The sequence below is a fragment of the Artemia sp. Qi Xiang Cuo genome, chromosome 12 (genome assembly GCF_049724085.1).
Source record: "Artemia sp. Qi Xiang Cuo chromosome 12, ASM4972408v1, whole genome shotgun sequence".
NCBI lineage: Eukaryota > Metazoa > Arthropoda > Branchiopoda > Anostraca > Artemiidae > Artemia > Artemia sp. Qi Xiang Cuo.
Genome location: NC_142805.1, coordinates 47,596,083 through 47,668,171, shown reverse-complemented (window position 1 = coordinate 47,668,171; position 72,089 = coordinate 47,596,083). Strand labels below are relative to the sequence as shown.

The 72,089-nt window shown below is 34.9% G+C and overlaps 1 protein-coding gene across 1 annotated transcript; it reads left to right on the top strand.

The window, feature by feature from the left end:
* The first annotated feature begins 11,593 nt into the window (after nt 1-11,593).
* Mcm7 (minichromosome maintenance 7) lies at nt 11,594-63,219 on the top strand. Its single transcript, XM_089098271.1, has 12 exons — nt 11,594-11,701; nt 19,262-19,365; nt 22,017-22,157; nt 24,825-24,997; nt 27,408-27,588; nt 30,211-30,348; nt 33,114-33,296; nt 35,797-36,010; nt 43,229-43,312; nt 45,590-45,801; nt 50,951-51,132; nt 62,588-63,219. The coding sequence occupies exons 1-12, from the start codon at nt 11,665-11,667 to the stop codon at nt 63,153-63,155; spliced, it is 2,217 nt and encodes a 738-aa protein (XP_088954397.1). The 5' UTR covers nt 11,594-11,664; the 3' UTR covers nt 63,156-63,219.
* The last annotated feature ends 8,870 nt before the right edge of the window (nt 63,220-72,089 follow it).

The following is a 72,089-nucleotide window of genomic DNA, read 5'->3' as shown; positions in this document are numbered from 1 at the left end:
TGACTATTTTTGCAAAACAACAGAAATTTCCAATGTTAAGCAATCTAAAATACTATCCAGCAATCAGCCCTAAACTCACATAACTACAATTGTACGCTAATTCAGTTACACTCGTATTTTCATTACGATTTCATTTAGTTTTCTCTGTAAAATCTTGCACCATGATGGTACAGGGCTTAATTGAAATATTACTCGAAACAATGATCAGACAGACGATGAAAAGGAGAAGCTAAGAGCTAAGACTGAAAAAAAAAACTCATTTGTCAGCTCACGAGTTTTAAATAGAGGCTGACGTCCAAATGCTCAAAAGATTCAGTTTTGACGATGATTCCCAGGAGGTGGTTACTTTTATTGAACATGAAAAAACAAAGTCACTGAGCCTTTGAATCTAAGCCTTTGAAAGACTAAATCAGTCTTGATTTAGTCTTGAAAGTGATAACACCTTTTTCTGGATTTCATGAACTTGAAACTCGGTAGGATCTTAAATTAATTCAGTGACCGGTGTTAATTGCGTGACAATTCTTTCAAAACATTTTTATACAAATGAAAATGTTATAATCTACTGACCTAGTTCCTGGACATTTATTTACATTTTGTAAAAGTGGTTTGAACTCGAATTATTTCAGTGATAATATTGGAGAATAGCCATCAAGCAGTGCTAATATAAATAAATAGGACATCCGATATTTAGAAGCAATTACGTTACGATTAAGGTGGGGAAAGAAAAGTAAGCAGAAGAGGGATGGAGATGTGTTAGCAAGAGCCTTGTTACCCGCTGGGCTTGCCCCTTAAATTGCGGGAACAAGGTAGACAGCTTTCAACGCTTCCCTTACTTCTCTCGTAAGGAAACCACCAGAAAAATATTGAATGAATTAAAGTGATTACAGGCGCTTTTGCTTAATTTCCAAAGCGTTTGCCATTCTTTTGGATTGGGAAGACCCTATTCTAACCGCCGTACTCCGTTGAATAAAACAATTATTTTTCACCTATGAGTTCCGCCTAACTAGTTCATCTAGCATATGAACGAGCAAGATGTTATGTGAGCGCGCTATAGCTGTTTATCATGTCTGGAGGGGATGAAGAAAATCTGCATTATTGTCTGGTGCTGAATTTTGTTTAGCAAAATGTTGAGAAAGGAATTGATGATGAGATGATAAAGAAGTTTGGTGCGGAGTTTTTTAACGTTGATGATATCTTGAAGGCGAAGAAATGGCTTGGGTCCAAGCTATATCCAGAAGGTTTATTTGAGAAGCGGACTGGATCGAAGTCGTCACTGAGCCATCTAGGTGATATTCTGGACTTCATCAAAAATGGCAATACAGACGATTTTGACATCCCAGTATTTGTTATTCTAAGCCCCAATGAAGTGCCATCGATACCAGCCACAGCTTATTCTGCTTTTTTTTCAAGATTGAATGAGCTGCCTGTCCAGTTAAAGAAAATTTCCAACCAGTTCGAGGCCTATTTCAACCATTTCCCGGCACTACCACAGTCTGGAGCCAGTCCCTCGAAACCCGCCGATAGCCACTCTACTGTTGCTGTCTCTAAATTGCCACCTTCTATTAGTGACTCGACAAGCCGTAAGGACTTTATCGACCATTTAAGTGGTCATGATTCAATTGCTAGTGTTGAGCCGTTGAGAGATAAACTTTTTATGAATATTGAGAAATCTGTAGCCACTGATATCTGTGAGTCTGTGAGGTCTGTTGTTTCGGGTGCTGACACGAAGATTTTGCTGAAGTGGTACCTCGGAATAGTAAAATGAATCCCGCTGCCATTTAGTGCTAGTGAATTCAAAATGCACCCTAGAGTCAAGGACGCAATTGATTTGGGTCGTCCCAAACTATCAAGCTAGTTTTTACGGACTCGTTTGGTAAAAGTGACGCGAAAAAAAATGATTGGAAAATCGGATACGAGATTTTCAGTGTTTATGACTTCATAAGTGTACCGTGTTGTTGCTTGAAGTGCAGTTCTCCTGATCACGTTCTAAACAAATGCAACACTCAAGTTGAAAAATGTGTGCGCTGTGCTGGCAATCACTCTTCTTTGAAAGATGTGCCCTGTACTAACATACCTTATTGTGTGAATTGTGGTGGGTCACAAACTTCGTATAGTCTATTGTGACCGGTGTTCAAGTCTCGTATTGCGGCCGGTGTGAAAAAAATGGTGTTGCAAAAGTTCTCAGTTATTTTGTACAATATAAACGGAACGTATAGAAAAGAGCACATCTTTGACGAACTTTCGTGCAAGTGCGATATCGTCTGTCTTCAAGAGCATCTTATATCATCATCTAATACCAACATGCGGAAACGGAGTGGGAGTGACACTGCGTTTGTGAATGCTGCATGATTTACATTGGGTAGACCTTCCAGAGGTCTTGCCTGTATTTTGAAACGTATTCCTTTTTCATCTGCAACGCCAATGCTGTTCCACAGTGAAGAAAACATCTTGGCCGTGCGAATTGCCAATCTAGTATTTATAAGTGTATATTTTCCTTGTGATCGTAAATCTGTTCAGTCACTGAATAAGTTTGCCAAGACTTGTAGTGTTTTGAAAAAAGTGGCAGAATCTGCATCTTCTTTTGTTTACCAATTTAATGTCGGTAGGGAAGCTGATTTATTGTGTTCAATTTCCTTTTCGTTTGATATCTCTCTGTCACCAGATATTTCACGCATGAATCGTAGATGATTTACCAGGTGAAATTGGAAGAAGGCTAATTGGGCGCACCACATTTCTACTCCCACAGCTCTTTTGTCTACTATAAATGTTCCTTTTCAGCTACTTCAGGTTGGATCTAAAATTGTAAATGATAGAATTTTTTGAACAAATATTATTTTGATATTATATTATGTATGAAGGAAGCCGAAAGAGTGGTCGTTCCCGAGGAACGTGCAATATTTAATACGCGGAAGCTTGGATGGTTCTGAGACCCAGTTCTAAAAATAGGGAGAAACAAAGCCAAATTTCGGCTGCTTAAATGGGTTTCCTGCGGACGGCTTCTCAATACCATAGTATTTGAACTTAAACAGAAAGTTAAGTTACAGCATAAAAAGCATTTACTATCTGCAGAATCCAAACTTTTTAAGTCCCCAACAATAATTTAGATTTGTAAAAGGTAGTTAATTCAGATAAAATTGATGATTCTTTTTCAACGAGTACCCGAATTAGCCGTCCTGCTTGGTGCAAATATTATGATCAGATTTTTAACACCGTAAACCATCTCGTTTATGCTACATTTATGAAGCTTCTTAATTTTGCGCTTCCTACCTCACTCCGCCAGAACCAGATCCTCCCAGTTCATTTATCTTCGGTGGTACTAGCTATAAAGAAGCTCAAGTTAAGTTCTACTGACGGTGATGGCATACACCTAAAGGCTGATTGTCAAGCTCTTGCCCAACATCTATAACTTCGTTTCCAAATGTGTTTATGTACCTCGTTTGTGCTTGAAAGTTTTTTGTGCGGAAGTGTTACGTCAATTTTGAAAAAAAGGAAAAATTCCGATTGAGTGTCCATCTTACAGGCCAATAACGGTTTCTTGCAATATGAATAAAATTTTCAAACTTAAAAAAAAAAAAAATAGTCACGTTATTAACATTTCGGTAATTTTACTTCTTAGATATTGGTATTCCAATTCTTTTTTTTTTGGGGGGGGGATTAAAACGGACCTGAGTGTTTCCGAAAGCAACATTCCAGTGCGGCGTGGGGTTCCAGAGGGTATCGTCCTTTCTCCTTCTATTTTTAAATTCTGTATATCATCTGTTCTTTCTTCTATCCCATCCACCTTCATTCTTAATTCCGTTAACATCTCTTATCTTGCTTATGCAGATGATATCCTTTTAATCAGCAGTACTAAAAAGGAGCTTTCCCTGTCTGTCTCGACAATAGCATCTAAACTTTATACCACTGGTCTTTCTCTTAATATTTCAAAGTGTGAATATCTCTCATTTAACAGTAATAATGTGACCCCTCTAGTTTGCGGATCTTTTTCTGTCCCTTCGGTTCCTTCTTTCCGGTGGCTGGGTATCAATGTTAGTAAAACACTAAAATCTTTCCGAAAGCTTGTAGTCGCTGATTGCAAGAAGAAAATTCAGTTAAGTTATTCTAAAATTGTTGCAAATTGAGGTAGATACAAAAGAAAGTCCCTTGATAAATTATATTTGGTTTTTACAGATTACTCGGTTTTGTTTCTGTCTGGAATTTGCCCTATTTTTCAACAAAAAGATATCAGATCAGGTCATTCATATTATTTCCGGTTTTCCCGCTTTCTGTTGTATCTGCCTCCATGGTATACGAATCGGAATCTCATGTCTGTTTACGGTCTTCCGGATATTTGGTCAATGTTTACGGAATTTGCTAGGAAACTACCCCAGTCTACATATAAATATCTGCCAGCCCACAGTGGCCTTACTTGTTTACTGTAGTTTTGTTCTTTTTTGTTGTTTGAAGTGTTGTTACAGTTGTTTGTTTTGTTATTTTTTTATTTTTTTTCCGCAATAGTAATTTAAATTCGTTGTATTCATGAACAGGTAATATTCAAACATTTCAAATATGACGGTCTAAATTATTGAATGACGCTCCATTAAGTCCTGGTCCGCTGTATTAAGTCTTGGTCTGTCTTTTGTCATGATTTTTTTTTTTTTTTTTTTTGCAGCTTGAATGTTTTTCTCTTCTTTGATTATTCTGCTCTTGTGAAGTTTTTAAGTTTTATGCACTCATGTATGTAGAGTATTATCTACTTTTTTCGTTATACCCCACAATTATCATTTTTATATGTGATGTGGGTTAAAAATAAATTATTATTATTATTATTATTAAGCCTGGTCACACTTTTCACGTATCTAATTGTAAGATAATACTCGCTGTCAAGGTAATCTAGAAGAACCATTAACAATGAGTGGTAAGAAAATTCCCAAAGTATCAATGACGCTGAAACAGTGACAATGAAAGTCAGTAATTACTGGAAATCGGCTTTGATTACCAGCGACCTCTGGGGAAACAAACTTAGTCAAATTTGTTCTATGCTTCTTCTCTTTGGCATTTTCAAACGGACCTTTAGAAAGACTGTTCAACTTGCTCAAGAAAGTAAAGACAAACACAAAGAATCCCTTGACGACGGTGACTATGGCTTTTATGATTCAGACAAAACCTGGAACGAAATGAAACTTGGAATGAAACGAGTTGGGTTAGCTGTAAAAACATTAAGGTTCGACCAGCCAGAAAGTGGTCAAAAAAGTAGTACTGTTTCCCATCACAGCTGAGTAACAGTGTGGCCTGAGTGGAATAAATACATTAAAAGGTCTGTGATAGAAACAAATTAGCTGAATTTTCTTCTGCCGTTTATCTCTTTCGCGTATAGCCTTTCTATTTCATTTAAAAAAAAAAACGTTAAAGCCCTTCTTTTTGTTATTTTCCTGTTCAGTCTACCATTTTCTTACTTTTGGTCTTTACCAGAGTAGCAAAACGACAACGGGAGGTGAAACTCTGTTTCTGCTTTTCTTAGATTGGTTTCAAACATTTTTTTGACGTTTTATACAAGGATGGGAGATGGGAGGAGCGATGGATAGTCAAAGTGAATACAGATATTGCTTGGTCTTACAGTTCTATGTAATACAGTGAAAGCATTTGAAAGCTATGCCAGTTTCTGTCATTGTCAAACAGTTCGTGGTAACGAACTGTAAGTAAGGAGCGACCCGGCTCAATGGTAACCGAAACTCTAAAAAACGGAATTTTGATACCAATAGATACATCAAAAGAATCCTCTAATTTCAAATATATACGTTTCATCAAGTTTAATCTTACCCCTCAAAAGTTACGCGCCTGAGAAAATTTGGCTGATTTTCAAAAAAAGGAGGAAAGACCCCTAAAAGTTATAGAACCTTAATGAAAATCACATCATCATATTCAGTGTATCAGAGAACCCTACTGTAGAGGTTTCAAGCTCCTATCTACAAAAATGTGGAATTTTCCATTTTTTGCCAGAAGAAAGATCACGGATGCGTGTTTATTTGTATTTTTGTTTTTTTTTTCTTTTCCCCAGGGGTGATCGTATCGAGCCAGTGGTTCTAGAATATCGTGGGAAGGCTCATTGGAACGGAAATTCAAAGCTCTAGTGCCCCTTTTTAAGTGACCCAAAAAAATGGAGGGCAACTAGGACCCCTCCCACGCTCATTTTTTTCCCAAAGTCACCTGATCAAAATTTTGAGATAGCGATTTTGTTCAACATGGTCGAAAATATTATAACTATGTCTTTTAGGATGACTTAATCCCTCGAAGCCTCCAGGGGGACGGCTGAAAGTTATGAACTTTACCCAATGTTAACAGATAGTATTGGTTATTGGGAAGTATACAGACGTTTTCAGGGGGGATTTTTTCTGGTAGTGGGGGATGGGCGTGGGTCGGGGGTTATATGGGAGGATCTTTTCATGAAGGAAGTTTTCATGGGGGAAGGGACATTGCCATGAAGGGGGCGCCAGATTTCCCATCATTATTTTAAAAAAAATCAGAAATTAAATATAATATGAAAAACAAGTTTTTCAACTGAAAGTAAGGAGCAACATCAAAACTTAAAACGAACAAAGCTATATGATTGGGTTCACCTTTTAGTCAATGACTCGCTCTTTAAGCCAAAGATTTCTTAGTACTTTCATAAGAGCTGTTTATTCTAATTAACGGCCTTTGTGAATAAGGGGTAATTTTTAAAGAATTGGAACAAAATTCGAACTTTAGCTTAAAGAGCAAGGTATTGACTAGGGTTACGTAAGTGAATTTGTAAATTACGTCAGAACCAAATTTAAAGACAGCCATTTAGCAAAAGAAGAGTAAAATTTTTATGCAAATTTTGTTTACTTATTCAATGACAGTGAGCCAAAATCAAAGCTACGTTAACTAAAAAACGATCAGAAATTAAATAAAAAAACAAGTTTTTTAAACTGAAAGTAAGAAGCGACATTAAAACTTAAAACGAACAGAAATTATTCCGTATATGAAAAGGGCTGTCCCCTCCTCAACGCCTCGCTCTTTACGCTAAAGTTTGACTCTGTCTCGCAACTTTATTTTTTATAACAATAAAAAACTTTAGTGTAAAGAGCGAGGCGCTGAGGAGGGGACAGCCCCTTTCATATGCGGAATAATTTCTGTTCGTTTTAAGTTTTAATGTCGCTCCTTACTTTCAGTTTGAAAAACTTGTTTTTTTTTATATTTAATTTCAAGTAAAGAACGATGTGGCCACAATGTGTTTTTTTTTTATATGACAGGCACTTAGTATCGAAGGAGTTGTCGTAGAAACTTCGAAAAGGGCTCATTCGATTGGAAATTGTGGTGGATAGTGCCCTTTTTAATAGTCGAAAGTGATTGGAGGGCAACTAGCCCCCCTCCACGCCCATCATTCCCCCAAACACATCCAATCAAAATTTTGAGATAGCCATTTTGTTCAGCGTAGTTGGTTTCCAGATAGAAAATATTTTTTTGAGGACGACACTCCCCCACAACCCTCTGGGCAAGGGTTTTAAGTTATGCCCTGAGGGCATATAAGGTTTTTATAGAAGGCGTTGTCGTAGAAACTTCAAACAATGCTCATTCGATTGGAAATTCAAAGGGCTAGTGCCATTTTTAATAGTCGAAAGTGATTGGAGGGTAACTCGCCCCCCCCCCCCCCCACGCCCATCATTCCCCCAAACACATCCAATCAAAATTTTGAGATAGCCATTTTGTTCAGCCTAGTTGATTTCCAAATAAAAAATATGTTTTTGAGGAGCACACTCCCCTACAACCCTCAGGGCAAGGGTTTTAAGTTAGGCCCTGGGGCATATAAGGTTTTTAAAGAAGGTGTTGTCGTAGAAACTTCAAAAAAAGCTGATTCGATTGGAAATTCAAAGGGCTAGTTCCCTTTTTAATAGTCGAAAGTGATTAGAGGGCATCTAGCCCCCCCCACGCCCATCATTTCCCCAAACACATCCAATCAAAATTTTGAGATAGCCATTTTGTTTAGCGTGGTTGATTTCCAGATAGAAAATATATTTTTGAGGAGGACACTCCCCTACAACCCTCGGGGCAAGGGTTGTAAGTTATGCCCTGAGGGCATATAAGAACGATGTTGGCATAATGTATCATTTATTATTTTTTCCCTTTAGAGCGGGGCACTTCGTATCGAAGAACGAACTTCGAAAAGGAGTCATTCAATTGGAAATTGGAGTGGCTTCTGCCCTTTTTAATAGTCGAAAGTGATTGGAAGGCAACTAACACCCCATCTACGCCCACCATTTCCCGAAACACATCCAATCAAAATTTTGAGATAGCCATTTTGTTCAGCGTGGTTGTTTTCAGATAGAAATTATTTTTGGAGGAGAAAACTCCCCCACAGCCTTCAGGGCTAGGGTTTTAAGTTATGCCCTAGGGGCATATAAGGTTTTATAGAAGGCGTTGTCGTAGAAACTTCAAAAAAGGCTCATTCGATTGAAAATTTAAAGAGCTAGTACCCTTTTTAATAGTCGAAAGTGATTGGAGGGCAACTAACCCCCCTCTCACTCCCACATTTCCCCCTAACACATCTAATTAAAATTATGAAATAGCCATTTTATTCAACGTAGTTTTAAGTTCTGTAAATTATACCTTTGAGCAGGACAGTCCCGCACAGTCTTCAGGGTAAGGGTTATAAGTTATGCCCTGGGGGCATATAAGTTTTTATTGCAATCTTTGTCGTAGAAACTTCAAAAGGGGCTCATTTGATTGGAAATTCAAAGGTGTAATGCCCTTTTTTATAGTCCAAAGTGATTTGTGGGCAACTAGCCCCCCTCTCTCAACAACCTTTTCCCCAGACACATCCAATCAAAATTTTTAGATTTTGTTCAGTGTTGTGGATTTCCAGGTAGAAATTATGTTTTTGAGGAGGACAATCCCCCAAAGCACTCAGGGCAAGGGTTGTAAGTTATGCGCTGGGGGCATACAAGCTTTTTATAGAAAGTTTTCTCCTGAAAACTTCAAAAAGTTCTCATTCGATTGAAAATTTAAATGGCTAGTGACCTTTTTAATAGTCAAAAATGATTGGAAGGCAACTAACACCCCTTCCACGCCCACCATTTACCCAAACACATCCAATCATAATTTTGAGATAGGCATTTTGTTCCACGCAGTTTAAAGTTCAGGCGTGAAACTACCACAAATCAGCATCGATAAATAAATGAAACCCAAAACGAACAGAAATTACAATAATTAACCTGGGGGCATATAAGGTTTTTAATGATAAAGCTGTCGTAAAAACTTCAAAAGGGGCTTATTCAATTGTAAATTAAGAGGGCTAGTGCCCTTTTTAATAGTTAAAAGTGATTGGACGGTAACTAGCCCCCCTTTCACACCAACCATTCCCCCAAACACATTTAATCAAAATTTTCAGAAATCGTTTTTGTTCAACGTAACAGAAAGTTCTGGAAATTAGGTCTTTGAGGATGACAACCCCCTATCCCCCCCAGGCCTCAGGGGGGAGGTGTAAGCTATCCCCTGGGGCATATAAGGTTTTTATTAAAAGTGTTGTAGTAAAAACTCCAAAAGGGCTCATTTGATTGGAAATTGAAAGGGCTAGTGCCTTGCTGAAAGTGATTGGAGAAAGACTAACGCCTCTCTCACGCCCACCATTTTCCCAGGCACATCCAATCAAATTTTTTAGATACGCATTTTGTTTAACGTAGTTGAAAGTTCTGGAAATTAGGTCTTAGAGGATAACTACCACCTTCACAGCCCTTAGGGTAAGAGTTGTAATTGATGCCCTGGGGGCTTATAAGGTGTTTATAGGAAGTGTTGTCGTAGAAACTCAAAAAGGGCTCATTCGATTGGGAATCGAAAGGCCTTGTGCCATTTTTAATTGTCAAAAGTGATTAGAAGGCTCAAAAAGAACTCCAATAAAAAAAATGAGCAAAAATAAAAACAAATAATCTACCAAGTGTGAAACTCCCACAAATCAGCATCAATAAATAAATGAAACCCAAAAGGAACAGAAATTGTAATAAATAACCGAGTCAAACTCAAAACGAGCAGAAATTGACATAAGTTGGGCTCAAAACCCCTATGCCTTCCCAAGGTCAGAACAAAATTTGCACTTCACTGAAAAAACACAAATTAATTGCATTGTCAGTTTAATATACATATACTGATATTTAGTAATCAAAATGTTAATATTATTTGATTTATTAAAGTTATAAAAGTAAAACATTTATATTTTTTCAGTAAAGTGCAAATTTTGTTCTTACCTTGGGAAGGCATAGGGGTTTTGAGCCCAGCTAATGTTAATTTCTGCTCGTTTTGAATTTGACTCGGTTATTTATTGTAATTTTTGTTCGTTTTGGGTTTCATTTATTTATCGATGCTGATTTGTGGTAGTTTCACGCTTGATAGATTATTTGATTTTATTTTTGCTCATTTTTGGTTTAATGTAGTTCCTTACTTTTTTTTGAAAAACCTATTTTGTGGAAAAAGTTTTTTTGATTAATATTAATTTTAATAAGCCATGACTTTGAATTTTAACTTTTTCATTCGTCAGTTAATGTTTAGAAATAACAGTGAAAAAAGGTTTATTGACACAAGTCGAACTCAATGGCTAAATAAAGACTTGGCAGTGGCGGATCCAGGGGGGGGGAGGAGAGGGGGCGCGCGCCTCCTAGCTTAGTCTATTGTAGTGTAATTTACTTAATTAACTCAAGTTTGATTAATTAAACTTGCTCCTAACGCAAGTTTATCGGATCAACCTATTTTGCGCCCCCCTAAAACAAATCCTGGATCCGCCCCCGAGACTTGGTTTACGGAATTGGTTCGGATCTTTCTGTCAATGTTGCGAACATCTACAAACTAAGGTGTTGTGCAAAGCCTGAAAGGTAAATTTCTTGAATCAAGTCTGCCTCTTGTAGATCTGCTCTCTGAAATTTTAAAATACAGTGAATTGCTACGGAATGTTTCTTTCTTATATTGAAGTTACTTAACAGAGGTAAATGTAAAAATGTTCCGTGCGAGCAAATTTTAGGTTTTCTTTTTGGTTCTCCAATGGAAAATTCCATGCGTGTTAATCCGGCATAATACGAATTAAAAAAAAGTCTTAATTAGTTAGTTTAGATGTTTGGGAATTCCATTCTCCCTATGGGAAATTTTACAAGGAGTTTCGTAATTCCCATTTGGAGTATGGTTTGGATTTTTTCTAACTTTTCCGTACGGAGGGCTGAAGTGATTGGGAATTTACGGCGGTATTTTTGAAATTTGAAAAGCATATCGATTGTCAGGCATCATAAAACACCCAATCTGACTGCCGTTGTACAGAATTAACAACTTTTGTATGATGCTGCAAGTTCAGAATACAAGAAAAGTCAAAAGCTAAAAAAGCAACTTCAAGTCTGTATCTTCAGTCATGACTTCTGAAGTTTGAATATTTTGCCAATATTTGCAGTTCGGATACGTGTGAACATTCTCCCTATAAGAAATTCCATGTGTTTTCCCCAAACGTCTGAACTATCTCTTACCGCTAATTCAACCGAATTTGGAGAGCCGTTACCAATTTTCTACCGAAAATCGCCGGAATTTTATGAAATGTCTGCAGACTCAAGTGAAAACACTGTTTGGAACTTCAAAATTGCCGCCGCATTGTATTGTTAGCAAATATCATCATATTTCCACAGCCAAAAGTGAAATATGCCTGCTTTTCCTAGAGACTACGAATCAGAAAGAAGTAAGACAAATCAAAAGTTGATTTACCTCTCGCTTGGCTGGGTCTGAGGTGTATCAGCTTAATATTGTGCAAAGTGTGACTGACTGAAAAAGCAGGCTAGGGCTATCATAGGCTAGTTTGCTAGATGCAAAAGCCTGAATTGCTGAGGGTCAACTTAGTTCTCATAAATATGATGTAAGATTCTCTATGGTGTAAGTTTAGTGGTTGTCTACTTATAAATTAGCATCATAATAAATAAAAATAGCCTAGTAGGCTATGGTAAAATTTTAGTTTAAGGGCTTTTTGCTCACTTGGAAAGTAGCTGGTAAATTGGTAAGGATATAGAATAGTGGCTCTCCAGTAGGAGACATGATAGAACAAAAAGAGAGGCACATGGTAGGATAAATTTATCACTGGCAACATAATTTAGGCCTAACCAAGATTACAGTGAATACATCACTTGATACATTTTTTTCATGCTGGAAGAAATTGAATTTTGAGCCCTTAAAGCAGCATTCACAAGCATGACTAACTAGAATCCCATGTCTAGACATGTCAAGCCAGAATTCAATGTCTAGGCAACAACCATTCACAAGTAAAATTTGGCACTTAACTAGAGATGCCAGACAAGGTGCTTGGCTAGACATAGTTCTAGACTCTAGAACTCAAATGTCTAGGATTTTTGATTGCAGTCAAGTTCCACTTTTTCATCATTTAGGCCTATGTTTACATTTTTAAACTGATATTTAAATTTTTGTTTTCTCATTAATTGTTTTAGGCAAATATGCAGCACCAGATATAATAGTGAAGAACACTAATGCTGTTGTTTGGCTTATCTCATATTGTGATAGTAAAAATAGGGATTACAATTTTCAAAATTTTGCCTGCATAAGCTCTCTTGATTGGCTAGAAATGACAATTTGAAACTAAATTTGTAGTTTTAGCTAAGCCCCAAATTTTACTTGTGAAAGGCTGTTGCCTAGACATTGCACTCTAGCTAGACATAAAATTTTAGCTAGACACTTCTTAAAGGGCTCAAACAGCTCATAGTAACCAAAAGTTTAAAAATATGAGAAAACTGGTTAATAAGAAAAATTGCCATTTGTAGCTGATTTAGGAATGGGTAGTTATTGTTTTCATTAGTCTTAATAGTAGCCTAAATTGCTTTTATTAAAACAAATTTACAGAAATTTAAGCTGCTGATTTAATCTTCTGTAATTTAGAGTTGAAACCACTGCACAATTTCAATTTCTGATAGGCTAGAGTACTGTAGGCTATTCCAGTTTGTTGGGTATGACAATCAGCCTCCCAATTTTAGTCAAGTCTCCTTTTGAAAACTTTGGCTGATGTTGAATACACTGACTCTTTACTTCAACAGTTCCAATCATTGATGCCCTTTTGGCTGATAAAATCTTGTCTAATTCTGCAGTTGACTCTGGGCTTAAGCTATGAAGCTTGTTAGAGTGACCTTATATTTGTTTTTCTTTAGGTAACTGAGTGAAGGGCTTGTTTTGGTGTTGGTTAACCTATTTATGTATCAGTAGCATGTCACTATGCCTGTATTGGATGATCAGAGATGGTAGTTTTAGGGTAGATAGCCTTTCAATATATGGTTTCTCACCAAGTCCAGAGATGCATTCAATTGCCCTCTTTTGCATACCTTTAATCAGCTGTATGTTACTTTTGTAAAAAGGATCAGCAAGGCAGGTTCCAAAGTCAAGGACTGATCTCACAACTCCCTTATCCAGCTTTAAACAGATTCCAAGTGACTGGCTAGTGATAGTTCTTTTAATAAGTCCAAGGCTTGATTTTGCTCTGGGTATGGTTTGTTGAACTTTACCCATGAATGTATAATTTTAATATTCTGTAAACAATTTTGTTTGGATCTTTGTATTTATGTTGTTTCATGTTGTATGCTTACCTTTGTTATGATATGCTTGTGCTGCCTGTAATGCTCTCATTGTATTGCTTGCTGTGTGCTTATGCTTGTTGTTTTGTGTTGCAGGTCGGTTGGCTTCAATAAACTGATTTAATCAAACGTCTCTCATTGAATACAACATTTCACAAGGTTTTTAAGTTCAGTATTGTGACTATCTATGTTTTTGTTCTCAAGCTGGTCTCTTTTCTGCATTGTATATCAAAGAAAACAAATTCTGTTTTAGGGAAGGATAAGCTCTGAGTTTTCTAAATTAAACTATAATCATTCTGTTTCCTCACTGGCAAGTCCATGTATGTTAAATGCATTTAGTTTTTTTTTTACAAATCCAAATTTGTAGGTTTGGACACTGTATTTTCTCACTTTTTTAAACCAAATAGACCATTAAACACTAATTCTGAATAATTTTTGAATTTTGCTTGTTCAGATGCTGTGCCAACTGTACATCCAGTGAGATGTATACCATTCACCCTTCATGACAAGCTAAAAAGCAAGTTAGAACAGCTGGAAAAACAGGGTATTATACAGAAAGTTACAACTCCTACTGAGTGGGTAAACTCAATTGTCACTGTTGAAAAACAAGATGGGTCTCTGCATTTATGTTTAGATCCAAGGGATCTAAATAATGCTATACAACAACCCTTTTACCCCATGCCAACTTTTGAAGACATAGCTCTACGGCTTCATGGTCATAACAGGTTTACTAAGCTAGATGCCAAGTCTGGGTATTGGATGCTCAAACTGTCAGAACCATCGTCATTGATGACAACTTTCAATACACCCTTTGGAAGATATCAATACATGAGAATGCCTTTTGGGATTTTGTGTGCTCAGGACATATTCCAACAGAAAATGGAGGAAACGTTCAACAATCTAGAAGGTCTAGGTGTGATTGTGGATGACATAATAGTATCTGGTAAAGATGACAAGCATGATAGAAACCTTTTATGCATGCTAGAGAGGGCCAGAAAGGAAGGAGTGAAATTCAACCCTGAGAAATGTATATTTGATGCACAGTATCCCTTATTTTGGCCACATCATCACAGCTGAAGGCATAAAGCCGGATCCAAGGAAGGTTCAGGCTATAAAGGAAATGCCGTGTCCTACAAGCAAGGAGGAGCTCATGACGTTTTTAAGAATGGTCAATTTCCTATCTTGTTACATTCCAAATCTCTTGACTTTGAACAACTCATTAAGAGAGTTAGGAAACCAGGATACATTCCAGTAGACAGATGTTCACAAATCAGAGATGGAGAAGATCAAGGTTTCTATTTGTCAGAACCTAGCTGCATTTGATGCTTAAAGTAAGGAAGTAGAGTTGAAAACAGATGCATCAAAACATGGCCTTGGGGCAGAGCTTTTAACTCACAGACAGATTGTAGCATGTGCCTCAAAAGCATTGAATGAGACAGAACAGCACTACTCACAGATCGAGAAGGAGCTGTATGCAATCATGTTTGGCTGTCGGAAATTTCACCAATACATTTATGGCTGAAAAGTCAAGCTGTACACAGATCACAAGCCTTTGGAAACCATTCTGTCAAAGCCTTTGTCTCAGGCACCACCAAGGCTGCAAAGGATTATGCTTCAGATACAGCTGAACCATTTGGAGGTTCACTACATTAGAGGCAAAGATATCCCAGTAGCTGATGCCCTGTCAAGACTGCACCCATCTGAAGAAAACAATGATTTTCAAAATGGGATTGAATTTCATGTAAACTCGTTTGTTAAGCTCATACCTGTTAGTGATACAAAAATGGAGCAAATCCGAAAAGAAAATCAGTGAGATCCAGTCATGCAAACCCTCATCAAAGTGATCCAGGAAGGGTGGCCTGTTGTCAGAAAGTCTTGTCCAAGACCTGTTATCCCATACTGGAATTTCAGAGAAGAGCTGGCAGTTGTTGATGGCATCATCTTGAAGGCTGACTGAATTGTCATTCCTTTAGCCATCCAGCCAAACATTCTCCAGCAACTGTATGCATCCCACATGGGCATGGAAAAAACCAAACAGAGAGCACAAACTGTGGTTTTCTGGCCTGGAATGAACCATGAAATAGAAGAGTTTGTAAAGAGCTGCAAATCGTGTGGGAAATATGCACCAAACAACCCCAGAGAGTCTTTGCTTTCTACTCCACTACCCAAAGGCCCATGGTAAGCTAATGGTGTAGACCTTTGTTAATTGGAGGGCAGAAATTAACTCATTACCAGTGACTACTATAGCCGGTTCATTGAGATTGACAAGTTGAACTGCACAACTTTGTCGGAAATCATCACCAAACTCAAGTCACATTTTGCTAGATATGGCATACCGTTGAAGATTTGGTCAGACAATGGGCCACAGTTCTCATCCAGTGTACATCAAGCCCGAACTTCCCACAATCAAATGGACATATAGAAAAGGCAGTAGACATTGCAAAAAGAATCGTGCAGAAAGCAGTTGACTCCAATTTGGATCCTTATCTTGGTCTTCTTGAGTACAGGAATACTCCAATCAGTGGATCTGCATCACCGGCTCAACTGCTCTTGAGTAGGACTCCAAGGTTGATTCTACCAACTATCCAGCTGAATCCCAAGGTAATACCTAGAAAAGAGATCATCAGGGTTCATGAAAGAAACCAGTGTAGGCAGAAAACCCACTATGACTGGCATGCAAAAGACTTAGCTATGCTGAGTCCAAACAAAACAGTTTGGATGAAACTATCAAAAGAAGATAAGCATTGGAAGAAAGGGATAGTTCTGTCAACTTGTAGACTCAGATGAGAGCCAGTCTATTGCGCCAGGTCCATTACTTGAGGGTACTGAGTCCCCTGAAAAACTAGATGCTACCAGTCCAACTATTGCTACTCCACCAAGGTTTAGAGTTGATGAAAATGCTGATGTTCCAGCCATACCGTTTGCAACTCCGAATCTGGTTCCAGTGAACAGTAATAGGAATTCTAATACAAACAGGACTCTATTTGGGCCACGCGTGTCAAGATATGGAAGGCCCATAAAACCAAGACAGATTTTCGATCTGTGAATAACTAAATGGAACTATGGTTATTTATGATGCTTCAGAAGAGTTTTGTTTTTTGTTTTGTTATTTGTTTTTTGTATTTTGTATGTGAAGGATGATGTTGTATGCTTACCTTTGTTATGATATGCTTGTGCCGCCTGTAATGCTCTCATTGTATTGCTTGCTGTGTGCTTATGCTTTTTTTTTTGTGTTGCAGGTCGGTTGGCTTCAATAAACTGATTTAATCAAACGTCTCTCATTGAATACAACATTTCACAAGGTTTTTAAGTTCAGTATTGAAACTATCTATGTTTTTGTTCTCAAGCTGGTCTCTTTTCTGCATTGTATATCAAAGAAAACAAATTCTGTTTTAGGGAAGGATAAGCTGCGAGTTTTCTAAATTAAACTATAATCATTCTGTTTCCTCTCTGGCAAGTCCATGCATGTTAAATGCATTTAGTTTTTTTTTACAAATCCAAGTTTGTAGGTTTGGACACTGTATTTTCTCACTTTTTAAAACCAAATAGACCATTAAACACTAATTCTGAACAATTTTTGAATTTTGCTTGTTCAGTATCAAAATTTGTAGCAACATAGTTGGTTTTTAGAGGAATTATGGACAGTTTTTGACACCATGTAAAGAAAGCAAATGTCATATATATAAACCTCATTTATTTGAGCCAAGCCTTTGCAAAGAAATGTGGGGCAGAAGGCACAAGCTAAGAAAACAGAAGACTACAAGCAATAGTCATAGATGAGAATAAACAATAGAGACAAAGCAAGACTTAGAATTAATTCAATTAATTTAAGATCACTGTAGTTTTAAAGTTTAACGAAACCACTCCTCAAATTTAGAAAATCCTGAAAAGATCACAAAAAGTATGCTTTCAAAACTTAGAGGCAAAAAAATTTTTTTCAGGGTATATTTTAGACCCTGGATTTGTTTCTGTAAGTTTCAGTTACCTATTTTAACATAGTGCTTTCCAAGATAGCCAAAAGCCCATCATCTTAGATTTTACTCTAGGACAATCAAGTGAACATTGAAAGGTATGTTTATTTCCTAGTTCTCCAGTATAGATAATCATATGTTGCTTAATTTTTTCAGGGTTTGGAAAGGAATTAGCAGAGACAGCAATTATTATAGTTGGAAAGCTATTTAATTGTAGATTAAATGGTATATTTCACCTTCTTGCTACTGAATCGGTTTAATCTGTTAAAAGTAACTTTTTTTGCTTTCCTATCTTAGAAAGTGGTTGAGTTTGACAAACTCACTAATGGGTTTAGAGCCTAAATTATTTACCAGAAAGTCTTTATTTCCACTTTCCTATTTTCTCTATTTCCACTACTTTCCAATTTTATTGGCTTAGGAAATTGCACAGGAGACAAGTCACTAGTCCCAACTTTGGAAAAAATTCCGTTGATTTTGGTCTACAAGTCTGATTTCATTTGACTCTAGATTGTGAAAACACAATCCCAAGGGTTTAAGTAAGATTTCAAGCCACATTAGTATTGACACTGACAAAAGCAGACTAATCAAAATTATGCAATTAACAAATCTTCTAAGCCTTAGAAATAAGAGACCCATTCCCAATAGTTCCATCTACATAACTACTCTCTAACATAGTCATGTAACTACCTGCCTTTATGTGTAGAAATTGCACTCATCTTGTGGTTCAGTTCAATGACCTTAACTATAGAAGACAGTTTTGTTTTCTTTATGGACAGAGAGGAATGTACCCAGGATTTTATTTTGGGAGAAAGGAGAGGGAAGGTAACATAAAAAAGTATTATATGTATGTTTACATTATATGTATATTTATATATATATGTGTGTATATATACCTCACATATATATATATAAATACACAGTCCATGTCCTTATATATGGACTGTAACATATATATGTTACAGTCCATGTCCAAAATTTGGTTAATGTTGACATTCACCAGTGAGTGTCCAATCAATCAATTTATTAATACTAAAAAAAAAAACAATTACAAACATAAGGTTTTTACATGCCCAAGAAGCAAAATTTCCTTTTCTCTGCTTGGATTTAATTAGCTTTGCAAGTCAGCTTTTTCAATCTTATGCAATCTATGATGGTAAAAGTTAAAGTTGGGTTAGGTTAGATTATGTTAGGTTAAATTTGGTTATAAATATCAGAAATGGGTTAAGAACCTAAACTAACCAAACCTGTCACCATCAAACACTACATTAAATTAAGAATGTTGACTGGCACTACTGACTAAATCCAAGGAGAAAAAAAAACATATATTTTGGATGTTCACCAGTAAATGTTGACATTCACAAATTTCAAACAACATTCACAGTAACACACACACACACAAATATATATATACATATATATATATATATATATATATATATATATATATATATATATATATATATATATATATATATATATATATATATATATATATATATATGTATATATGTATGCACATAGCCAGCATATAATAGAAACTGCACATTTGTTACATTTGAAAGATTTTCTTTAAAAACTCTTATCATTGGCTATTCAACTGACTTTTATCTATGCAATAAGTTGATGTATTTCCATTAATACTAACATGACTGTTGTTATGGGAGCATTTTTAGTTCTGGTTTTAAAATATTTCTTTTTTAGGTCAATTTAAAAGATTCTTTGAGGAATTCTATACTGAAGATAAGAATGGCCAAAAAAGCTTTCCATACTGTGAAGCAATCCGTAAGATTGCACACAGAGAAAAGGTATAAATATCTTAATTTTTTTCAGCTAGATTAGCTTGGTACAAATCAACTTATTTATGTCTGTACAGTTTGCATGTGTGTAGGCTTGTTAACTCTTTACATTAAAACAAAATTACTATATATTTAAACAAAGACTTATCTTACCTCTTCTGTATATTTATTTGTAATTTTACAGGCTGTAGTTTCAAATATGTTGATCAAGTATGTGTCTCCATGTTTAACCCCATTCCTGATTTATGGGTTTAGCAAGAATAGCTTTCTTTATGAATTCTCATTTCAGTCTGGATTTATGAGGAGGGGTAATAACAGTAGAACACAAAATCAAACTGGGTAATGTACCTATTACTTGGCATCTACCATCTCTCTGGTATATTATCTTGTCATTCTGAAATTGTTCTTTTACCATTCATAACCAATAAATGTACATGATTTATTGGTAGTGTTGTCAGGTATTCAGTAGTTGTTTGCAGTGGGTCTATTGGGAAATTTACTTTGGGGCAATTAAAAAAATGGATAGTAACATTATTTATGTAGAACTGTAAATATGCCAAATACTCAATACAGGCCTTGTGCAATAGCATACCTTCCTTGAATTTTAGTGGACTAAGTCAAACTATTTTTGTTTACAGAAAGTTTTTTTTAGGTTGTAGTAACTGGTACATTACCTTGTTGCAGTAAAAAAACAAATACAAGTTTAGATAGCAATAAGTCCCTAAATAGGGACTTATCTCTTTTTGAACTTTCATTTATTCATCAAAGAAAGGCAGCGTGGTCTTAAAAAACACTTATTGTAAAAAAAAACTGACAAGATTATTTTAATATTGTTCTGTCTATAGAAGCTCTTTTGAAAACATGCATTTTTTAAAGTATAATTTTACATTTTTATTTTATGATTTGAACCAATTTTTATCATTCTCAATACCATCCGTCTCTTCCATTAATTACAGTTGCATTTAGAACTTATTAAAATAACAAGCAACTACATTGTTAAGTTTTTACAAAAATAAATACAAATAATTACCTTAAATTGCATTGTCCACCAAATAAAGAATTATAATACCACAAAATAAAACTCAAAAGGGAAGAAAAAAAAAAAACGGCTGGAAGTGGCTTCCGTGGTGACAAGTATATCAAAGCTTGATTAAAATCCAAAAATAGAATTTCACTTTATTTGTGCTGAAGAATAGGGAGCTATTGAAAATTATTGAAAATACAAAAAAAGCTTGTGAAGTTTAGTGGCCTGTTTTAATAAACGGGAAAGCTATTATATTATTTTAACCAAGTTATGACAAGTTATGAAATGCTCTTCTTTATTGATACATACAGGTCTGACCCTTAGGGGGGAATGAGGATGAAGAGTTTTTTTCCCACTGGAGGAGGTCAAGCTTAGATAAAAAATCCTTAATGGGACCATTTTTTTCAGTTTTTTAGATTATAAGCCTGAATAGATCAAATTCTAAATAAACAATGCTAATTTTATGAACATGTAGCTGAAAAATATAATGTAGCAATTACTACAGTGGAGTGGCCACCTCTTAAATTGAACAGTTTCTTCCATTGTGGGTGATCTTGTCTTTATATCTTTATTACCATCCGCTTTATAGAAAGGGTTACACTAAGAACAAAAAGGGAAAATACCTCCATGCTTTGAGCATAATAGAACAAGTTTTTCAGATAATGTGGTTTGTATACATATGAATAAATTGACAATATATTAGACTTATGAGTTGCATGTAAAGGTTTTTATGAAGGCAATAAAAAGTAAACAACATGAATCCAAACATTTTGGCTTCCCATCCAGGAGCCTTTATCAATTGAGAAAAAAGACTTAACAGGTAAAACATACAGAAAAAAAAATCATAAGAAAAAAAACAGGAAAAAAAAACCCAAAGGAACTTGCATCTAAAGAACGATTGTTGTTGTTTTGAAATAGTTCTAAATAACCCCTAAAATGACTAAACACAATAGATGAGCTGCTGGTTACCCCACTAAAAGTTCCTTTTGGGAATTTCTCAGAGATCATTAGCCCAAATTTTAAATATATGTTGGAAATAAATTTTCATTACTTAAAGTCTCTCACTATATTAATACCCAAACGGACGGCCTTAATTGAGCCTTGAAATTTTATGATTATTTGAAGGAGTCAATTATATGCAGAAACACAGCTAAAGGTTTCAAGTTCCAAAGTGAAAGGGCTTTTAGCCATCCCCATTACTTACCTTAAATTACCTTAAATCGCACTTGCTAGCGATATGGACGAGTCCAGTGTACGCCAGTTTTTTTTACTTCTCAATAACCATCTTTTAACTAGTTTTGTCTTACCTCTCTACCAAATAAAATAATGAAAAAGAATTTCCAAAGACCAAGACAGTTGATGACCACAGCTTTTATCAAAGGCATTCTATAAGCATAAAAATGCGCTTCTGTTATAGTGGAGGGCCCAGTATCACGATTAATGTAAAAATTAAACTTAGCTCATGAATATACTTGAAAACATGGAGTTCCAGCTATGTTGTGGTGGTGTTGCTTGAAAATATGAAAAATTGACCTAGTCCACTTAAATGATGAGCGTTTTATTTTGATTTTTTAAATTGTTCTTTGGGAAGGAAGGACACTGCTCAAAGTTAAAATTAATCTTTGAATCCCCATAGGTTGCTCTCGAAGTGGACCTTGAGGATATAAAGAAGTATGATGAAGAACTGGAAGAACGCATCATTAACAATACAGTAAGATACGTGGCGCTAGCTTCTGATGTAGTGGAAGAGCTTATCCCATTACTAAGGGAACACGAAGTAGGTTGAAACAATGCTATTTTGTCAATACAAAAATAAGAGTTTGTTATTTTACAATTGCACATATTGGACACGCTCCAAAGCATGGTGGAGCTAATGCTAGAATTCTGTATGTCTGAGGAAACCACTCATTCTGTGCTTAAGAATACATTTTTTTGGGTTTCACTATTCATTAGCGATTCCTGTTTTGTTTTTTTTCAATAACTACTTGTAAGCTCAGAGAGAAACTGAAAAGTAGAGTGATTAATTATTTATCCCGTTTCTTTTAATTTAGAGTTTTAGTTGGAACTTGCACTCAAATTTGCATCAATTGGTGTTGAAAGTTTTATTCTTGAAGGACCAGCATTAAAATTTTGAATTCTGGTATTGGAAAAGTTTCTTTCAGTTTTGCTATCAAGTAGAGTAGAATATTTTTCCGTTATCTGAAAACAGAGTAAAAAACTTTTTAAGATGAAACCCTAGCTAGTAAAGGATCATTTTTTTTCTTTCCATTAGCACCTTATTGCAAACCTCTGAATACAGCTGAGCTGAGAAGTTGCAACATAGATGTTTAGGGTATTCACAGAAAAATCTATTAGAAGCTTGCTTTTCTGCATGGGCATTTCAGTTGGTATCTCTAGGGAGTAACTTCCATGGAATGAATAAACCTTATTGCCTATGCCTCCTGAGACACCTAGAATATCCTAAAGGAACCGCTTATTATTCCTCGAATTTGTTTCTATGACAATATCCTTCCATTGAGACTGGAATGTGGCGTTAAGGTTTTGCAAATAGTTCTGGTAGGTACGTCTGACGATATTACTGGCCTATTTCTATGACGCGACTGTTATGGATGTCGTTGCAATGCTGCATTAGGAACCCTGCAGTCATCCATTCTTAGAACATGGGTGGAGCTTATTTTGTTGAATAAATGAGTCCTTTACTATCTAAGGGTTATTTTGTTTCTTTGATACAAATCTAATTTTAAACCCTCAGAATCCAAGGGAGTTGGCACAGATAGCCAGACCAGTGCATTTAAAGTATTCAAATTAATTCTAGTAAAAATTTTGTTTTTAGCATTGTCATTTTGAGTGATATTGCCATGATACAAGCACTGTCTTTTTTTCTAAAATAGATGCTTTTGGTAAAATGTACATGATTTTTCCCATCATTTTCATCATGCCTACTTTGTGTTCAATGATTTTAAAATTTAGATTCTTTGCAAAATATCTTCTTTTTCAGATTTTATTCTGATACGTCAAGAGATTTTGCCTCTCACAAGACTTTGTGCGTAATTTAGAAGTGTACCTAGATGCTTATACCTTCCATTTTTTCCCAATAAATTTTTTATCTGAAACTCTAAAAGTAAAAAAAAAAAACACTTCGAAAAATTATTCTGCAGGACTATGAGCATATAACCAATCCAATTAAGGCTCTTGCATTTGCTATACACAACTACATGCAAATACTCGTAGTTTCTTAGAGAACTCATTTTTCTTGTCCCCCCCACTTATTATTTACCAGGTACAAATTGCTGAAAATGACACAAGGTAACAAAACTAAAACGTGCTTTCGTGTCGGAAGTTTTAACACTGAATTTGAAAATAGGATGGGACTTTTTCCATCACCTTCAATTTTGTGTAATGTTTTTCCCCAAGATACCCAAAGTTCAACTAAAGCTTTTAAAAATCGTTGCCTTAAAAATCATAGGTGCTAACAGGAAATTAGTTACATTTTTGAATTTAGCGCGTAGAAGTGTATTCATTACAATGAACCTTGACACTTATTACATTATTTCCTATTATCAAAATATTCAAATTTCGAGACAGAACTTGTATAAAACTCTGCAAAAACTAAAGCAATGGAAAAATTCTAATACTGAATTCGACAACACAAAAACCTACAGCGGAAGAAAGGGAAATTTCCTTGTGTGAAAATCTATGTTGCTCAGTGTATTCTCTGAAATATACATTGGTGAAGTAGGGAGTAGCAGTCTTTCGCTAAGTCGGGAAGTTGCGTTGCTACATGAGTCGAACTTCCATTATGGGTCACAGCCAATAGCAGCGTTAGAGAAAGGGATTTCAACTTCATAAATCCAGACCCATCATACCTATCAGACTGTAGATATTCTGCGAAGGCAGTTGTCGTCACCTTTAGACTTTGGAGCCAGACTGATTCGATTTTGCCATATGTTTTCCAGCCTTACAAGCAGAGTAGAAGTTGAGATAGTAGCTTGGAAATAGCTCCCGAGACCCTAATTTTGGAAGTAGATCAATTACTGATTGTTTCATCCACGTAGCACAAAGCTTTCCAAAATTGTAGAAAGAGAATTTTTTACACTTTTTCATATTTCGCTTTTTTTTATTTTTATTTAAAATGATTGTTATCTTCTGTCAAATGTCTGAAAGAGGAAAAAAACTGCTTTCAGTGAGCTGAAGGCTCAAATATATAAAAAAGAAACGACAATAAATAACATAAGAAGTGAAGAAAAAGAAATTTGAAAGTTTCGGACACTTATAAGTACTTGATCATTTGTTTATATGTATTAAAATTTGGGACTTGGGACATGTATTCCTTAATATAAAATTTTTATCATTCTTTAGTAATGAAGGCCATAATCCAATGTGTTGTTGATTTGTATTTAGTGTCAATTTTTCTTCTTCTGTTGAGTTCCCGTAATATTTTCAGCCCACTGTACGGGATGCATTAGACGTCTTTATAGAACATCGATTAAAAGCACAAGCCGTAAATATCTATCGACGAGCCGAGCGACTTAGTCAAAGCGATCCTGCACAGGCTCAAAACCTTGTCGATTCCCAGCGAGCTCAACAGCAATTTCCTAAAGAACTTACAAGGCGTTTGTAAGTCATTTTTCCTTTATTTCCTTACTATGACGTTTTTTTCTTGTATCCTTTCTCTTTTTCTCTCAATTACGTTTGTATCTATTATGCGCCTCCTTATTTTATTTCGCGCCTTATGAGCCTCCTTGGGGCCCGATTATTGTAAAGTTAGGATTTGGGATCAAATGATCCTCCTTTATTTGACTCTTCGAGGAGTTTTTCAGGTTACCAACCCTTGTAATCTCTGAAGGGAGTATTGAGTGTAATGGTTAAGTTAATTACTACTAATACGATTGGTAGCTATAACTGTAGCTCGAAGATAAATTCAGGTGTCTGGTAGCATAGTTTAATTTCAATTTACCTTACAAACAGTACATGACAAAAATGAAATCTCAAGAGCCCCCAAAACATTAAAACGTCCATTATAAAAGACTCTTAAGTCGAACTGCAGGTATGTAGCAGTCATTGCTTTCGTCCTTTCTCGACGCCATCACCTGTTTAAGAAGACCTCACCTTCTCATTGACTCAGAATTTTTTACTGGATGCTACAACCAAAAATGCCACATACCTCAAAAGGAGTTTATCCAAATCATTGAAATTTCATTAACTTTGTTTCATAATTTTCCAATAAATATTCACTTTACACATTCACATTCACAATAATTATTCACTTTTGCCACTGTACTTGACTGAGTAACTCTTTTGGTACTAAATTTTGAGTTCCTAGATAAATATAAAAGCAAAATGGCCTTGTAATTTTGTTCTCCAAGTTTTGGGCTACTAGAGGGACGTTCACTGTACCTGCTCATAACTATAGTATACACCCAATACTTGCAGTTTGAATCCTCTTGTCTCTTACAATAAAAAATATGAATATGCTGAAATCTTTTATATTTTGTTTAAGAATTTATCTTTGGAGTATATGATTTTCTTTTGTTATTCCCCTCTACTGAAATGTCCCACTAATACTTTCACTATTATAGCTAATATAAGATAAACTTGATTGGAGTCATTGTTAGCCACTTCGAATGCTATATTTTGATTTGAAAAAAATACTGTTCATTTCATTCAATGTATTCACATAGCAAAGGTTTCAATGACATGACACCCAGGTTTTATGACAGACATAACGTCTCCTGGCTGTGCTATTCATTCCTAAATGTTATGTGGTGCTTGTGTCTAAAAGAGGCAGTTCAACCTTATTGTGGGGATATTCCTTGAGAGTAGTTCCCTCTGTTAAAGTGCAGAATTAAAAAGCTTTCCAATCAATTGTTTTTTTGGCATAACATCTTTCAAGAAGTTACGTTTGAAAAGAAAAGTTCCTTGGCAAGTTGAACTGGATAAGACAACACTTTTAGATAAGAATGTTCATAGTAAGGAGAGATCATGTACTTTAAAAAGCTAGCATTGACCTCACATCGAACTTATATGCTATAGGTTCTTAGAAGCTTAAAACTGGTGTTTATGTGGCTGCTCCAACTCTTTTTTGTTCAATGTTGAGAGAACCAGGGACGAAGAGCTTGTAAAATGGATTGAAATGGTCTAATTCTGAAATTTCCAAATGCGTTTGCGGGTGTGCGTGTGTTGTCCTGTGAATTTTCTTTTGCATGAAGGAATCTCGATTATTCAGGAGTAAGAACTAAGCATGTTATAGTATTAATATCGTAGTTAACCAAGAGTCTTGATGGCCAAATCTTTATTGAAAAGAATAGTTTGCATAGACCTGGTTGAATTAAGTGAGGTTGCTTGGCTGGTGTAATTCGTAAGGTAATATGTGACTCGCCCGCGGAAATAATTCAAAAATGAAGCTTTTGATCTAAGTTTTCTTTAGTTATGTTTGATTTGGTATAGATAAAAAAACAGGTTAAGAAATTTCTTATTGAAGGAACTGGCCGCTGTCGATTGCCAAACAACCCAAGTCATTTTTCAGTTTTGCCGCTCTTGTTTCGAATTTTCGTTCTGTAACTTCGTGTCTTTTGAATCACTGCTGCCTAGGTATCAAGGATGAAGACTTGAAATAGGGTTTGATAGTGGAAAAATGGTGAATGGGCACTAATGCCCGGCTACTGTGAGATATTTGTATCGACAGTATTTTTATTCTATAAATCGACACAGGTTCGTGGCAGGAGGGGGGGGGGGTGCGTCAGACGATATTGTTGTGAGGATGAGGTAAGATAAGGTAAATAATAATGCAGTTGACTTTACAGTCCCTGCTGTTCTCCGTTTGTGTTCTCCAGGCGGTGCTGTTCTCCGTTTTTCGGTTCTTCATCCAGGAAGTGCAATTGTGCGTTTGGAGCCAGTTAAATGAGGAGTTATTGAAAACACAAAACAGGAGTATTTTTAAGAAACAACGAAGTAATATTTTGGAGCAGCAGGGAACTATTTGAACTAACCTAAGTGGTTTATTTTTAAAATGATATTTAATTTTCAGTGAGGTGTACTTCAAGACGGCATTAACGTTAGAGTCACTTTCTGTGAGACAAGTGAAAGCAAATTCCATTGGAAAACTTGTAACCATCCGTGGTATTGTGATCAGGGCAATAGAGGTTAGACCTCTCGTACGTATTGCCACCTATATTTGTCAACAGTGCAGTGAAGAACATTATCAAAGCGTAAGTAACATCTAGCTTATGTATGCGTTTTATTGTACCAATTTTTTTTTTTTGTCAAACAATTTAATTTTTCCAAACACATGAATAAGACAAGATAATTGGGATTTTGAAAACAATATTCAGTCTTGTCTCAAGGCCCTGAAGGAACTGGACCTCCGTTGTCAAAGACTATTGAAGTGTTGCAGCGACTGACTCATTGGGTCATAGTTGCGTAGCAGCACATGTGACTTACGGAGAAGCTCTCATAGGTTCCTATAAATGTTTGTCATTTACTATGGATTTAGACAACTCTGGCAATAAGTTGCATGATGCTGAAGCTACTATTAAACGGTTACACTAAAGACTGATTTTTATGGCTGTTCGCGGCTATAAAGTATATATTTTGATTGCTGATTTCATAGCTATGGAGGATTTCCAGTGGTTATGCCCCGTGTGTAAAATTTTTGGTTTAATAGTGGAAAATACATTCGTGTAAAAATGGAAATGTTCTATAGCATAAATCTAATATAGATTAATTCTCATCTTATACACTTACATCTAGTAGAAATTGCCCTATAAGCTTATAAGAGAAGACTTTAATCCCCTGAATGTGTTATTAAACCCTAGCTGATAGTCTCTACCGTATTTTGTTGAGACCTGATAAGCTTTTTTGATGGATAGATATGACAAAAATTAAGCTGTTTTTTTCACTGGAGTCATATCAAACACGGCCAATCGAAGCTTTAACTTTAACCGTAACCAATTTTTTTTTTCAATAATTCCACCAAACCGCCCAGTAGTTTGGCTGCTACCTGTCCGTGTAAAAAGACCTAGCAACTGAAACGTCGATTTGACGACTTATGGGCCCCGATGGCTCTAGATACTGTATCAGTATCCTTTATAAAAATTTAACAGCGCATCATATGTAAATGGTTACTGCAGTACAGTGACTAGAAGCCTCTTCCAGAGATGGAGGATTGATGCTCGAATTGCCTGGTAATAATGATTCAAATATCCTTAGGAAATTTTCTTAGTAGTATTTTGTTTTTTGAATAGTTTGCTCACCTTTCTTTTTCTTTCCTTTTATTTCTTTTTTTGCTTTTCTTTACCACCCTTCTTTGGCACCATTGTCTGTAATCATAAAATTTAAGCTACTCTAAGGACGGCCACTGATTACCTGGATCTGCTGTAACTGTTACCTTCATTAGACTTGAATTTGTAAAAATATACACGAACTAGTTTATTTCTTGTGGTTTTTGTTAATCAAACTAGTAACAAAAATAAATGTTTTAATGTCAGTGTTTACTTTTGCTAGAAAAATTTGCTTTTAGTTATTTAACGGCACACGAATTTAATTAATAGTGCTCTTAGTTATAGTACCATTTTTTTCATTCTTGTTAATTTTTGAAATTCCAATTTCGTGTAAACTCAGTGCCCTTTGGAGGGGAAAGGCATGGAGGTGGATTCTTCAAACAACAGAAGCTTTGGTTGAGGAGTCTTGCCTGAAGAGTGCACAGGAGGAAAAATTATAAGAACAACCGTAAAAACTTAAAATCTCTTGGAGAAGCGGGAGGGTGTTTTTTGAAAGAGGGAAGTTTATATCCATCTTTTAAATAGTTATCCATTGGTTGGCTATCTTAGAATTTTAGAAACTGGAAAAGGCTTTATATCCATCTTTTAAATAGTTATCCATTGGTTGGCTATCTTAGAATTTTAGCAACTGGAAAAGATGATGTTTTGTGGCATAAAGTGGTAATCACCCCTGGGAAAAATAAGAAAGAAAGAAAATCCATCGTGACACACGAAGTATAGTAAAAGGGGTTAATAAGGCAACTCAACAGTCATGCTATCCATGCTTCTGTATGATTTTTCTTGGTTTTTAAGATGAGGAGCTTTAACCCTCTGACAAGGGTTTTCTGCTTCTTCTTTTTTTACTTTTGGTGGAGACCAGGCAGTGAACTATCCTGCCCAGCACTTTGATCTTTTTTTGTGGCTTTGCGGCGCAGAATGGTCAAAAACGGTGCTCTGTTGTGCCACGATGTTTCTTTACTTGAAAAATGTACTAGATATTGTACTCTAGTTTTTGTTCAAGTGATCTCTTTTTGGATATTCTGCAAAATCACTCCTGAAAAAATTACGAAAGAAAACGAGTCAAAAAAGGAGACACGTCGGTGCTACCCATTCAAAAGTGCAGTTTTTATAGCTGTTCAAAGTGTTGGGCTGTATACCTCTTATTAAGGGTTTTTGACATTAGCAATTTCAGTGGTGTAGTTTTGTTCCAACTGAACGTCATTTTTATGTGTTTCTGTTTTTTTTTTTTTTTTTGCCAAAATTATCTTCTAAATTACAAACTGTTCATTGGTTTTAGCTACTGCTGCAACCATGATCTGAATTATCTCTATCTATCTAAATCTGTTTTCTTAAAAAAACGTTTCATATTGAGTGATTAAAATGTTTTTTCTGAGTCACATTTGATATTAATTCCTTGTTTTTAGGGAGGAGCTTTTAAAATTTACAGAACTAAGTCAATCAGAACTAAGTGTTTTGATCAAGTGCCAAGGCATGGTAAAATTTTAAAAGCGCACATATTAGCTTTTCTTTAGAGAGACTTTCGCCAATGATAATTTTTATGATTTATTTAAGGTGACTGGTTCCAGTTTCAATCCACTTACACAATGTAGTGGAGAAGAATGTAAACTGAACAAGAGAGGAGGCCGACTAGCAATGCTAACAAGAGGATCCAAGTTTATTAAATTTCAAGAAGTCAGAGTGCAAGAACATGTAAGTAAATATTGACGGGCAGAACGGCAGAAGTATAAATAGTTTTAAGGGAAAATTTATACGTGTATGTAATTTTTACTAATTTATATTAGAAGGCGAGGGAAAAAACATAAAAGAAAATAGAAATGAGATACAACAAACAAAAAGAGTTAAATCTTTTCAGTTGAACTAAACCCGAAACGGAAGGGGCTGGTTTCCTGTTTTTGATGTACAAGTACTGATGTTTGATGTAAACATCAAGTACTGTTTCTGATGTACCATTGTATCCACAGTAAATAGAGGCTAACGACTTGTTCACCAACAGCTAATTTGGATTTAGCGAATTTACAAATTTCATCTGTAAATAGAACCATAGACTCGGATGCTTTATCCGCAGTTGCGCTCTTAGTAGACATTAATACTCCGGGGAAATCCTGATTTTTTTTCAAATCTTGTTTTCGAAAAACGTCGGTTTACGTAAGAAGTAGTCCGGCGATTTTTTTTAGCAAACTGCAGAGTGCCGTAGCACTCGACACTAAATTGAGACCGGTGTAGTTCTGGTTCAGAAAGTGGAATACAATCTTACAAGGGCACGTCTATTAAAATTCCCATGACTAGCAGTGATTTTAGAATAACTAAATTGAGTTATTCTTTTTAACTTCACGTTATTAAACTGAATTTGTCACAGTAATGCCTAACGGCATAAATGAGGCAACAAAGGGTATAAGGAAACCGTGTCATACCTGGAGAGCATTAGTTTGATCCATCTTAATAAATACTAGGAACTCATATCTATTAATATTAAGAGAAAGACGAATCTTAGAGAATAGACGGGACAAATCTTCCTTTTTTCGCGTAGACATAGAAGATCATCTGCATAAGCTAAATAAGAGACGTCCATAAGCCCAATGAGTAAGGTTCGTCGAATTTAATCTAAAATACTGGAAATATACGTTTTAAATATACTAATTGACAAAATCCTTCCTCCCATCCCTGCCTCACCTCACGACAAAGTCGGACGAAGGGATGCCTCAATTTATCAACATCGAGGAAAATTCTCCTTTCAAAAATAAAGAAGGAAAATTATTGAAGAATTACACCATTTTGAAAGGAGAAGTAAAAACACTTCACTGTGGACCATACAGACTTGCCGAGTTTTCAGTAAATTATGTAAAGAGAGTATTCATAAATTCATACAGAAAAAAACTGCGGCAATGGGCAGTTATCGTGAATTGAATCAGTGAGCAGTTTCGATTTGCGTTATGCACACACACAATCGATTCTTCCGGGGTTGTTGCTGCTGTTTTGACCAAAATCTAAGCACTTATGTCAATGGCTGTTCATACTTTGTAAAAGGAATTATCGGAAAATCCTGTCAATTTGTCCAATGAACGTTGAATATCTTGTTAACTAAAGTGCTTTACAGAGCAACTGAAATCGCTTAAGTTTGCTAATCAGTCGCGTCGAGGAGGAAGTGGTGTTTTAGGCTGAACACAGAGTAATAATATAACTTGAGCGACCTGATATTTTAGAAGCTAATATGAGATTTGTGTTTCATTTTTACTAAATCCTTCATGGGGCTAGGCTGCTACAAAAACATAGAGCCTGATAAGCCACTAGTCAATCTCTTTCTGGATACGTGGTTTTTTAGTAATGGGAACCCCCATAATAGAGAACCCCATGTTTAATTAAAATTACCGTCGTAATAATATATTTTTCTTTCAATACTGACCAGACATTAGCCCTGGGTTCACACAGAAAAAGTTAGCGTGATAAATGTTTATTTAAAGAATATCAACGGTAATTTTCGTGGCTCTCGCTGCTGAGCAGAAAAAATTAATGGAAAATTTCCTAGCTGCCTGAGAAAAATAGAATATTGCAAACCAATCAAATTGCATGTAGATATCAAGGTAGGGGGAGGGGGAATCAGTAAATAATTTTTAAAGGACTTGCCCGAGCAAGTCATACTTGAACTTGTCCTGTTCATTCTGGTGATCTAGTGATCTTCATTCTGGTGTCGAAAAAATTTAAGATTCACAATTGGAAATTTAAAGAGGATCTGAAACCACGGATAGTTTTGGTCGGAGATGTGACAGAGGCTGGCTGACCATTGCCAGGGAAGGAACAGCCGACAGACTGATGTGATTACTGGAAAATATTCCAAGGTCTAATTGGTGCCGTCTAGGACAGTTCATCGTCTGGCTCCCGTCAAAAGTAAGTAAGTTCTGCCTGTCCTTGAAGAATGTCCAGAGGCTTCTTTTCTCTTGAGTCAAGACTGCGTTTTCTGTTGCACTCGCAATCCTCTGCACTAGATCTGGTATTCAGTAGGGCTTGACGCTTTCTCTCCGTCTCCTTCAAGGGAAAGGACTGCGACTTTCTTTTGCTGTAATGTAGAGTTTTTACTCGTTCATCTGCTAGAATTTTCTCTAACAATGCTAGTTATAAAAAATTTAAAGTTCTTTGCTGGGGATTCGCTTGCCTAAGTTGGGACCTTAACCTCAATTTATTTTCGAATTTTAACGTGGCTAGCGAAGAGCTGTAAAATGAGCAGATAAGCTATCTGATGAAAGGACACACTTACTGGTAGATATGTTCTAGAACACTCAGTAACACCAAATGGTAACACACTAAAGTTTTTCTGTTATTAGACGTTTTTGTTATATTAATATTTTATTGTTACTGTTATTTCTATTGAGGTATTTCAGTCTGGGACTAGGGTTGTGGTATGCTAATTCGTTCTGGTAAGGTCTAGATACAGCAAAATTAAAAGATAAACTTTCTTTTAGAGTGACCAAGTTCCTGTTGGACATGTGCCAAGAACTATGTCTGTTTTTTGTTTCGGCGAAAACACTCGTTTAGCAGCTCCTGGAGATCATGTGAGCATCACAGGTATCTTTCTGCCTCAGGCCAAGTCGGGAAGGATGGCGCATGCGGCTGGACTTCTTAGCGATACATTCTTAGAGGCGCATGTAAGTAGTTAGTTTACAGTTAATTACACAGAACTGAGATGATGTGGTGAAAAATATAAATCATGATTAATTCATAACGTAGGCTGACTATGATTATAAAAAATGCACACCTAAATAGTAAAGCATCAATACCCCTTTTTTGTAAAAATAATATTGGGAAATTATATCAAGGCATTCAAGGTGAAGCTCTAATACTAGATTGAGGAATCGCTTGCAAATGGTTAAGATTTTGCTTCTCAATTTAAGTAAACTTGTCCTTTTGCCTACACGGCTGCCAATTAGAATGTTGCCGACAATTCTTACTTACTAAACGGAGTGTTCAGTACTAAATTGTTCAAGTCCAGAAAGGCAATTTTCAAAATGTAACCTTTGGCGTTGGGGCTAACCTTGGAATTTTGTCCTTTCGATTATAATTGTGTAGCGTTATTAAAGAATTGTTGTAAAAGTTTTCCATTAGAATTGCAATAACTTTCCATAAAAGCCGAGACAAACGCAACACTAGGCTATTGCTCCTACCAATTTTTTTGGAAGGAGGCAAATAGATACTGTATGGTGCATAATTTACGCATAATTTTCTTCATTTTTGGAGCGTCGTATCCAACTTAAATGGTTCTCTTAGGAAAGATTCCAGTAATGGGTCCATCAGGGAGAAGGCCATAGAAATTATAAGGAAAATATTGCATGTTTGTGTATAAGTTCTGTAATTTCAAATTTTGTGAGACAGGGCAGGTCTTAGGATACCATAGAACTGTATTTGATATTACTTTAAGATGTTCGCCATGGTATGCCAAAATTCGGTTTTGGATTTGGGCCCGTTAGCCATTTGGAAGACTTAGGGGTTAGAGCCAAGGACAAGGTTCTTTAGTTGCCTTACTGCCATCTCGAGAAGATTAAATATAACTCTTGAGCTTCCAGATAAAGAAAAAAAAGTAGATAAAAAGACAAAATTTCTGGTAAAACCTCATGATATGACCGTTATTGTGGGTGTCAGTTTTGATTAAATGTTTCGAGAGACTGCCTACACTATACTCCTTTTAGACCAGCTGGTCGGTCTCTCCAGTGAAGTATATTTCATTCTTCTATAATCGGTCGTTGAATACAGATTCAAGTTTTTTTTTCTTAAGACACCAACAGGCATATGAGTACTATTTTCCTAAAAAGTTTGGGAATAGATACTGTTGGGTAGCAGCTGGTATGTTAACTCCTAGGTTTCATTCCTCCTCGGTTACGTCTACTTCAGCCTCCCTCCTTCCCCCTCGAATATGTTGAAAAGTGGGGATCATTATTCCCAATATTCATAAGGAAAAGCTTCAGTTCTTTTAGCTCACATACCACATTGTATTTTTGTATATAATGAAAATATTTTTGATTATTGACGTGATTCGAGACCATAAAGAATCAGCCTATTATAATTATCTTAGCCTTATTATAATTAATTAGCCTTATTATAATTATCTCGTCTATTATAAACTTTTTAGTATGTGTGGCCAAACCATTTAGAATTGTTTGGGCGGTCTTGCCATAACTTGTAGAGCTTGGATAAGGGATTCGAATAAACGGTAGAAAACTACATGTACATTCCCTGAAATCTTACAAAAACCATGTAACTTCTCTTGTTTTGTGCTGCAGATTGATATAAATAATTTTAGTTTTGTGTTTTTATTTTAAGGTTTGGTTTTTTATATTTTTTTAGTTTTTATTCTGCACTGAGGACGGTCAAGCGGAGGTCTTGACCGAAATATTTGCATAACTTTTCCAATTTTTTCACTGGCTGTTAATTGTCCTCGTTTTCTTCGCGATTTTATGTTTTAGCAGATAGATATATTTTGTTTTAGAGAAACTCATATAATTAGAAAGTGTATTTTTTTTATCAAACGGAGCAAAATTTTCTTTTTAAAATTCAGGAAACGTTTGTCCCTAAAAACGTTCTTTCATACCTAGTAGGAGAACGCCCAAAATCCCCTCAAAAGAAATGTCATTTTATCAATTTGACAGCTCTTCGAATTTTTCTGCAATGCAGCCCGCTCTGATTAAAATCTTTGACGACGGAATACCATTATCTTTTCAATCAAATTTCATAATCAGATGACAAATTCTCAATGGGTTTCAATGATAAGTAGTCCTTTGGGAGAATTCGCTAATGGACCCTTTGCCTTTGAGACAGTCATCCGATGTTGAGGCTGACAAAATGATATTTTAAGTATCGAATTCTCTTAAGCTATGCTTCAAGATTTTTTTTTATTTATTTACTTGACCAATATAAAAAAGCTTCAGGGAAAAACTCGAAATTGTTCCAGTGTTCTTGTCTTGGTCTATATTATGCAATTATGTCCAGAGTCACATAGACTATTTTAATTTTCTGTCATTGTCGTATGTAAATATTTCGTAGAGAGAGAAAGAAATCTAAGCTGACTGAGCATCCATATGTATTAATTTTGTCAGAAAAATTTCTTCAATACCAATCATTTTCATTTATTTACATCGTTCTTCTTCAACGTAGCATATTGTACGACTTAACAAATCTGAATCAGAGGAGATGGGTGACACAGAACTCACTGATGAAGAGTTGGCGCAAATCACAGAAGAAGATTTCTACGGAAAATTGGCTTCAAGTATTGCTCCTGAGATTTATGGTCACGAAGATATTAAAAAAGCTCTACTCCTCATGCTTGTTGGTGGTGTTGATCAGAATCCTAATGGAATGAAAATTAGAGGTAAGAAAATTAGAGGTAAGACTCCTTTTGATAGGAGTCTATCAAGAGTAGTCTTAGAGGTAATATAGAGGTATTATATAAAATATTAGTTGATTCCCACTCCTTGACTCCTCAAAGAACAAATATCAGAGATCGGGAGTGGTAAGGTCAATTTGGCTTACTGAGGTCTCTGTTGGGTTTTGAAAATGTAAAGGTTTACAAAAAAACAGGCACACTAAATTAATAAACCCCCTTTATCACACACGTGTACCTATCAAAAGTCGTTCATTTGAAGAATGATCATGAAGATACGTATTAAGAAGAACTACTCCTGATGCGTGTTGTTGCCTGTGTCAAAATCCCAATGAGATGAAATCAGAAGTAAAACTGGTACTTTATCAATTGATATCTAAAACATTAATTTTTATCCCACTCTGACTCCTCAGAACGGCCAAATTATTATCTTTTTAAGGTGTGTTTCCGTCATCTATAATATTACTAACAGTTATTAATAACTGTTTTCACTGAGGCTTGAAAAAAAATAAAAAAATGCATGCATGACCTCAGGATCCGAAATTTTTTGCCAACAGTTTATCTAAATTTAAAATAGAGCCTAAAAAAAGTAAACAAAGAATAATAAAAAAAAAACTTGAAACGGTTCAAAGTAAATTTCAAAACTAAAAATCGTGCTTTGTTGGTGGAATATTTTGAAAATGACTTATAAATTGCGGCGAAAATCCTCGTTCTTTCAGAAATGTTTTAGCGCTTTACAAATAATTCTTTTCTTCATTCTTTCATTTATTTATACTAATTTATATATATATATATATATATATATATATATATATATATATATATATATATATATTATACTAATTTATACTATATATATATATATATATATATATATATATATATATAATATATATATATAAATATATATATAAATATATATATAAATATATATATATATATATATATATATATATATATATATATATATATATATATATATATATATATATATATATATATATATATATACGAAGACAATTCAGAAACTAACCTCCGGTTGATTGAAAAAAATACACCAAGTTAAGTAAAAATATTTTAATATATACATCTTACAACTACATCTTTGCACTATTTTTCGAACATAGTCTCCATAACGATTGAGGCACTTATCGTATCTCTTCACAAGCTTTGAAATTGCTTCTGCATAAAAATCACCTGCTTGTGCCTTGAGCCAGCCTGTGACCGCATCTTTGAGCTCTTCGTTGTCATCAAACCGCTGGGACCCGATCCATTTCTTCATATCCATGAAGAGGTGATAATCGCTTGGCGCCAGATCTGGGCTGTAAGGTGGATGGTTGAAAATGTCCCACTTGAAGGACTCAAGAAGGGCTGTTGTTCTCCGAGCAGAGTGAGGACGCAGGCGTTATCGTGGAAAAAAATGATACCAGAATGTCAGCATACCACGGCGTTTGTTCTGTATAGCTCCGTCGTAATGTTTTTAGTGTTCCACAGTACACGTCTTGACTAATAGTTATCCCATGTTCCATGAATTAAACCAAAAACACCCCTTTGGCATCCCAAAACACTGTTGCTATCAGTTTTCTCGCAGAAAATTCTTGCCGGGCTTTTTGTGGTTTGGTAGGTAACCCTGACTTTGCCCACATCTTTGACAGTTCTTTTGTCTCAGGGTTCACGTACTTAATCCGGGTTTCGTCACCGGTCACGATTCTGTTTAACAATGGTTCTCCTTCGTCCTCATAACGTGACAGAAAGTCTAAGTGCAGAGGCCATTCTTTGAGTTTTGTGGTGGTCGGTAAGAATTTTCGGCACCCATCGTGCACAGAACTTACGGTAACCCAATCTTGCTGTCACTATCTCGTACAAAAGAGTCTTAGAAATCTGTGGAAAATCAGTAGACAACTCCACCATTGTGAAACGTCGATTTTCACGAACTTTTGCATCAACTGTCTGAACGAGTTTGTCAGTCACCAAGGATGGTCTACCAACTCCTCTCTTCATCAAGAACGTTTCTCGTCCACTTTTAAATAAACGTACCCATTCACGGACAACTCCTTCACTCATAACTTTTGGTCCGTACACGTGCACAAAGCTCACGATGAATAGCTGCTGCAGAGTATCCTTTGGCTGTAAAAAACCTTATAACAGCACGCACTTCACATTTGGCGGGATTTTCTATTGCAGCACACATTTCAAACTACCACAATAACTAAACTAGCGCAGGTACGATGTTCACTCGACTACGGCTTGATTGATGCCGACTGACCTGTTGAGTGCGTGAATGCACAGATGGCGCGCTACTCCCCCCACTACACACACTGTGACCAATCGGAGGTTAGTTTCTAGCAATTGTTCCCTGTATATATATATATATATATATATATATATATATATATATATATATATATATATATATATATATATATATATATATATATATATATATATATATATATATATATATATATATATATATATATATATATATATATATATATATATATATATATATATATATATATATATATATATATATATATATATATATATACGCTTTACAAATAATTCTTTCATTTATTTATAATTAATATTATATATATATATATATATATATATATATAATATATATATATATATATATATATATATATATATAAATATATATATATAAATATATATATATATATATATATATATAAATATATATATATAATATATATATATATATATATATATATATATATATATATATATATATATATATATATATATATATATATATATATATATATATATATATATATATATATATATATATATATATATATATATATATATATATATATATATATATATATATATATATATATATATATATATATATAAAGCCCATTGGCCAACGCACGCAAATTTTCCCGGGAGATTTTCTGCGGGAAATTTTCGTAGAAAAAGGGGGGTATTTCTTGAATATGAAAAACGATCAGGAATTATATTAAATAAAAGTTTTTTTTTCTACTGAAGACATGGGGCAACATTAAAACTAAAAACGAACAGAAATTGCTAAGTAAATGAGGGAGACTGCCCCCTCCTCAATCCCTTACTTGTTACGCTGAAGTTTTTTAATGCTCCAAGAAAAGCTCCTTATTTCAATCCAACGGTCTTTGTGTTTCACCAGTTGTTCTTAAATAATTATGACAAAAAGTCAAACTTGAGCGCAAAGAGCGAAAGATTTAGGAGGAGGCAGTCCACCTCACGTACGGAATAATTTATGTCCGTTTCCAGTTTTAATGTTTCTCCTTACTTTTAATTGGACAATAAACTGATTCTTTTTATTTTGATTAACGGTTAGGACCATTAAGAGGAGCTTATTGGCGGATACATTTAAAGAATAAATGAATTCAAAACGAATAGAAATTAAGATAAATGGTCATATTAAACATAAAGTTAACAGATACGGTTATAGATAAATAAAAAAAAATCTTATTTAAAACGATTAAAAATTAAATTGAATATTATGCAAATAATAAAACTAGGAACAGGAGCTGGATTTTTTTTTCTGCAATGTAGTTTTCTTATCTGTTAGTGTCTTCTAAAGGCCAGAACATAATTTGCACTTAGCTTAAAGAAACTACATATTAAACATTTTCTATTTATAACTTCAATAAATTAAAAGTTGATAGGACTTGGAATTAACATAAATATATTTATGTTTTTCTGGTTCAGAAAAGAAATTACCGCACCGACATGGCGTCTCAAAATGAACTCAGGCAGTGTTTCATACACGGCAAAGGTCTAGAATAACCATATATATATAATATACCAGTATATATATATATATATATATATATATATATATATATATATATATATATATATATATATATATATATATATATATATATATATATAGACAGAAAGTATGTACCCAAAATGTGTGTTCGTCATGGGTTAAAAAAGAGAGTTATGTTATAGTTATATTATCATTAAGCTGCAGTAGATCTTTAAAAAAAAAAGAAAAAAAAATCTTATGGGTTGTGGATGTGGAACAGTTTAATTATTTCGCAATATTTTATTTGTGGCTGGAATCAAAGAGATACTGATTATATTTTCTGGGACAGAATCATAGAGATTTTTTTTCATAGAGTTTGGACATTTTTATACATTGAAGATCACTGCAAGAGATAACTGTACAACACTGGTTTTACACAGCTGTGGCCTTTCTGACTCTAAACTCCTCACGCATAGCACCTCCTGCAATAATGCAATTATTCATAGTAAATTGGCTCTTTCTGTCTGTTATGTCACAAAATCTAAAACTAAAATCGTGAAATTGAGTGGGAAACCATTAATTTTTTTTCAACGAACATATTTTTCAACGGGTCAGTTGAAGTATTTCAAGAAGTTGTTGGACCCCCCCCCCCCCCAGATACATAAAGTTGTAGCAGAAATTGTATTAAATGTGATTGAAACCGCAAGAGGAATCGCTTTTTCGTGAAAACGCTGCCTTGCGAACCTAAGTTAAGCTTTTCTTGTTTACATTGAATCACTGCCTACTTCAGGGTCAACTAAGATTATTCTTTGCTAAAAGCATGGGTATAGGGAATTGATTCTCCAGCGCCTTCTTCATAATTATGAATGTTCCAAGGAGCCATATATGGTTAAACAATTTTTTCTTTGTGGCAGGTTTGTTACAGGTTTTTTTTTTTTTTAGAGTTCAATAAAAGCTACTACCTAGCGTACTGGAGGGCTATCAAATAAGAACTACAAATTCTTGATTATGTTTAGGAAAGAACGATGCCTTGATTTACTGTTAAAATTAATTTTTAATATATATTTCTATTCGTAAGAGATCGCATCGTTCATAGGAGTTTTTTTGCACATCTATTTCATCACTACCTTGTATTTACTTTTAAAGTAAATTTTTAGCAACAGTTTAAGGGAACTGAAAAGTTTCTTCAATAAAAGGAACCTAAAATATGAACTTTACTGAAGGATAATATTTGTCATTCTACGCTTAAAATAAGGGTGTTTCATTTCATCTTGCGAAAAAAATTACCAGGATTTTTGTTTTTTGATTGTGTGTTTGAATTTGCCAAGGCCCGAGGTGCTTTTTCACAGTTGAAAAAAGTTCCGAGAAATAGGAAAGATAAGTCTGCGAACCAAGATTAGAATATTGGAAGTTGTAGTGATGACAGTGGTCAAGTAGGGTTCAGAAGCATGGGCGCTCCGAAAAACGGAGGAAGATTTGCTAGATGTTTTCCACAAAAATTACCTACGGATTGTTTTGATTACCCGATTAACTGGCCGTATTTCAAATAGTAGGCTGTACGAAAAGTGTGGTTCAATCCCGCTTTCTAGGGCATAATGGGAAAAAGGTTGAGACGGTTAGGGTAGGTTCTGCAGATGAAGGATGAGAGATTGCCAGATTTTCCTTCTCGACCAACCCGTCTAGGGCTAAACGGAGAGCAGGTTGTCTTCCGTTGGGGTAGGAGGATATTGTAAAGAAAGATCTAAGGGAATTGGGAACTTTCTGGAAGTGTGTAAAGAGGGAGAATCTGAATAGATTAGGATGGAGGAGGAGCTTGCGTAGTGGTGTTGGCCTCAGGTGCCCTGTAAGTATTAGTATTTGACACCAAAATTGCTCTTCCTGTACTCTTAGCATCAATTGCAATCTTATAAGGAATTACTCAATGAGCTTGCAAAGGAAAGAGTAAATCAAATGCTTTGACACACACAAATATATATATATATATATATATATATATATATATATATATATATATATATATATATATATATATATATATATATATATATATATATATATATATATATATGAAATATACTAAATTAAAGTGGTTTATGAGATGGTCAAGTAATGACCTATTCATTCTCGATGCATAAAAAAGCTTTATAAAGTGTAGATATTTTGGGTCTATTTTATTGTGGACAGAATGTTTTTGTTGTAAAAAGAAAGATTAATTAACTCAATTAACTTAATTTAATTAACTCTTACTGAACTGAGTTTTGTTATTTGAACCTTGTGCATGCAAGAATTTGTTTAAAATTCTCTCTGTATATAAAAATACCAGCAATATTGAGACCTCTCTGAGGCCTGGTCCCTTGGTCCTATTTTATGTGATTTGTTTTCTGAAGGCTGTTTGTATTATTAGGACACATTAACAGTATCAATATATGTGTTTATACATCATTATCTTGGTGATAGGAAGTATTTGGGCTACTATTTATTTGTTGGGCGAAGCAATTTGTATTATATACCAAGTAGGCAAATTTAGTTTTCTCTATAGTAAGAATCCGCGTCACTCTCGATAATCTGATGGTCTTATCTTTGGAATTAGACAATTACCAGCTGTCTCAGTGGTTAGCTCACAAGGAAAAGGTGTGTCTCGAACGAGGGTTAATGTTGAGTAATGTTTAATTAACATAATTTATGTTGCTTCTTAAAATGAGGAACATCCATTCGCCGTATCCTTATCCCTGTAAACTAAAAATAAAAAAGAATAATAAGTGACTTGATATTAATCTTTGAGTCTAATATATTCAGACGGCCAAAGTGTTTTTTTTTTATTATTTCGATTTGTTTCCTAAGAATTGTCCTGGCAGTATCCTGCTGCATATCCCGAAGACTTACCAATACTTAATGTCGTTTCACGGCATTGTCACAAATTATATTATCGTTGAAGAGGAAATAACAGACATGCTAGTGCTAGCCATACATTCTCTTAATATTAAAAGTGCCGCAAATGTTCTGAAAAAAGGCCTTTCGTTCGAGACTTGTAAACGTTTTCTTCCTCTTTTATGTTTCCCTTTTCTCTCTCCCTCTATTTCTATCTCTTCTACGTCTCTCACTCTTATTTACTGTAATACACCCATTAATGTTGACATAAATCTTCCAAATACTTTGATTATATAAACTAATTTGGAAGGTGCATCATAGGAAAAGATGAAGCGAGATTTGGACTTAAAAAGCGAAATGAATGTGAAAAGCTGCACCAGCTTCTAGGTTACTTTGTCAGGTCCGTTCCAAGTGAAAAATTTTTGTCAAAGTGACCAAAGTCTTGAAAGCTTAATTTTAGTAAAGCTAAGACAGATAGTCCCTGTGAGAGGCAAATCTGGCATAGCATTTTTAGAGTTGTATAAAAAATGAATATTTTCAGTTACATATTATGTTGTTTTTTTTTGTAGGTAATATTAACATATGTTTGATGGGAGATCCAGGAGTGGCTAAATCTCAACTTCTTCACTTTATGAACAGGCTTGCACCAAGAAGTAAGTTTTTATCTCTTTCTATTTTAACTATCCCGTTTGACCCCTCTCAACCTTGAATTCTGTTTTCGGACGAATGTCGTTTCGAGTATTGAGGACTTTTTTGCAGAAATGTCTCCACGCTTACCGATGGTACCTCAGAAGTTAATATTTATCCACCCAACCAGGAAATTTTTAAGAACCTAGTTAACAAGGTGGAACAAACATTAAACTTTTGCATCAAGTAAATAGTGACTGATGCTATTTGCATCCCACTATAGACTCAAGCGGCAACGGCCTACTGCTATTTATGTGCCGTTGACTTCATGCAGAATAAATATTGAACAAAGCTTCTGACCGTTCTTACCTCATACAAATAACTTGCTCGTGTAAAATTAAGCTTTGAAAGCAAGTTTTATGGAAGTCCAGTATTGCAAGATTTTTCGTCAGCAAATATATGCAACTTCTTTATTAGTAGGAATAGTATTGAATAAACCCATAAGAAATATTTAGTTTTTGTTTTTTATGTGGTAATTTTTGCTTAAAATAATTCTTGATAACTTCATGAATTCGCTGTCTCTCTTAATTTTCATTAGAGATTCCCTTCTGTAAATCGCATGTTTTTTACATCATTATGATGGTGTTTTTATTGAAAGTATAAAATATATCAGTTGAAAATCTGTTTTAATAAAAAGACGACTGTAAATGCTGTGAAGACCAGATTGCTACTTTGTTATATCCTGAAAATTCATATTTAACATATTTTCTGGGTCACTTACTTTTTAAACCCACATTTTGTCCATTATATTCTTGTTTTCTTTGAAAAACATATTGTTTCATTTCTTTGTGTGTTTTCGTATTTGAAATATTTGCGATATTAAGCGCAATTTCTGTCTTTTTCAATTTGACTAATGATTTCACAATTGTTTTCACAATTTCAAAAAGATCCCTCCTCCCCCTATTATATTTATACGGCCTAGCTGAATACTAAAAAAAAAGCCTTTTGAAATTTTCTAGAATTTTTGAAATAATTATTTGAGTATATTCGTTGACTAAGAAATCGATAACGTTTAATACACCAAATATATGAAATACGGGAAGACGAAGAATTGTCATTGTATAACTCCATTATTTCAAATAAAGCAAAAATGGGGTGGTAAAACGGTGATTACAGTGGAAGCGACCCAGAAAATCCGCTCGATATATTTTTTCTGTATGTTATATAGCTAAAAAAAAATTACTAAAATTTTTCAATCAAAAGGTTCAAAGAAAAGTGTTACCAGAAACTTAAATCACTTCAACCTTAAACAATAGTAAATATGCAATGGTTTTGGCCATATCAAGATTACTTGCAGGCTTTAAAAATCATTTCTATTAATATTCAAATTTTGTTAATATAAGACTCGTTTATATGAAATATAATAAGATAAAATGAATAAAAAGGATTTCTAATTAACTATATATATATATATATATATATATATATATATATATATATATATATATATATATATATATATATATATATATATATATATATATATATATATATATATATATATATATATATATATATATATATATATATATATATATATATATATATATATATAAAAAAAAAAAAAAAAAAAAAAAAAATATATATATATATATATATATATATATATATATATATATATATATATATATATATATATATATATATATATATATATATATATATATATATATATATATATATATATATATATATATATATATATATATATATATATATATATATATATATATATATATATATATATATATATATATATATATATATAAAGGTAATGAATTCGGCAAGAATACGGCTTTGGACTTTACAGTCCCTACCGGCGTTGCTGATTTCCGTTTCTAGGCCCTATAGCCAGGAAGTGCATGGTGATGGTTGGGGGCCAACCATCCTGTGCTTTGGCTCACCCTTCTTGTTTACCTTCCCCATATTTCTCCAGGTACCCATTTAAAGCTGGGTCAAATCTGACTGAGCTTACAGAGTCACGCCACTGACCCCCGTCCCAAACCAAATAATTGGGTACACTAGGATTCGATCCCTCGGCTTCTCGGACAAGGATCCCAAATCCAGCGCACCAATCCACTCGGCTATTTATATATATGTATATGCATATATATATATATATATATATATATATATATATATATATATATATATATATATATATATATATATATATATATATATATATATATATAGTATATATATGTATATGTATGTATACTAATTTAGTTTTATTATTGTAGGTCAGTATTCGTCAGGCCGTGGCTCATCTGGTGTTGGTTTAACAGCTGCTGTTCTTAAAGACACTATTACTGGGGAGATGACTTTGGAGGGTGGAGCTTTAGTACTCGCCGACCAAGGTATCTGCTGCATTGATGAATTTGACAAAATGTCTGAAAGCGATCGGACTGCCATCCATGAAGTGATGGAACAGCAAACAATTTCTATTGCAAAGGTAATAACCTAAAGCTTAAGTAAACCTTATTATCTCACTGCTGTTCTAAAATTTTGCAGCCAGATAGATTCTGTAGGATCTACTCTTATCAACTCTTACTCAGCAACATGGATCTGTTCCATGGGTTTTGTTTTCGTGGTTTGGAATGCTCGTTAAAGTAGTTTGCTCTCAAGCTTATGGCTATAAGGGAGTGGCACAATAGTTGCCGCCTGGATCGGATTCAGAAATCGCCATCCCCTATCCAAGTTCAACGAACAACCTACGCCCCTAACCCCCCAGTTCCGATCCGACCTTGAAATTATGTTTTATTGTTGAAAACGCAAAAAATGGAATATTGTATCAATTGACGAGAATAATAATAACAGTAACACTGGTTCATTGAAAATATGTTTATCGTTGATTGCTGATTCTTTCAGAAATAAATAAAACGACTGAAATTTTCTTAGAATATCTGTTCCTTCATTTTGATGGAACGTAGATAACAACATATGAAAATTACTACGAGGGTTTTTGCCATAGTAAGAGCCCAAGAAATCTTCTAAATTCATTCTTAATTCTGTATCTGGTAGGTTGGAAGGCTTTAGGAAGGAGAATTTGCTGTTCAGATCCTGCAGCTGTTCAAACTTGCTTTTGCTTTGGATTAATACTCTGTCAAAAAAGTTGATGATTGCAAATTTGATTTGAACATTCTCTCTGCTTCATGTGTAAAATTACGACTTACTCACTCATTACTAAATTGTAGTTCACTTTTGTTTCCTGGTTTGGCTCAATTTCTATATCAAGCTTTTCGTACAGATTTTGAAGACCTAAGTTCTCACAGGTAATATTTCCTTGATTTTTCTTGAAATTTACTTGTACGTTACTTTCAGAATTGTAGAATCGCGGTTCCTCGTTCTTTTGAGTCCTTATTTGGGGATCCACCTCGTTTGGACTAGTTGTTTTAATTCTTAAACAGTCAATAGAAAAGTAGTTACAAAAAACTGGGGGATCATTAAGAGGAGTGGCATGCTGGGGACCATTTGTTATAATAAACACACAAGAACTCTAGCCTCACTTGACATTAAATAATATATTTCTGGTTGCCAACTGACATTAGTTAGCTTTTTTTCGGTCTTTATGTACGCTTATGGTCCCCTCTTATTTTACAGACTCAAGGGGGATGGGACTATGCCCCTCCCCGTCCTACCCTTTGCTGCACCCCTGCTTGACTTTTTGTTATAATAAACCCACAAGAGTTCTAGCCTCACTTTTACATTAAATGATATATTTCTGGTTGCCAACTGATATAAGTTAGCTTTTTTTTCGGTCTTCATATACGCTTATGAGACTCTTCTTAGAGACTCAAGGGGCATGGGACTATGCCCCTCCCCCTCCTATTCTTCGCTGCATCATTGGCTGACTTTTGATCTTATTACTAAAAAAGTGGCTTTGCGATTGTGTAAGAAGTGTTCTTTCTTGTTCTCTGTTGTATTATTAGGAATTCTCATTAAAAGGACGTGATGCCTGGTATTTCTTTATCCCACAGTGGCCCAAACGTTTCATATGTTTTTCAAGTTTTCTAGGGGTTTGTTTTGGCAGCCCTAGTCAAGTGTTGTCTCTGGAGGGCCACACCTTCCTTCCCCTTTTACTTTCACCATTGCAGTAACTCATTACTTCTGTGCTTCCTTGACCTTTCCTTAAATGTACAACTTTGTAAAAAAGTAACCCAACAAAATCCTGTTAGCGCTCCCCTTTTTTGAAAAATTTCCTGGTATTGTCCTGGACAGTGATACTTTTAATAAAGGGTTAAAAATGTTTAACACAGTACGTCTTTCTGTCTGTAAGTTCAAACCCTATGTTTTCATCACCCTTAGGTTTTCCTAAATTTATAGCAGGCGTACCACCGACCCTGGGTAAGATATTCAAAGTGTCAGAATCCATATAGGCTGGTAGTCATCTATTGTCATAATTAATATTTGTTTGCTGATGTTAAGATTAATCTAAGAGCTGGCTGTGCTAAGTTTGTTCAGAATTGTTGTTGGTATTCCCAAAAGGATTTAGCTACCGATCTATTCTTTTTCTATGAGACCTTCACCTATTATTTAATATTTGAAGCATTCTAAATAAACGACTTTTGTATTTTCGTTATTGCGAGGATTTATTGTTTTTGCCTAGGTAGTATAGAAACCGAAAGATTGTTTATAAATTTTCTGCTACTAAATTTTCAACGTTAAAAGGAGAAGCTTATTTGGGGTTGGGTGTAGTTTCGTCGTAGAGAATCTCCATTTCTTTTCTTCTTCTTCTTCTGTTAGACGTGAAGTAGGCTTTTCAGCCGATACTATTTATCCCTCTTTCTTTTGTCTCTTTCTATGAGACGTATTGGAACTATTACAGGTAGCTGCTAGTTGTCTGTCTTGAGATGACTTGGTTTTTAATTATATGTCTTACAGTGGCTATTTTGATTCTAAAAACTGGATAATCAGGGTGTATTTTGAGTTCAGTAGTTTTTGTGCAGGTTAGGTCAGCCAGACTATTAACTGATGGTTGAATTTTGTAGTGTTTGAAGCACTTTAACAGTTTACTTTGAAGGATAGGCTGACGCATATTATTATGTATTCATTGTCTGTCTTTTTCTTTTCATTCTGTATTCCACTTCTTCCTGTTTGTGTAGCGGGTTCTGAGTAAATAGCTGAATCTTTTGGTTCTGAACAATCATCTAAGGTTACGTCCTTATCCCATCCCAATCTAATGTGAGGTGTCAAGTTTTCTTTTTCTCCCTTATCGATATGTTTAGTAAAATCATTCTTATGATTTGGTATCTGTGGGATCTGATGTTATATTTATCTCATTTAAGCCAATTATACGTACTATATGATCCGGATGTACGTCGTCCATTGAGTTTTGTTTGGTGCTTCTGATTTGTTTGACTGGAAGCAAAGTTAATGCAAATTGTTTTTCTTTTTTTCAGTTGCTGACAAGCTTACCTTTTCTGATAAACAAGACAAACATTTGAATATTCTGAACTTTCCTTTATAGTGTTTTGTCGGATGATTCGCCCCCAACCACACATTGCACTTCCGACTTAATGCATCGAATCAGGAGATCGGTACCTGCGCCACGCTGACCATTGGTCAAGGAACGAAAAAGTTTGATAGTGTTCCAAAATTTGCGAACTTGCTGAAGATATTTCTGATTACTGCCATTCCCTGTAAAATTTGGCTGCATAATAGGTTTTGTTAGTACTGATATTTTGCATACTTTCGTCCGGGTTTTTAGTATGACTATATTATAGACTATTTTTCAAAATTATAAAATGTAATTCGTAAGAATGAAAAAGAAAAAGACAATGAAAAAATTGTAATGAAATGAGAATGAATATTCTCAAAATGAAAAAAAATACCAAAGAACAAATGAGAATGAAATGCTCTCTTTCAGAGAATGAAAACATTTGTAGTTAAAGAATTTAATTAAGTATTATGTGGATAATTTAGATCTGTTAAGTTTGATTGCTTAGTATTGGGGCAAACTGGCCTTTTTGATTTAATGTTTTTTATGTTTGTTTTTTTGTGTTATTTGTTTTTTTGTGTTTTTTTTTTTTATGTGTATGCTATACTATCCAAAGTCACATGGGTGCTGGCAAGAAGGAGGGGTAATTTGGCATGGGAGCAAGTGAGACTTGACTTACTTGGCTTAATTCTCCAGCCGACTTGACGCCAGCGTCGAGAGAGCATCTGCATATTCAAATCTTATTCCTACCTTGCTTAGAAGCTGGTGCAGACTACCAGAGCATCTCATTCTTGGACGATCACTTGGTCATTGACATCCAGTGACCGTGGGGCTGAAATCTTAGACGATGCGACACAGGTTTTTTTGGCATTCAGAATAAATGGCCGTACCATCTCCGCGCACGCTGTGCTGGTTGCAGGGAAAATGGAATCTGCTTCGAATGGGTCAGGAGGTTGGCATTGAGAACTTTGTTGATGTATTTTGCTGCTGGGCAAGTGTTGCTATTTAGTTTACACTGTAGTTAAAATAATATAAACCCCAACCCCTGTCAGAATATAATTTTCTATTACTGCCTAACACATCCTTATTATTGTGTGCAATTCCAATTTTATACTTCAAGGAACCGTGTTCAAATGGGATGTTTTCGGCATTTGATAACTGAGGTTGTTGGCAATAACATTGTTGATAATGTCTTTGAACTCGTTGGTAGATCAATAAATTTTTATAAAGCTAATTAGAATTTTTGTTTGTAGATATAATCTAGATGTTTTAAGTTCTTGTTTTTCAAATTCCTTTATTTACTTTTTCTTTGAACTGGGGCAAAGATAAAAGAACCACTTTTGTCTTATAGAGACATGTGTATTTGTGAGACATGGTGTATGTGTGTGTATTTTCTAAAACGTATCAATTTTTTGCATGCTAACCAAGTTCTAACTTTTTTTTTTAAATCAATAAAATTTTAAAAACAAATAAACATAATTATTTTCAGAAAATGTCTTGCTAGACCCGAAGAAACAGCAAAACCAAAGACCCTGTTGAAGAGCCAATTTTCATAGATTATAACTAATTCTGCTCTGAATTTTTGTTTCTGCTGAAGTCTTTAATTGTCATTAAGCCCGCGCAAAAATGCCAAAGTTCTCCCTCTCTCTCATCATTTTGTTATATTCCTTATTTCACTGGTTAACATCTTGATGTTTTAAGGCTGGTATTTTGTAGATATAATCTAGATGTTTTAAGTTCTTGTTTTTCAAATTCCTTTATTTACTTTTTCTTTGAACTGGGGCAAAGATAAAAGAACCACTTTTGTCTTATAGAGACATGTGTATTTGTGAGACATGGTGTATGTGTGTGTATTTTCTAAAACGTATCAATTTTTTGCATGCTAACCAAGTTCTAACTTTTTTTTTTAAATCAATAAAATTTTAAAAACAAATAAACATAATTATTTTCAGAAAATGTCTTGCTAGACCCGAAGAAACAGCAAAACCAAAGACCCTGTTGAAGAGCCAATTTTCATAGATTATAACTAATTCTGCTCTGAATTTTTGTTTCTGCTGAAGTCTTTAATTGTCATTAAGCCCGCGCAAAAATGCCAAAGTTCTCCCTCTCTCTCATCATTTTGTTATATTCCTTATTTCACTGGTTAACATCTTGATGTTTTAAGGCTGGTATTTTGGCAACGCTTAATGCTCGTACATCAATATTGGCTGCAGCCAATCCTGCTTATGGTCGGTACAACCCAAACAGGTCATTGGAGCATAATATCCAACTTCCAGCTGCCCTTTTGTCACGTTTTGACATTCTTTGGCTTATTGCTGATAGAGTAGACAGAGATAATGATCTGAGGTAAGAAAGGCCAGCATTTTCATACAGCTATTTTGTCAAGGTTAATTTTCAACTTTTTCACTAGTTGTTATTAGTCTATAGGTCACAGTATTATTATAAAATGGTGATCTTATGTTCTATAACTACGGTTTTTGACGAAAGGTCTGCTTATGATTAAATGACCAAATGTTATGCGTCACATTTCCTGAACTGATCTAGGAATATTGTAATCTCTTGTTCTAAGCGTAAAGATACATCTTAAGATAATTCTAATATTTTAATTTTGAGGAATCAGTTGTTTACGATATTTTCGGATAAAAAACTGTTACCAAAAAAATCGGAAAATTCATAAGACAACAAAATCTAAACGCTTTAACGTTCGTTTACTAGGTAACAAGAAACTACTGAACTGCGCTGATGAATGCTTGGTGTACTGCAGCGTTAAAATGATGATAGTCTCAACATTCAGGCGGGAATGTTGGCCCAAAGGACCCTTCAACACTGTTTAGTCGTCGTTTTGAAGTTTAAGTCTACGTTCTGTATACACTTCATTTTGTTTAAAGAGAAAACGCAAGATCCCCCCAGAAATCTTTCCAAATCACTCTCTGTTAGGGACAAAAATTTCCCTGGAAATGTTTTGTTCGCGTAATAACCGTGAAGATAAATAGCTTGAAATGATATTTTAATACTTATCGATCATGTAATCTGTCATTTTTTGGATTAAATGGCCTCGAAAAAGAAGCTATAGTGTTTTTTAGTGTATCTCAATAAGTGTAGCCCATAACTCCTAAGAATAGCGTCAGGTCAATACAAGAAGTATACTATTAGAACCACCTTGTCCAAAACCCCAATATAGGAAACTTACCGTCCCTTGGCTTGAATAACGAGGAAAATCTACTGTCTTGAAAGCAAGAAAAGTTGCTTGAACTATGATATTATGCATCAAAGACATCTTTTTTTCTGGTCTTTCTCCTCAGCTACCAGGGCACTGGAACATCATATAGAGCTGTGTAAAGGCATATTTGAAATTACATAAAGGATCAATACTTTTCATTATAAATGGGGATTATATAAGTTTTATGGGTATCAAGGTTGTAGAGATAGCTAAAACGTAGCTAAGGACAAACCATGGCATACAGTAACTAAATGTTAATATAATGTATGAAATCAAAAGACAAACTATAGCCCATAGTAACTGATTATACTTAACAACGAATTCTAAATTATTGACCTGCACATATTCTGTATCATGGTTCCAGTTGTTTCTGTAACCTAGTAAAAGGCGAACTACATCCCATAGATGCCAAAAGTTGAAAAACATGTTTTGAAAAAAAACTATATAGGAAACCTTCAGCTCGGCTTGATTAACAAGGAAAATCCATTGGCTTGAAAAACATGAAAATTGCTGCGAATATCGTACAAGAAGTACGATATTCTGCATCTACGTCATCTTTTTTTTCTTTCCGCTTTTTCCTCCGCAGCTATTGGGCACTAGAACATCATAGAGAGCTGTTTCATGGCTCATTTTAAAGGAAATTTATGTATTTAAAAACTTTGTGTAACTAAAAAAAAAATATTTTTTTAAATTATATTAAAGAACGAACATTAGCCCATTGTAACTGAAACATAAAAATATATAATCATGTGTTTATTGTAAAGTTATGTTAAAGAATGAACTATAGCCAATAGTAAATGAAATATTTAAATAAATAATAATACACATGTTTATTAAGACGTCATATGTACCAAAACTCATGAACTAAACCGATCTTTTATATCATAGGTAGCGCAATAGCAATTTACCTAAGTAATTACGTAATTTACCTAAGTAAAGAACGATGTTGGCACAATGTACTATTTTTTTTTTTTTTTGTTTAGACCAGGGCACTTCGTATCGAAGGAGTTGTCATAGAAACTTCGAAAAGGGCTTATTAGATTGGAAATTGGAAGGCCTTGTACCCTTTTTAATAGTCGAAAATGATTGGAGGAAAACTAACACCCCTCTCACAACCACCATTTCCCCAAACACATCCAATCAAAATTTTGAGATACCCATTTTGTTCAGCGTAGTTGAAGGGTCCGGAAATTGCGTCTTTGAAGATCCCACCCCCCAAGCTATCAGGGACCGGGTGATAATTTATACCCTGGGGGGATATAAGGTTTTTTATAGAAAGTCCTGTCGTAAAAACTTCAAAAAGGGCTCATTCGATTGGAAGTTGAAAAGGCTAGTGCCCTTTTTAATACTCGTAAGTGATTGAAGGGCAACTAACCCCCCTCTCACGCCCACCGTTTCCCCAAACACATTCAATATAAATTTTGAGATAGCCAATTTGTTCAACGTAGTTGAAAGTTCTGGAAATTAGGTCTTTGAAGATGACAACTCCCCCACAGCCCTCAGGGCATGGGTTTTAAGTGATGCCTTGGGGGCATATAAGGTTTTTTATAGAAAGCGTTGTCGTCGAAACTTCAAATTGGAAATTGAAAGGGCTACTGCCCTTTTTAATAGTCGAAAGTGATTAGAGGGCATCTAACCCCCTCTCACGTCCACCATTTCCCCGAACACATCCAGTCAAAATTTTGAGATGACAGTTTTATTCAACGTAGTTGAAAGTTCCGGAAATTAGGTCTTTGAGAATGACAACCCCGCCCCCCCCCCACATCGCTCAGGCCAAGGGTTGTAAGTTATGTATTGGGGGCATATAAGGTTTTTTTTATAGAAAGCGTTGTTATAGAAATTTCAAAAAAGGCTCATTTGATTGGAAATTGAAAGAGCTAGTGCCTTTTTTAATAGTCGAAAGTGATTGGAGGGCAATTAACCCGCCTCTCACGCCCACTTTTTCCCCAAACACATCCAATCAAAGTTTTGAGATAGCCATTTCGTTCAACGTCGTTGAAAGTTCTGGAAATTAGGTCTCTGTGGATGACAACCCCGCACAGCCCTCAGGGTAAGGGTTGTAATTTACGCCCTGGGGGTATATTAGTTTTTGTGTTGAAAGTGTTGTTGTAGAAACTTCAAAAAGGGCTCATTCGATTGGACTTTGAAAGGGCTAGTGCCCTTTTTAGTAGTCGAAAGTGATTAGAGGGCAACTAACCCTCCTGTCAGGCCCACCATTTCCCCCAAACACATTCAATCAAAATTTTGAGATATCCATTTCGTTAGACGTAGTTGAAAGGTCCGGAAGTTTTGTCTTTGATAACGATAACCCTCCCCCCCCCCCATAGCCCCCAGGGCAAAGGTTGTAAGTTTTATAGAAAGTGTTGTCTTTGAAACTTCAGAAAGGGCTCATTCAATTGGGAATTGAGAGGGCTAGTCCCTTTAATAATAGTCAAAAGCGATCGGAAGGCGATCCCCCCCCCGCCCAACATTTCCCCAAACGTTTTTGACCAACATTTTGTTATAGCCATTTTGTTGAACGTAGCCTAGTTGAAGGGTCCAGAAATTATGTTTGAGTATGACATCAACCCCAAAACCCTTAGGACTAAGGTTGTAACTTATGCCCTGGGGGAATATAAGGTTTTTATAGAAAGTGTTGTCATGAAACCTTCAAAAAGGGCCCATTCGATTGGGAATTGAGAGGACTATTACCCTTTTTAATAGTTTAAAGTAATTGGATGGACAGTCAACCCCCTCCCCGACGCCCATAATTTTCCCAAATATTTATGATGAACATTTTAAAATGGCCATTTTGTTCAACGTAGTTGAAAGGTCTGAAATTTATGTAAATTATGAATGGGAAATTATGGGGATGACAACGTCTTATGGGGATAATAATGTCTCTAGGGATGACATAACCCCTCAGCGTCCCGGGGATTAGAGCGCAGCTACCCCCCCCCCCCCCCTCCCACACACACACACATACACACAAACGCGTCGTATTTTCCTGAGATGTATTCAATAGATATTTTTAGACAGTTCTTTTAATAGTCTAAATATCATATAACAATGATTTTGAGGTTGATACAAACCACGAGAGCCTGAAGAGAGGATTGTAAGTTATGCCCCTGGGGCATTTAAGGTTCTTATGGAAGGGATGGTTGTATCAGCTTTGAAGGTGGCTCATTTGGTTGAAATTGGAAGCTCTGGTTCCATTTTAAGAGTCAATAGTAATAGAGGTCAAGTAGCATCCACCCACCCGACTACCCCTCTTTTCACTAATTGCATCTGATTGAAATTGTGTGATGGCATTTTGTTTAAAATAGTCTAAAGAACATATAACAATGCTTCCAGGGTTGGCACAACCCCTCACAGCCATGGGGCAAGAGCTTTAAGCAATGCCCTGGGGGTATATAAGGTTTATATGGAATGGTTGGTCGTATTAAATTCATATAGGTCTCATTTGATTTTAAATTGGAAGTTATAGTGCCCTTTTTAAGAGTCAAATTGATTTGAGAGACCCCCCCCCCCACGCCCATCATTTCCCAAAACAAACATCCAAACACAGTTTTGAGACATCAATTTTCCAGCATTATTGAAAGGTTCAGTAATTATGCTTAACCATAGTAGTAGTATAAGCATTAGTAGCAGTATGCAAATTGCACCTTTTTTCAACATCCCCTTCTACACACAATGAAATTTTTAACTTAATACCATCAACCTGTCTTGAATTTCGATTTAATTCAATATAGTTGCAATTTCGTCCAAAATTTTCGCCTTAATACCCTTAGGTTTATTAGTTGTAGTAGTAACAACAGTAAATATAGTAGTAGCAGTAGGAGTACAGTTAATAGTACTAGTGTTAGCTTTAGTAGCAGTAATAGTAGTAGCTTTAATAGTAGCAGTAGTTGAAGCAGTAGAAGCATTAGTATTATGATGCTAATATTGTCTTTTGGTTAGTTCAACATCCCCCCCCCCCGCACAACAAGGGTTTTAAGTTTTAATTTCACACACGAAACTGTTCCTAAGATATTGCTGAAATGCCCTTTTGACAACCTGCATACGGATGGGACGTTGTCATCCGTACAACAGAAATATTGTCTGAAAATTTCACCCTTATACCTTCATAGGTTGTGGATTTTGAGCTAGCCAGAAGACACTGCTTGCATTCATTTAATGCTGCTTCTACGGTTACTGTAACTAACAGCACTAATGGCATTGAATTGAAACTCTTAAGGAACTTTTAAGAGGAGGTTTAATTAAACGAAAAACCTCTATGTATGCAGGTATTAAAATGGCATGTAATTACTACAGGGCATATGAGGACATATGCAGCGATATAGCTATATAGCTAATACTATCATTGATATTCTAAAGGAGCTAATTTGATTGAAAATTAAAAATTCTAGTGCCCTCTTAAGAGTATAAAATGATTGGAGGGCAATCAGCCCTCCTCTTTAGCTCATATCTTTCCAGACACTTCCAATCAAAATTTTAAGACAGCCATTCGTTCAGCATAGTTGAATGGTCTAGTAACTATATCTCTATGGCTATTGGGTAGGTCAACCTCCCACAGTTATGTAATTTGCCCATTATTCTTCTAAATTAAATGCTGCTACAAAATTAAATCCAAATACACTCCTTGTCTGCAGGCTGCTAATAACATATATCACCATTATACGAAGAACGATTGAGGGTATTAAGTTAAAATTTTCGGGGCTACTTCTATTACTACTTCTGCTCTTAAAATTTTACTAAATCAAAAGAGTTTAAGTGTATCCAGGCTGTGAAAGAGTATAAATATAATTTTTTGGGAAAGGTATTAACTTTTATTTATCAGGTCAACCAGAGGATATATGTGACAAAATTAAACACTACTATTTGTGTCATGGTTATCAAAAGAGTTTATGTTGTGAAAAATTGCTGAACAAGTTTCTCCAGTATATAAATAGCAGGCCAAACTATAAATTTTTAAAGGAAAACCTGAAAGATTCAAACTATTATTTTCTTTTTCCCTGAAAAAGACTCTGTCAATATAAAACGAACAGAAATTAATTAAAAAAAAATCACTGAAAAAAATTCTTTTAAATGTTTTCACTTTTATAACTTTAACAAATCAAAAAATTTAGATTTTAAGGAATAAATATCAGCATATATATATATTAAACTGACAATTCACATTCATTTGAATTTGTTTCAGTAAAGTTCAAATTATATTCTGGCTTTTAGAATCTAATTCTAGGTACTATATACCATGGTTTGTTTTTTACTAGGTTTAAGCTATTTCTACAATCATAAGGTCAATGAAAGATACATAATCTCCACTTATAAAGGACCTTCCTTACCGATCCCTTATATAATGCCAGCTACCACTGTAACCCTGATTGCAGTATTTTTTTTTACTGTAACTAAAAATAACAGAGGAGATGAAAAATTTAATTACTCCACAATTTTACGGGATAATTTTTTACTTATTTTAATCACATTTTAACCACCATAAACTAAATGGTTTATTTATATTAGAAGTTGCCACAGTACGGTGGAGAATGGACTCTCCTTCGGGACTGAAGGATATGAGTTCAACGCACTCTGTGGTAATCATTGATCTTAGAATTAACGTCATCTACTCTGAATTTTCCCATTTATCCGAGGAGGGGTAAGCAGTCTGTACAGACTGAAATCTTGAGCTTAGAGTGGTTAGAAAGTCCCTCCATTATATACTCACAACATATTATAAATCCTATAAGTTATGCATCAGTACTCGTTTTACTATATGTGTTGTGGTATAAAACGATGCATCGACTGGGTACAGCCACTGAACACCCCATCCCCTCGTCTTTCTGCAAGACGCTACCATCACAGTATACAATCAGAGGTCACCGTAGTGACTTTTAACAATATCTCTGAATACAGAGAGGCGGTAAATTGTATCTGTCTTCTCGATGATTGAAGAACTCTGGAGGTCGAGAATAAATTTGACCACTGTAACTTCTCTTACACTAATAACTTCTCTTACATTAATGTATTTTTTACTGCAACAACTTTTAGATAATGGACTGAACTACAACAGGAGTTTTGATATAAATTAATACATCAAGAGAATCACGTTTTTATGCCGATTTCAAATAAATGATTAAAGTTAAACATTAAGTTTAAAAATATACATCAAAAGTTATGAGCCTGACAAAATTTGTCTGATTTTCGAAAAGTATTATTATTATTATTACTAAAGAGAAGAGTGATCTTGATGAAAATATAACTGTCTGATTCAGCATACCAAGTCAACTCTTTTGTAGAGGTTTGGAGCTTCTTTTTACAAAAATGTGGAATTCCACGTTTTATTTCAGAAGAAAGATCACACATCCTTGTTTATTTGTTTTTTCCCTGGGGGTGATCGTATCTGTCCAACGGTCTTGGAAAATCGGGAGGCTGCTCATATCAAAATACTTTATATTGCGCTTCCTAGATTCAAACGAAATAATGGTGCATGTTGACGTATTTTTCCTAAAATCTGACGCAGACGACATTAATGGTTAATAAATATATTATTTTAAAGCTTCACTTAACTAAGGTGATTCACTTGAAGTTTCATAAAATTATGTACAATGATGTATAATTCCGGATCAGCTTTTATGAAGGAGGAGTTGCTGGTAATTGTGTAAGTAGGAGGGAGTGTAGGTAAATGCCCCAATGATTGCATTTTAATTACCAAATTTTCAAAATATCGATGAGTTTTCAAATAAATATAGACAATGATCTGGGGGAGAGTCAAAATAGGATTTAATCTCTAAAACCCCTTCCCTTGAACTAAACCTAATTGTCGTTTTCGCAAATCTTCTAACCGCCCGTGCCTTTGCTCTTCATTGTGATTTTTGATACGTTTTTGGATTTTGATTACTTCAGACAATTTAGCAATAGCCTTTGCTTTAGCTTTTCATATTGGTGTTGTCACAATTGATGGTCCAGGTTTGTCAAATTTCACATGTTATCACGTTTGATAGTTCAGTTTTTGGTTCCAAAGAATCGCCATACTGCAACTGCAAATTTTCGTTTTTTGGGCCTTTTAACAGACATTATATTATATAAATAACTGTTGCGTTGTAAAATCAACAATCTTATTTATGTTATGCAAGAAATCATACAAGAATAAACTCATATGATGTCATAAGAAATGCTTATATGATGTAAAAAAATAGTACATGACGTCTTTTGCAAAAAACAAAATTAAGGCTCTTAACGATTCTTCTCAGACTTCTGACCGATCTAGATTGTTTTTTTTTATGCGAAAATATCCCAAGATACCAGTTTTCCATAAAAAATATGGAGCCGTTTTCGAGAACATACATACATACATACACAATTATTACTCGCATATATATATATATATATATATATATATATATATATATATATATATATATATATATATATATATATATATATATATATATATATATATATATATATATACATATATATATACATATATATATATACTACTACTACTAACAACTCATCGCAGCACCAAGCCGCCTGAGGCCAACACAGCTACGCACGCTCCTCCTCCACCCCAATCTATTCAAAGCCTCCCTTTTTACACCCGCCCACGAAGTTCCCATTTCCTTTAAATCTTTCTTTATGACGTCCTCCCACCCCAGACGGGGACGACCTGCTTTCCGTTTAGCCCTAGATGGTTGGCCGAAAAGAACAATCTTCGGCAATCTGTCATCCTTCATCCGCACAACATGCCCTAACCACCTCAACCTTTCTTACATTATAGACCTAGAAAGCGGTATTGAACCACATGTTTCGTATAGCCTATTGTTTGAAATACTGTCAGTCAGCCGGGTACCCAGAAAAATCCTTAAGCAATTTCTCTGGAAAGCATCTAGTAAATCTTCATCCGCTTTTCAGAGCGTCCATGCTTCAGAGCCATATTTGACCACTGTCATCACTGTAGCTTCTAAGATTCTAATCTTGGTTTGCATACTTATCTTCCTATTCTTCCAGACTTTTTTTAACTGTTAAAAAAGACCCTGAGCCCTGGCTATTCTATTTTGAACATCTTCACTGCTCCCACCGTTTTTACTAATAATACTACCAAGGTAAGTGAAACTGCCCATCTGATCAATCTTTTCATTACCCAACGTCACCTTTTCATCTTAACTTATTCCTAGCCTTAGTGACTTAGTCTTCCTAACATTAATTTTCAAACCAATACTAGCACCCTGAACTCGCAAAACCTCTAAAACTTCATTCATTTTGCTCACACTTTCATCTAGGATGCTTAAATCATCAGCATAATCCAAGTCCAGGAGATTTTTTCCTCCCCATTTGATTCCGTGGTCTCCCATTGCCTTTCCTGTGCTCCTTAAAACAAAGTCCATCAAAATAATCCATATAAAGGGGGATAGAACACAACCCTGCTAACTCCTGATTTAATACAAAACCAGCTGCTAACCTCATTTCCTACCTTAACCGCAGCAATATTATTCTCGTACATAGCATTAATCACTTTGATGTATTTATCTGGTATACCATACAAGGATAAGACCTTTGCTAAAGCCCTCTATCAACAAAGTCGAACACTTGCTCATAATCTATAAAACTGAAAACCAAAGGTGTTTGAAAACTCAGGCAATTCTCAATTATTAAACTAAGAGTGAAAATTTGGTCGACACATGCTCTACCTTTTCTAAAACCGCACTGCTCTTCTCTTAAAACTTTGTCTACGGCTTCTCTCAGTCTAAAAAGTATCATATTACTAAGTAATTTACTACCTACAGAGACCAGACTAATACCTCGCTAATTATTACACTCACCTTTATCACCTTTCTTAGAAAGTGGCTTAATTAAGGTTTTCCTAAAATCTTTAGGTACTTCCCCTTTTTAAAAAATCATATTCATAATCTTCAATAACTTATTTCTAACCTCAGAGCCACCATATTTAAGAAACTCATTTACTACCCTATCAGCACCTGGAGCCTTATTATTCTTTAATCCTTTTAGTACTGTTGCTAATTCCTCCTCACAAAAAAAATCTTCCTTCACATCCAAGGTATCACAAACTATTTCATTTTCATCTATATTTTTTCCTGCAACTCTATCTCGATTAAGCAAATTATCAAAATGTTCGGCACATCTTACTTTAGCTTTTGTATTATCGCTAATTGCAACCCCATTCATATCTTTAACTGGGACAAGTCCGGATTGACTACTACCTCTCAATTTGTTAACGTGCCAGTACAATATTTTACTATTATGCCGTCTAGTTGCATCTTCTAAATCCTCGGCAATTTTATCCATGGCCTCCACTTCACACCTCCTTAGTTCATATTTCAATGCTTTCTCCACTTTCTTTACATTTCTTTTGTTTTCGTGTGATATATATATATATATATATATATATATATATATATATATATTTATATATATTATATATATATATATATATATATATATATATATATATATATATATATATATATATATATATATATATATATATATATATATATATATATATACGACAATTAGAGCGTGTTCAAAATGAAAATGAAGAGCAAAGACACACTTAGTTAGAAGACATAAGACACCGAACAAGTGGGGGAGTCAAAAATGAAAATGAAGAGCAGCGAGACAATGAAAATCAACCTGGACAGCAAGAATCAAAACGTGTTAAAATTGAAAATAATAGCAATGATGATTGGGTTCGGGATTTTGACATGAATAAGGTCATCAATACCTAACATACTTATGTTAAAAAAAATAAAGGTTCGGTGCTATGTATTTCATGATGACGAAAGATAAGCCGAGGTGTAACGACGCAAACAAATTAAAAATGATAGCGACGAGGATTGGGTTTTGGATTTTGACATGGATAAAGTCATCAATGCCTGCTATACTTTTGAAAATCAAAATATGGACCGGCTAAATCGTTCGAAGAAAATAAGTTTTTGTCCCATTACCTGAACAATTAAAAGAAACAAAAGGTTCGGCGATACGTCTTTCATAATGACAAAAGACAAGCCAAGGCAAAAGAAGCAGTTTTGGTCCCACCGCCTAAACAATTAAAAGAAACAAAGATGGTCTTCAATGCCTTCCATACCTTTGAAAATCAAAAAGCTGGACTAAATACATCACTGGAAGAAAAGAAGTTAATGTCCCACCACCTGAACAATTGAAAGAAACAAACGTTTGGCGATATGTCTTTCATAATGACAAAAGACAAACCGTTGCAAAAGTTATATGTCCAATAAAAAAAAAATCTATCAGCTTTATTTTTGCAACATAAGTGTTTTAGCTTTCGCATACGCCACTTGTATTTGCAGCAATCCTCTTGGCGCACCTGTGTTGTGCTATGTTTAACGAGGAATTAACGCTTACTATCTTTCCTTGGTGACAGAACCCTGAACCAATAATGGTAGCTTAGAAACCAACTAACTTTTATACCACGTCTGGATGTTTGTAAATAAAAAATGGAAAAAAATCTCTTAGACATTGACTAAACCTAGAAAGGGGGGTTGGAAAAAAATCTCTTTAATTTGAGCTTGTGAAGGTTGAAACTGTGAATCGAGTCTACTCTATTTTTTTCTCTTTTAGGCTAGCTCGCCACATTACATATGTTCATCAGCATAACAAAGAGCCACCTTCACGTTTCATCCCTCTTGACATGAAAATTGTTCGTCGTTACATCGCCCTTGCCAAACGTCGTATGCCATACGTTCCCCGTAGCCTCGGAGAATACATTGTCAGTGCTTATGTTCAAATGCGAAATGATGCTAGGAATTCGAAAGATACAACCTTTACTTCGGCACGCACATTATTAGGTTTATTGCGGCTGTCCACTGCACTGGCTCGACTGCGATTGGGTGACGTAGTTGATAAAATGGACGTTGATGAAGCAATGAGATTGATTGACATGTCGAAAGCATCGCTACAAGCGCCGACTCATAAGGCTGATAGGGGAAGATTGGCATTGGATGCGATGTATAAGCTAATCATCGATGCAGCGGCCGGTAAAAGCTCTCTTAGATTGAATGAGGCTAAGGAGCTCTGTGTTAAGAAAGGATTTAAAATGGATGAGTTTGAAAAGTGCCTCAGAGAGTATGAAGAGCTAAATTTATGGATTGTTAGTGATGACAGATCCAAAATAACTTTCGTCAAGTAGAGTACCTTTTAATTTTCTTTTTTATATTTTGCATCATTTTCCTTTTATCAATAAATAAGTGGTAATTACAGTGCTTCTTCAATTGGAATTTGCAAGAAACAAGGTTAGATACACTGGAGTCTTGTAAAGCAAGATGATTTATTACTTCTTAGGCTTCGAGACTCTAATGGGGGGGTTTTCTTTTGAAAAGGTTCGTCAGCGGAGTTTGGTTAGTCAAGGCTAATTCTAATGGGAGGGTTTTCGAAACGACTAATTCTCATACCTTTTTTGAGAATTTCGGATTAATTTATCCAATGGGAAATTTAGTTAAGCTCTTGGTTAGCGGTCCGCGGGTGGCTTACCTGAGTGGAGGCTGAACATCTAGAGTGGGGAGCTTAATGTAGGAGTACAGGTAGGGAGCTCATATTGATGGCCATACTGACTCGAAATCAGATTGATGAGTTTCAGTTTCCCTTAGGAGCGAGTGGAGCCACAAGGACTAACAAGCTTGAGAAATATCAACACAAGAGAATAAAATAAAACAATAGTGCGTTTATTGTTACTTACATAGTAATCGTAGAGTTCTTGGTTGTATCAACAAATTAACAACACAGGTTTCCAATACAAATTGTACTGAGACGAAATATCTCAAAGTTTATGCACTTCAAAAGTTTGTTACAACACAATCATGATCAAAAAAATAGCTAGAAGACTGGTGTAAAACTCAAACTAAGACTCCAAAATAGGCTGCAAATAGACTCATAATAGACTGACTCAAAATTGTTAAGTTCTAACTATCTATCATCTGCAACTATGCCGGAGGTTACGTTTAGGCGTTGCTGAAAGTATATTTTCTCGGTCCTTATTGGCTGCGCTATTGTCCTACATTACTATTGGACTGGCTTGCACCAATGGGCAATTTGGGTTTAATTACAGTTTATGACTTTTAAGATGTCACTTTGGAATTTTTCTAGCAACTAAAAATTCTATACTGCAACATTTTGCTAACAGGTATCGCTTAATTTATGACTTTTAAGCTATCACTTTGGGATTTTTTCAGACGATCAAAGTTTTATATTGTAGCATTTTCCCAGCAGGGTGTCGCTTAAATTTCATAAGACTAAAATTTTATTTATTTGAAAGTTGGTAAATGATAATACAATTTAATTTCACTAAGATACCCAGTTTGAAATTTAGTCTCCAGAACAATGCAATTAGCTCAAGCAAACATATTTTGCATCTCGAGCGATTACTTTTTTTGTATTGTAAATCTTACTCTCTTGACAGTTTGGTATTTTCGAGCGCTTATTATTTGAACACAGGTGTTATCACCTGTCGTATGAGATTTGGTCAAGCTAATGTTTATTGAATACTTTGGAGACGGGGGGTCAGATTTACTTGTTGCATTTTCTGTGGGAAAGAATTTTGTTTAATTGACTACGTTTATTTCTGTATTTTAAATTGAACGCTTGGTCTTTGTTTGATCTGTGGGTTACTAGAATTTTCGAATTTACCTTCTTGGGTGATGTTATTTTACTGGGGTAACTTTAATTGGGGAATTTTGATGTATATTTTTTGAGAATCCATCCCATTACATATCATCCATCCCACTTTTAACGATGTCCTCATCGTTGTTACGCTCCTCCCACTTTCAAATTTGATTTTTTTTTTTTAAGAATTTATTTTGTACTAATTACTTGAATTAGCTCTGCTTTGGTAATATTCATATATTTTTTTTTTTTATATACCTGATTGCTCTACTAGACTATACATGTAACAACATCACTTTTAAAGTTTATGGTCTACTCACTCGATTTGGCGAAGGGGCCAAAGAGTTTCTACATTAGGTTATGTGATTATATAGTAATTATTGTTTCCTCCACCTAACACTAATTTTACCTTCACCTTATACGATTATCTAATTACTGAACATGGTACATTTTGCCTTTCTAATACTCGACTTTACTTTCACCTGACGCTAAAATGACACGATTAAATTTTTATTCCTTCACCTAATATGATAATACTTCTACTTAGTTTTAAATAATCTAAGTTCGGCATTAATAATTGCTTTATTACTTAACGTGATACATGTTTGCTACTTATAATGCTAATTTATACTTCCACCTGACGTTACATAGGCACGATTATATTACTATCTCTTCACCTAATATTAAAATTCCTTCACCTGATGTTCTAATACTTCTATATGGCTCCAACTAGTTAAGTTCCGCTTTTGTAATTATTTTGTTATTTAATGCTAGTTTATACTTCCACCAGACGCTATGTTGGTATGATATTTATTTGACTACAAAAAGCATCTAGCTACGTCTAAACCATCTAACTGCATATAAATTCCTAGCTCACGAAAATTAAAACAATTTTAAAGAAAAAGTTTAACACTTTAATAGATTCTGATATTGATTTCTTAGTTCAACACTGAGCTTACTTAATTTGCACTGATTTTCATATTTTATTAAAAGATCCTTATGTTCATTAAAGTTATTAGCTAGATACATAAGATTTCACACTTACTTCATCATTCTACGTGTCTATATTACTCACATACGTTTTCACTCTACTTTGGGCTTCCGTTCACTTAATTACTGGGTTGGCTAATTGTTCATGGTTTGTCTTCTTGGTGTTTTGCTTTCTGTCGTTCGTTCTCTGGACTAAGTGTTTATGTTGTTCGCAAGTATGACTGTATGCACAAAATTGTCCGTGCGTGGTTCCTTACGTCATATACGAGGGGTTAATGTTGTAGATTCGTTGAAATGTCTATTAGGTACGTAACCCTTGGGGAATTGATTACATGAAATGGGTATCTTGGTCGCTAGCTGGGTATCTCTTCTTTGACACAGTTTGACCGGGGAAAATCAAATACTCGTACAGTCTGTGTTTCCCGTAAATTTTTCACGTTCAATCCATTTTTTATTTGGACTATGGGCTGTGTTTCTACATTTAACGTTAACTATGGTGCGGTTGTAGTTTGATTTGAGTGCCTTGGCTCGACGCATTGTCTTTGATTTTCAGTTCAATGATTCACAACTATTGATAGCTTGATATGGAGATGAAAACAACTGTTTGGTTCTCTTCTTTGAACACTTCATCTTGGGAAAGACTTTAGCACGTACAGTTTATGTTTCCCACAAAATTGATTATGATTGGTTTTTCATCTCATGGATTATGGTTTGGTTTTACGACATCTGTTAATGATTGGATAGAGTCAAAACTTAAGCTTTTGATCTTGGTTAACATTGTCTCTAATCTGGGGCTTAAGATACATAATCCGTGAGGGATTGACTCTGGGTTTATTCTTGGTGTTTCAAACATTTAATCTTAAGGACGTTGTCGTCTAAGGATTCGACGGGTATTTATGCAGTTTTACGACATGACATGTCGAATCAGCTCTTTAGGTAATCATTGATTCAATTATGTATTTGTGTATAGGGTCCTTGGTTCCCGGCACAGCTTGAGGTAAAATTACCTGGTACAGTGTTCTGGTGACCTGGATTGGTGATCAGAATATCGTCTTCAGATATTTTCTTGGTGAGTACTTGTCGGTGGTTGATGAATGATGAAAGTAGATGCTACTGGGTTGTATCCGTGTTGCATGCTGGTACACCATAATTAGTCTGCACTGATTACTTTGCTTCCTAGAATATAAATATCGGGGCAGAATCATATGCTCTTTATAATTACATAAGTTAAAACATATATAACAACAACATACGGTTTTCATAATATTCTGCGTGGACAATTTTTTTTTTAAATAATAGTTATTATTAGTGGTACTAATAACATCAATTTAGTACAGGTACAGTTAAACACAACGTTAAAAAAATAAGGGCAGATTTCATGCTTTCATGCATGTTGCTGCAATCATTAGATTACTATCATATAAATAAGGTATTCCTCAGAAAAATGATAAGTGACTATGTGTATACACGTATATATGTGCATTCGGCACATATTCAATATTCAATACATTTTTTAAATATTATTAACGCTCATCTACTTTAACATTTACCTTTCTATTATACTACTATTTGCGAGGTAGGCAATATGGTTTATATGAGAGGTCTTGATTTACTATACATTTACAAATCTTTATTGTCTATGCGGATTCAAACTGCTTAAGAAATATGTCTTTTGCAGTATGTGCACCTATGCGGCTGCAGAAACAAAAAAGAAAAATTTGGGATCTGACACGGCACGAATGAGGACCTCTATTCTCACTCGCTCGATCACGTCCTCCCTTATCTGTCTTTCTTTCTTTAAGGGTTATCAGGGAGTTCTGGGCTTAGGCTGTGCATCTCACTCGGCTCGATGTGATCTGACTTTTCTCTTTTTCTACGTGTTATTCTCAACACTCTTCAATAATTTAGGCTCAATGCGATTCGTATAGAATACGAGATTAAGAACACGAATCCTATCGTCAGGAGGGTATACCACCAAAAATTTGTTGAAAATAGTCCGTACCTACTTTCTACATACGTCAGCCTTTGGTCTTCATTGGTAAATAGGGGAATCTGGGAGTCTAGAGCTTCTTTTATTTTTGTGTGTGGTAAGGGTCCCTTGATATTGTCTATTTTTTACTATATTATGGACCTTACTTCGTATTTATCAATAATGGGGATTGTATAAGATAGATTGACTTGTTTGAAGTTGTTTATATTATGAAGTATTATATTTGTGCTTGTTGTTATGAGGGGCGTTTGCACCGTGGCTTCCTTAGTCACCAGTCTGCATCCGTGTTTTATTGTTATTGTTCCCACGTCTTGTAATAGTAGTTCAGTTCTGTAGCTTGGATCGATCCTTTCTGTGTTATTATAACAAGAGATAGTCCCAACTGTTTCTTTTGGAACAGAAAATAGCCACAGATCATTTCTAAGGTGAATAAATATTTCTCTTTTAGTACTGCCTACTAATGCTTCGCATGAGTTGGGAATTTCTTCTTGTTGAGTTTCTTTTAAAAATATATCCAACATACATGATCCGGGTTTTACGTTATAAATGGGCAATGTTAGTTGACATACTAGGTTTTTGAATGCTACACATTCCTTTAGGTCCTGTGGATTTGCTAAGGCATATTTCCTCCTATCTTGATCGACTAGCAGGTAATCCGCTTCGGGGGTAATAGTCATGAACGAATTAGTTTTACCTATGTTGGCTGGAAACGTGGAAATTTTATACAAGTCATATATTGATTGTTGGTTTATTAACGGGATTGTTACTACTGCAAATAATTGTTCGTTTATCTCTGTGATGTGAACCTTCAGCTTGGTGTAATAGTGAAATAAGTTTGCTACTTCCGGTTCTGTTGGTAGGTGTAGTCCGAACGTTAAATGCGTTTTTATTTCATCCAAAATATTTTTTAGGTTCGAAGGATCCACTAGGTCATACGACAAGGTTCCTCCGGTAAGGCCGAAAAATGCCAATTCAAATTTGCTAACGTTAGTTGCCAGGTTAAGCAAGGACATTGTTACTATGTCTAGTGATACCATGGTGAGGCTCGAATCGGTAATCACGCGATCTACTTCATTTTTTAAATAATTCATTATGTTTACTGTCTTTGATATTTTCTTCGAGATTGCCTCAATTTTGTGTCTTTGATAGTTAGCTATATTTTCCTGTAGCTTTTGAAAATTTAAGATTACTTTCATATTATTATTTTGTTGTGCTATGTTGGCCAATAGGATATACAGGTATTTTTAGGTCGAAAGACCGAATAATCACGATTACGATTATCATACTATAGTTATAAAAATTGCTTATTTTATGTATATGCTTCTTAGAAAATTTTACTCTAAGATTCTCGTGGTAGTTTGTTTCAACTGTTGTATTTCTGCATTGAACAATTCATATAGTACTTGCAATCTTTGCCTATAGAATATTAGGAAGGATTGTTGAATTGATACTCTTAGAGCGTTTTTCTCGTTTAGCTCAGGTAATGTTTCGATATCTTCCTTTGCTGGCTCATCGGCCATTGCTAATCTAGCACACGTACGTTTACCGTCTATTGTCCAACATTTCTTGTGTGGGTAATCATCTTCTTCCTCCTTTTTAGTTTTATCTTTCTTTTCTTCTGGTTGAATTGCCTGTACCTTTATCGGTTGCATTTTTGTATGCCTTACTGGGAGTCTTGCTCTTAAGCCTATAGTAAATACGCCAATTGACTAGGTGCGGTAAAACATGGGTCCCGTTGACCAAGTCCATTTTGTAAGTATCGTGGGTCTTAAATAAGTTATTGTAGTCAAATTTCTAGGTGACTCGTTGCCAAGTGCGGTTATTTCTGGGGCTGTGCTTGTCGTAGTTTCCGACATTGAGGATTGTATATCTCTTACTGGAGTCTCATACGTAGGCGTGGTTGTTTTGGTGGCTTTTCTTTTTCTTTCAGTAGGCTTTTTATTCTTATCATCTTGTTGTGTATTTGAGAATTTTAATCCCTTTAGGTTAATAATTTGCTTGTAATCCTTTTCCTTTGTGAGTTTTGATATTATTCGCTTCGTAATATTTTGTTCGGCATGATCTTGCCACAAGTCCTTAAGGAAGGTCCATATGCTCGGTAATTCATTTATCATGGCGTAAGTCCCATCATAGAGTTTATTCTTCTTAGAAGTTGCTAAGAGGGGATCGGTGGTATATTTTGCTGTTGTATATTCGTCTATAGATCCGTCCTTACTGCTTAATTCTCTTTTTCTCCTGTGTCCTCTATTGTTAGTTCCCAGAGCTTTGTCGATTTCTGCCATTTTCTTGTCAAATTCGTCTACTATGAATTTTGACTTTAGTTTGGGAAGAATGGGAGGTAGATTTCCTGTATTTTCCCAGTGGTGCATATCCTTTATGGTCTGCAAGCTTTTGTCCGATCTTAAGAATTGGAATATAGAATCCTTTAATTCATTGGTGTTTTTCTCCAGTCTCATTACCTGTTGAAATAGGGTTTCAAACGGTTTGGGATCCAGTTTCAAAAATATTTTCCAGGCATTGTGGCTTGCAAGTAACGAGTTCTCATGTTTGAAGATTATCCCATGTTTTACGATGTCTTGGGCTATAGTTTGGGAAATGAAGATTGTTATGAGCTTTGTTATTCACATTCTTGTAGCTTTTTATGGAATTAATATTTAATTAGACATTATACAGGAAGACTTCTTATAACTTATAATTTAACGAGAGCTTTGATTCCTATCATTTGTTCTTTCTTTTTTTTGTGGGGGGAGGGACAAGATATTAACTAGACATGCGCTTTTGACTATCTCATAATAATTTTTGTTGTCTAAAAGAAGCAAGGTGAGATTAAGAGATGTTGTCTTTCAATTTGTTAACCTGCTCATTTTCATCGTATTTTTGATTCTTAATATGGGGGGATAGGTATTATAGGGTTTTAATTATCTGACTGCTTCAGCTTTTTGTTTTCTTGATTACTTTTGATTTCTACTTATAATTTTTAATTCTTTTAAAAACAATGTCGTTTCTTGTTGCAATATATGGCGCGCTGTTTGGTTTGTACAAGTAATGTTTGTAATATTCTATTTAGTGGAGTGGGTCCTGTTTTCATTGATGTTTTGCACAATTTGGGTTTCCTTCAATTTTGTAAACTAATTTTTGCTTTCTACATTTGTCGAGGGGTAATAAGTCTGTCTGGCAAGGACCTTTAACATACCAGTACCGAATTTTATATTGTTTTTGCAACTTTCTTATCTCATGTTGAACTAAATAACGGTACTTGCCCTTTCTGCCGTTATATTTTATTCCTAATTTGCCTCTTGCTGGTCGATATTTGGGTTAAGTCTAGCAAATACGCCCAAGAATATATGATCCTTTGTCGTATCCCCTTAAGTCGTACTTGACATCCCATTTTTTCGCAAAGATTTCTTCCCCTGATTTATCCACAATAATCATTGCCGCTGAGTATATGACATTCTCTTTGGCATGTTTAATGGATATGAACTCTGTGTCTATAATTGCCTTGGCCATTATTGTGAAATAAAAGGTAGTTTCCATTGATCTTTGTTTAATTTATAATTTTTTTTTTTCAAGATTGGTTATGATTATGGTACACTCTAGGTCGAAGTCAAACTACCTTTTAACCGGCATTTCCTCAATACATCGGGTACTAATTCGTTCGACCATAACTTACTTAAAGCTCCATGTTAACCAATAATGAATATTTACTTTGTGTGGAAACAAGGCAACTTTAGGATGAAGTTGAACTACTTTTTCACCAGTGCCACCTTGCACCTGGCTATTTGTGTGTTCGAACATAGTTGCTACCCTAAAGTTCCGTACTCTAGTTTAACGACTTCGCGGTCGGATTATAGTCTTAAAAGTATAGAGATTTTCGAGAAACTACCTTTTTGTCAATATATTGATAATGTATTTAGACCTTGTGATATTTACACTAATTCGCAGTTCCATAAATATTAACACAATACTGGTTTATAATGCATTTTTTTATACTCATCGATTTTCATGGTTATAACACTTTAGGTAATATTATAGGGTTCTTTCATCATTCATTTTAACAAGGTTATTTATATATACATTTTCTCCCACTGAGGTTGGGTTTTTATTTCAATATGGGTGCATCATCCGGCAGTGCCGGCTTTGAATTTGGAGATTTAAGCATATCTAGAAGTCGATAATCTTCCCATGAAGAAACATTTGGGCTGAGAAATTGAAGTTCAAAAACTATATCATTTTTACCGTTTTCAGGCATATTTAGGTACATTAAATACACTAATAGTTGGTTTGGGAGGTGCAGGCCTTCCAAAGTGGCGGTTATGTCATTCCTTCGCATATTTTGACGAATGACTTTCCGGCACAACTGAGATAAAGACAATGGGTCATTTATTATCTTTACTACAGAGAAACTTAAATTTACGTGCGACTGGCAACAGCATAATTGCTCACGCACGATTAAGTCTAACCCAGGGAATATTTTTCTCCCAAAAT

Coding starts and splice junctions, on each gene's coding strand:
- Mcm7 (XM_089098271.1), top strand. CDS start 11,665: ATGCCTGCTTTTCCTAGAGACTACGAATCAGAAAGAA. Junction 22,158..24,824: donor CATTACTAAGGGAACACGAA/GTAGGTTGAAAC, acceptor TAATATTTTCAG/CCCACTGTACGGGATGCATT. Junction 45,802..50,950: donor AAACAATTTCTATTGCAAAG/GTAATAACCTAA, acceptor TGATGTTTTAAG/GCTGGTATTTTGGCAACGCT.